General features: G+C 27.6%; 3 protein-coding genes across 5 annotated transcripts in view; 1 reads left to right on the top strand and 2 right to left on the bottom strand.

Moving 5' to 3' along the window:
* Nucleotides 1-3,034: 3,034 nt before the first annotated feature.
* Nucleotides 3,035-16,910, bottom strand: LOC107444159 (single-strand DNA endonuclease ASTE1). The gene is made up of 2 exons (XM_016058243.3): nucleotides 16,608-16,910; nucleotides 3,035-5,049 (listed from the first exon to the last, which is right to left on the bottom strand). Exons 1-2 carry the CDS (start codon nucleotides 16,766-16,768, stop codon nucleotides 3,054-3,056), a joined length of 2,157 nt encoding a protein of 718 aa, XP_015913729.2. The 5' UTR covers nucleotides 16,769-16,910; the 3' UTR covers nucleotides 3,035-3,053.
* Nucleotides 16,911-16,976: 66 nt separating this feature from the next.
* LOC107444155 (trifunctional nucleotide phosphoesterase protein YfkN) lies at nucleotides 16,977-33,735 on the top strand. Its single transcript, XM_016058239.3, has 14 exons — nucleotides 16,977-17,391; nucleotides 18,330-18,502; nucleotides 19,142-19,228; nucleotides 20,388-20,527; nucleotides 20,621-20,746; nucleotides 21,911-22,036; nucleotides 22,933-23,098; nucleotides 25,920-26,015; nucleotides 26,883-27,050; nucleotides 28,289-28,461; nucleotides 29,524-29,601; nucleotides 29,683-29,810; nucleotides 30,106-30,271; nucleotides 32,312-33,735. The coding sequence occupies exons 2-14, from the start codon at nucleotides 18,343-18,345 to the stop codon at nucleotides 32,420-32,422; spliced, it is 1,725 nt and encodes a 574-aa protein (XP_015913725.2). The 5' UTR covers nucleotides 16,977-17,391; nucleotides 18,330-18,342; the 3' UTR covers nucleotides 32,423-33,735.
* A 6,526-nt stretch (nucleotides 33,736-40,261) lies between these two features.
* Nucleotides 40,262-63,462, bottom strand: part of LOC107451445 (TSC complex subunit tuberin) — a 57,184-nt gene continuing 33,983 nt past the window's right edge. For all 3 annotated transcript variants that reach the window (XM_043054983.1, XM_043054982.2, XM_043054984.2), the window contains exons 27-42: nucleotides 63,067-63,183; nucleotides 61,352-61,521; nucleotides 58,970-59,180; nucleotides 57,723-57,793; nucleotides 56,884-57,026; nucleotides 55,887-56,010; nucleotides 54,628-54,852; nucleotides 53,493-53,630; nucleotides 52,000-52,138; nucleotides 49,863-49,941; nucleotides 49,686-49,772; nucleotides 47,276-47,462; nucleotides 44,929-45,068; nucleotides 42,208-42,289; nucleotides 42,022-42,113; nucleotides 40,262-40,605 (exon numbers count right to left, since the gene is read on the bottom strand). In XM_043054983.1, the coding sequence (XP_042910917.1) occupies nucleotides 40,414-40,605; nucleotides 42,022-42,113; nucleotides 42,208-42,289; nucleotides 44,929-45,068; nucleotides 47,276-47,462; nucleotides 49,686-49,772; nucleotides 49,863-49,941; nucleotides 52,000-52,138; nucleotides 53,493-53,630; nucleotides 54,628-54,852; nucleotides 55,887-56,010; nucleotides 56,884-57,026; nucleotides 57,723-57,793; nucleotides 58,970-59,180; nucleotides 61,352-61,521; nucleotides 63,067-63,183 (2,197 nt within the window). In that variant the 3' untranslated portion in view covers nucleotides 40,262-40,413. The remainder of the gene's footprint in view (nucleotides 40,606-42,021; nucleotides 42,114-42,207; nucleotides 42,290-44,928; nucleotides 45,069-47,275; nucleotides 47,463-49,685; nucleotides 49,773-49,862; nucleotides 49,942-51,999; nucleotides 52,139-53,492; nucleotides 53,631-54,627; nucleotides 54,853-55,886; nucleotides 56,011-56,883; nucleotides 57,027-57,722; nucleotides 57,794-58,969; nucleotides 59,181-61,351; nucleotides 61,522-63,066; nucleotides 63,184-63,462) is intronic.

Raw genomic sequence — 63,462 nt, 5'->3', positions numbered from 1 at the left:
ACAATTAACTTTCAGATCTTGATTTTGAATTTCTGTTGATATCACATCATTAAACTTTTCTTGCTTAGACAAGATAAATTCTTTTAGATCCAAATAATTAGTATCATTCGTTAAATATAATGTCTTTACTCTACCGTTCAAAGCTGATTTAAATTTTATGTTGGATGTTTCTTCAGCAGGAGCATTACTTGTTGGGAATGTATCAGTCGCATTGCTTGTTGATGGTTCCGTTGAAAACACTCTGGAATTTTGATTTGTTGCATGAAACTTAATTCGCTTAGATGGGGGTAAAACACCTATAGTAGCTTTACGTTTGTGTACGTTGATATGACATTTCAGCTTATCTGCCCTGGCAAAAGTCTTTGGGCATTCTGGGCATTGAAGTCGCGTTCCTCCATGGATGGATCGCTGATGTCGTAGCATATTGGGCCGGGTTGTAAAACTCTTATTGCATTGAAGACAGGTAATGCGGCTATCTTCCATTAGATCCTCTTTCACCATTTCATCCAATTGAGAGGCCGTGAGATCACTAAAATCACTGATGGCACGCAATTCATCGTTTAAAGAAAAATCTTCAAATTCTTGAGTCATTTTTAGGCAATTAAACAAATTAAATTTAACTTAAAAATCAAGCAATCAGAAATACGTTAAATAATTAATGAAAAACTTTAACATTTCAACAAATAACAGTCAATAACTAATAACAATAATGAAAGCAAAGCTAAGAGCACAATAGAAAGCTGAGAAAGGAGATGCTACACTCAGAATGAGTTCTGGGATCAAATACAGCTCCTATTAAACGGTAGATGGCTACCCAGAATGCATTGCGAGCTGCTATGTAATGCTTGTTCTGATAGGTTAAAAATGATATCATTATTTTAGTTCTGTAAAATTTATTCTGATTGGCAGAAAATGACGACATAATTTTCTGACTCCACCCCCATGGAACATTTGAGAATGATCTAATGAAACAAGACCGAACAAGAAGTTAGCGAAACATTTCAATGTACTTCGTCTTTCTAGACCACACAAAAGTGATGCATGCTTTATCTTGAAGACGCGTACTTCATATTCATGTTAAATCCTGGTTGTTTGACGTCACGCATTCCTGTTTTGATTGAATGGAAGAAATAACATCACTCTACCCTACGAAAGCATGTCTTATCTTGCAAAATTGCTTTCAAGTTCGAAAGATTACTTTCATGTTTCATCTTACAGACTGATTATTAATAAAGCCTGATTCATGTTCAATCCTGATTGTATGACATCGGGTTTCATTTTTGTGTCCTTTTTCAAATATCATTCATATCAGAAAAAAAAATAATTAGAAAATAAAGGTAAAAAAATAATTACAAAATCCAAAAAATTAATTAAAAACTGATTAAAAAATAGTTTTAAAAAAAAAGATTAAAAAAAAAATAATTAAAAAGTAATAATTGAAAATTAAATAAAAAGTAATAATTAAAAATTAAATTAAGAAGTATCTAATAATAAAAAAAATTAAATTAAAAGTAATAATTAAAAAATTAAATTAAAAGTTATAATTAAAGAGATTTAATTATAAAATAAAGATTAGAAAAATAATTACAAAATCTAAAAAATTAATTAAAAAAACTGATTTAAAAAAAAATAATTTAAAAATAAAAATTAAAAAAAAAATAATGAAAAAGTAATAATTAAGAATTAAATTAAGAAGTAATAGTCTAAAAATTAAATAAAAAGTAATAATTAAAAAGATTTAATTACAAAATTAAAAAAAAACACCCTTAACTATAGTAGCTGTCACATTTGATTGATCACCCCAACCCCCGTTAAGAGTACTCCAGCGGAATCCCCGAAAATCCTCGGAATCCCTGTGCTCGTATTCCCCTTTGATTGATCACCCCAACCCCCGTTAAGAGTACTCCAGCGGAATCCCCGAAAATCCTCGGAATCCCTGAAATCCCTGTGCTCGTATTCCCCTTTCCTAACTACTGTCCGGCCAAATTTTGTTTTTTAAATTTACATAATTTCTAAAGATTTTAGAAAGAATTTAAAATTTTTTATAACTTATAACTCAATATTTTATCGACCCTTATTAAATAATATAACAATTAAAATTTATTTTCGACATAAAGTTATCCTTGGATAAACGAATTTTATCATTGTGTGAAAAAAATTTCGATTCGCTTTAAAACTTCCCTACCTACCTAGATATAATAACATAAAGGGCCTATAAGCTTTCAACATTTTTCTGGTCGAAACTATTACATCTGCTCCAGCACCCCAGAGCCCAAGGTCAAGAAAACTGAGATGGGCACAGTATGCCTTGGCTCTCAAGGGCTGTCGCGCCGCTGAGTTTAGTTTAGTTTATTAAATTTAGGAATGGGAACTTGAAAGGGACTCCGTATCATGCTCCAGGACTTGATGTGCCTGAATGACAGTTTTTTGCTCTTTTTTTTAAAATCCCTCTCCGCCTTTCATTTTTAAGGCAGGTATAGATTCTAGCCACATTTCTACTGTCGTAAGTTTAAATTTTTATTAAACTTTTTTTTTGTAGTAGTAGAGGCATATAAGAATGTTGTACTATAAAGTTCTGCACTTTATATATTAAAATGTAATATTTTCTAAAGTTACACCAACAATCGAAATCTGATGGCTTCGATATAAATTTAACAAAAATGACAAAAAGTACATCTAGTTTGGAATAAAACGGAATATGTTCAAATTTCGACGTCCTATATTTTTTTTTACAATAAAGATTTAGTGTTTGCTGAAAAATAATACTGAAAAATTTTTTAGTGACTAGAAATATGAAGAAACATTTACATGCTGATTGAGCAAATTTGGAGCCTAAAGTCTCTTTAAACCAACGGACCAAATTTTTTATTAGTTTTTAGGAAGGGCTGTAGAATATTATTTATTAATTTTTGAGGAAGTTGCGGAAGTTACGGAAGTTGCGGAAGTTTTGAGGAGAAAAAAATTAGAAGCTAAAGATATGGGGACAGAACAGGACAGTAAGGAAAATTAATTAAACAAAATACATACGAAGAAGCAAGAAAATATAAATAATTTTATATATAGACTTCAGTACAATCACCATTTAGTTCACCATCAAATAAAGACAGTTGTCCAAACTCGTTATAATTTAGTTCTACGTTTGGATCACATTTCTCACTAGTTTTTTGAATTTGCGATTTTTTCTTTATGGAGCAAGATTTTTTAGTTTGATTTTCGGAGCGATCGATTTTTACGTAGCTTTCACAGGGTACATTCCTCAGTAATTCATCCTTTAATGTATTAAATAATATGGCTACGTTTGATTGCCTACCTAAAAATTCTGATACGAATAAATCGGGATATGGCCGAGAAAGTATCTCTTTGGTCAAATTGTAAATCATAGTACCACAGAGACACTCGTGTAACTTGGGATTTTCAAATGGAGAACGCAGCAACATATTTAAATAGGAAATGTATAGTACGCATGTTTGAAATTGACTGTAGCTATGTACTATATGAAGAATAAGAGGATTCGCCCGATTGAATGTGGGTTTTTGCAAATATTTTTTCATATTTTTGGTAGCTACCAAAGCATCAGAAGATGATATTGTTTTTACCAATGATCGTATGTTTTTGAAATCATCACTACATCGCTCCATTTTCTTTTGAATTACCTCCTTGGATTTTGGCAACAGCAGGTTTAAGTGTATCACACATAAAATTAAGGCGTATAGGAACTCTTCGCAAGGAGCGGGTGTGCAGTTCTTTAGCCAATAAATTATGGATCCAAACAATAATTTTAAATTGTTTGGTAATAAAAAGATGAATGACTTTTGGCAGTCAATTACATCTAACAATAAATCATGCAGATAATCCTCTTCTAAATCGTAAAGATGATTCAACATCGGAAGAGGATTTCCATTTGCCAGGTTGAAAATAGGTTCAACTAAGAAACGCTGAACACTTCCACATCGGCGATCGTATTCTTCAACAGATTTAAGGCACAAATTGGTATGCTCTTCGGAGTTGGCAAATTCATGCTGCAAAAGTATGCCATACAATATTTGACGAATATAGCGAGAACATACAAAACTGCTTTCCAGGTGGGTATTTTCGACCTGAGCTGGTAAAAATATTCGATGCAGATTAACCACATTCAGAAAGAAAGATGGGAGAGACCCTTGATGAAAAGAGATGATAAACTGGATAGGCAATTTTTTACCACACGGTAAAATAATCCGAGAGTTTAGCATTAATTCTTTAGAACAAAGAGATGCATCGCCATTTAAGACATGTATTAAATTGCACGATTCTATTCTGTAACCATTAACAGAATTATCGATCATATATTTAACCTTCTCTCGTCTTTCTTTTTTGAGACGACAAATTACTTGTTTTATGCCCTCTTCGAGGTTGTAACATTGCAGCCAGGATAGAAGGCCAATAATTCTCCGTTGCCCCTGATTGATTTTTAGGCCTTTGTACTTCTGCTTAGGTAACTGAATATTTGAAAAGAAAGTTTCAAAGTCTTTGGTGTTAGCAAAATCGTTTCCAACTAAAGTACCAAATAAAGGAAGAACACTTCGATCAATACCAGGAAAAAAAGAAAGAAATTTATCAATATAATAAATGTCACATTTTAGGTACTTGAATTGAAATCCGTTGTTAGCTGTTCCTAAGCATACTGTAGTTTCTATTGAGGATAGTCTTATAAAACCTTTCTTAACATCAAAAATAAAAAAGTCACTATCATCACTGAGGACAGGGCATTGGTAGTAGTTTGCGAGTGCAGTCACCTGGTCGTCAGCTTCAAAGTCGCATTGGGCGAAAGGTATATTCATCTCCGATAGCACACATCGAAATACCTCTTGAGCATTTATGGGTAAAACATTTCCAGCACAATCTCCGTATTTTGCGATTTGTTGAGTTAGAGTCAATCTTGACTTAGATCTTAATAAATTTGTTCTTAACTTTCGATTAGATGTGTCGTAACCTCCATCAAATATGACGATAGGTTTGATATGACATTCAAGATATGAAGAAAAATATTTCTGCACTGATGATGAATATCTATGGATAAAAAAAAGTAACATTAGGTAAGATAAGATTCATAACAACTCACACGAACAGGAAAACATAAATTGAGAACATATGAAAGATGATAAAATTAGATCTAACACTTTAAGATCTTTATAATACAACGATGTTCAAAATTAAGGTTACAAAACATGTTTTTCAAAATCCACCAGTCCACCAATGAAATAAGGTCCACCAATGAAATAGATAGAATTTATATTTTATATACGAGGGTTGTCCATAAAATAAGGTTGGAGCTGCGGACGTTAGGAACGCTGTTAAGCGGGGTTGGGTGGGACTGGCGTGTAACTTGGCTCCCTTTCCCCCAGTTCCCGCCCCGGCGAGCTATCTACAACGTTAATCCTTGTCTTGGTAGCCGTGAAAGATGGAGCTTCTATTTGTTTCTCCCGCCAGGTGTGAATTACGCTCTGTGATTTGTTTTTGTGTGCAAAAAACGTTCCTCCGGTGGACATTCATTCCCAACTGTGTGAAGCTCACGGGGAAAAGTGTATGAGTGTGCAACATGTGCGCAAATGGTGCAGAGAATTCAAAGATGGACGTACAGACTTCCATGACGAACAACATTCTGGCCGGTCATCGTTTTCAGACGAAGCGATTGCGAAAGTGGAAGAAGCAATGCTGAAAGATCGGATGGTGACGGTTTGGGACCTCAGCGAGATGATCCCTGATGTCAGTAAGTCCTGCATTCACAACATTTTGAGAGACCGCTTAGGATATGCCAAGGTTTGTGCAAGGTGGGTCCCGATAATGCTGACGGATGACAACAAACGGCAACGTGTGGAAGCAGTCCGCGAATTTCTCCATGCCTACGAAACCGATGACGAGGAATTTTTTGACTCTGTTGTCACTGGGGGACGAGACCTGGGTTCACTACATGACACCGGAAACAAAAAAACAATCCTGTCAGTCGAAACATCCAGGCTCGCCGAAGCCGAAGAAGTTTAAGCGCCAGCAAAGTGATGGCGAATGTCTTTTGGGACAGGAAAGGGTTGCTGTTGTGCGAATTCCTGCCAACGGGCACAACAATTAATGCGTATCGCTACTGTCGGACGTTGAAGAACCTTCGGTGCGCGATTCAAAACAAGAGAAAAGGCACGCTCACAATTGGAGTGTGTCTCCATCAGGACAACGCTCGTTCACATACCGCCCGTGTCACAACTGATCTCATCAACAGATTTGGATGGAATACTGTCACACCCCCCTTACAGCCCAGAATTGGCCCCCAGTGATTACAATCTCTTCCCTGAATTAAAGAAACACTTGGGAGGGACGCATTTCACAACCGACGAAGAGCTGAAGGAAGAGATTTCAAGCTATCTTCGCGGCTCAGCGGCAGATTTCTACGACTCAGGCATAAAGAACATGGTACACTGCATGTAAAAATGCATTGATCTTATCGGCGATTATGTCGAAAAAAATAGGGAAGTCTAAGCTTTCCAAACATGTATTATTCAATGCCAATAAACATGTTTTTCATTGTGAAAATTCGTTGGGAACCTTATTTTATGGACAACCGTCGTATTTTGAAAAACGAGTAGTGCTATATCATTCGAGACTTATACGTCTTTGGAGACAGGCGTGCCTGTTGGCCGCGAGTCGGGGGTTCAGGTCACTTTCCTGCGGATAATGTCCAATGAGTTTCGGTTACCATTCAAGCGTCTTACCGTCCACCTCATGCTGCCGTTATAATTCCTTCTTCCTTCGTGTGTCTACGAAGCAAGTATTACAGAATGCATTACTTCTGCGAGTCATTAACTAACACGTTTTTATAACAGATATTCAAGATGTGGTTTTCAAACCCGGACAAAGTGAACACACTGAGAAGAATTGTTGTAGCAGTTTGACCAAAGAACGTAATTTCTGTGGTGGTTTATCGGTAGTAGCAATTAGGCTCACTGTTAAACTGTTTGCGGTCATTTGCGTTTAAATCCGTTTGTCCTCAACAGCTATCGCATCAAGTTAGTAGAGGAGTCTATGATGCTAACTACCTCATCGCCGAAAAGTATTAATCTTAACAGCGAGATAAGTACAGTAAGCTTCAAGCAAAGTAAGTACAGCGGACTTCAAGATTATTGACTACTCACAACTCTTTTTCCTGTCACCATACCATGCTTTTCCAGATTTTCATTTTGTCCTTTGGACTTTACCGAGCAATTGTGCTCATTTCTTCCCAACTTTACTCCGTTTATGTCACCTCAAGGTTTTACCTCCATATTTCATGATGAATAAGTAAAGGGCTACTTCGGCCCCCGGCACCCAGGTTAAACCATTATGACTAACAGGACTGAGTACAATATCAGCTTTCAGTTTAGAAAAAGAAGTTTTTTACTGTTAGTTTTTGCTGCAAGACTGAAATTATGCAGTTTAAGCATCTAGGGCCTTTGCGGGCAGTTTCGTGATTATTGCAATAAAACAAACTAGTTAGCTTGTTTCAGGGGTGATTGTGAGTCCAAGTCAAAATTCCAGAAAATTTCTTGANAAAAAAAAAAAAAAAAAAAAAAAAAAAAAAAAAAAAAAAAAAAAATACAGTTTAAATGGAAAGAAAATTTAAACAAAGATTTTTTCCTTTTTCTCAATCTTTCTTAGTTTACTAAAAGTATATTTAAAATTTTACAACTTACTTAGACCATTTACACATACCTATAACCTGGAGAAGTAAATGAAATTTACAAATATGTCTTTCTTTCTTTCTTGAGTTTATGATTATAACTATTTACTGATAAAAAATTTATATTAATCTTGAATATAAAGCTTATGAAGTACCTGGCTCTCCCTTACAAACAAATAAAATAAACTGTGCTTTTAAGTTCCACCTTTCAAAATTTGATTTCCGGAAAATTTTGTGATCAATGATTTTTTGAAACGTCAGGACCTTCGATCTCCGGAAACTTCCGGATCACGGTTAGCGAAAAATCCAGAAATCCGGATTTTTTCCGGAGCACAATCAGCCCTGCTGTTTGCAGTGAGAATGAGTTGCGCCTGATGCGCAAGTTGTCAAGTTATATCAGCTTGCGCACAGCGATTAATAAGAAGAGCGATATTAGCATTGTATTAGATAGACGTGACCATCCTTACGAAATTTACTGTACATCGCGCAAAGTTAAGTTACAATTTTAAACAAAGGTTCTGCAAAAATTCTGAAGTATGAAAATAAAATATTTTGTGCTTCGAGGAAGAGGCCCGTGAGTATATGGATCTTATTTCCTCTAAGTTGGTGAGAATAGATTATGTAACAAGTTTGTACACTAAAATAAGGTGACTAGATTAATTCACAATGATTTTAGAACAAATCAGCGGAGCGTACTTGAAACATTTTGCGATTCGAAGACACCACACATTTATGGAAAATATTAATTTGTATATGCAATAAGGATTTTTTTTCAAAAAAAAATTATAATGAGAAATATCAGGGGCAGAACCATCTTAACCAAACTTGATTTTATTAATAAGCAGTCATGAAATATACTTCGGTAAATTAAAATTTGTTTATTTTTTACTAAAATCATTTCAAGACAAGTATTGCGCTTTCGTCTGTTAGTTTCAGCTCAGCATGATGATTTTTCGCTTGTATTCGCTGTAAGACAAAACTATCTTGTTAAAAGAAAAAGCACATTTTTTATTTATTATTATTCACTTATTTTTATTATTATTTTGATATTTCACAGCATAGAAAAGAAAAGATCATATGTTTTCGGAAAAATTCGTGGACATTTGTGAACACGTAAAAATTTGGAAACATTTTCTGTCCTCAAAGAGTTCGAAAGTTTTTGAAGACACTCAATGAAATTCGATGTCTGTTCTCAAGATTTGAGGACGTTTGGTCATCACAAGAAGAAAAATTCCTTAAAACGGAATTTTTAATAGTTTATACTCTTCTATAGAAAGTTCTCAGTTTTTTGTGTTGTAAAACCTAGTGACATTCATAGATGACAATGCATCGATATTTACAATTATCATCACAAAAGAAAAGGATAAAAGCCCAATAAATTATTGATATGGACTACTCAAATCCACATACACTTCTCCAGACAAGAGAAAATGTTTCAACACGTTCACGCCGGGAAAAGTGAAAATACTGGTAGAAGAACTATTTCAATATTAGATAATATTCGGGAGGAGTTAATCTATTCTCAACAATAACAATTCACTGTAAGGAAATTTATCACGGCGAAGAAGCATTTCAATATAAAAATTGGTAGTTATGGATTTTTATTATTCCCGGAAAAAAACTAAAAAATGAAATTTATTTGTTACCAGTTTTTACTCTGGTGCGCCGCCAAGATGAGACAATCTAACGTGACCCATCGGTGGGTCACGCCGGACGTGAACGTGTTAAACATTTTAGATTGTCGAGAAGAAGAAAAAACTTCGCTACAAAAAACATGAGAAAACTTATATAACAAATAATATAAATAATAATTTTGTTATCGGACAACGCGTAAAGGGAGGAGCCTCTCAACTTTTTCATTTCCTCTGTAAATATTTGCCTTAACTTTGGTTGACATTCAAAATAAAGATAGGATTTAACCAGGTTTGTTAAGTAACGAGCTCTGCTTGTTTTATTGAGTGAGAAGGACAGGCACGCTTTAAAACCAGTAGTATTTGTTTAGATTTGAACAAAATTGAGGCCAATATTTACGTTTTTTGAATATAAGCTCGGTTAACAGTTAACTTGAAAAAATGACTAGCTGTCCACTATATAGCAAATAGCATCAGAATAAAGGTAATACGATTTGAGTTATAATTTTTTTTTTTTTTTTTGATTCTTTTAAAATAAAAATAAATAAAATTATCTACTATGAGGCTATAATTTCGTAGCAGGAATTTCTGACATCCTTTATATTATTACTATTGTCAAAATATACTTAATTAAGAAAAAAATGTAGTTGGATATGGTGTAGAACAGTATATTTAAAATTCTAGATTAGAGAATGATGACAAAAAAAATTTATTCCGTTGAAAAAATGTTGAAGCCATAATTTTATAGAGAACATATAATTAAACAAATTAATTGTTTTATTTATTGGAAAACTAAAGCTTTTAAATGGTTAATAACAATTTAATGAAGAATCATCAAATTATTTTTCTTGAAATAAACATGATTCATCAAAATTTCCCATGAAGGTATTATCTTTAAAACCACTCAATCACTTTATATTTAAAAAAAATTACAGCCACCGTCCCCACTATTTCAAGAAATTTTCGCCGAGTGTCATAGTCATAACTCAGGTATTACTATATGAAACAATATGGAATTTTATTTTATTTTATGACTGTCGTTGAGCAGCAGACCGAACTTTGGGTTTATGATTACCAATGTTCAACTCCTTGTAATTTTGAACTCAATTCAGAAGACAAGAGAACTCCTGAATCAAGTATTGGGTGACATTTGCCTTCGTGGAGGACTTTTTGATGGAACAAACCCACATTTGCGTTAAATGAAGAGGAAAACCACCCACCGTTAGGCTGACGGCAAGGGGATTCTAACCGATGACTCGTCTATAACTGAGGATATTTTACGTTAGCACTAGGGTCGGTGCAAGCCGGGTGCAGAATTCGTATTGACCAGCCATCGTTGGGATTCAAACCCGATTCACCTCATTGTAAAGCGAGCGCTCTATCCACTAATCCACCATGGCTTTAATATATTATTTTGTACAGTTTTTAAAAAATGTTTAAGTTTTCTGATATCAAAATGTTATTGATGCGTTCATCATGTTATTTTTTTTCATGCCAAAGTTTTTTTTAAATTTCTTTTTTATCGCATAATTCAGCTTAGCGAAAACTATTAACAAAGGCCTTGTAATTTTTTCCTCCTTAGCATTTGCATACCTTTTAAGTGTGAAAATGAGTAACTCGTATCTTTTTCAAAAAAAAAAAAAACTTTTTTCAAAAATCTCTTTAATACGGAGAATTTTGCAGTCATTATTTCATTTTCAGAATATAAAAACAATGGACTTACCATTGTTTTACTATATGTCCTTCGAGAGAGCACATTACAGAGTCAAAGAGAAGTTTTAAATTTATTTGCAACACAAGAATTATTAGTATACTATACCTGAAAATTTAAATTCTTAGTTACTAGCCCAAGGCCGGTAAACTCTTAATTGCCTTTTTTTCCCTCAAACTTAATGTATCCGTGATTGATATCGATAAGTTCTCCTCAGTTAATAGCCACTTTTTGCAAACTTTTTCTTTTGGATTAAATTTTATTTTTTTAAAAAAATTTCATATTAGAAATGATCTACGGCTATGAGAAATTAATTCAACAGTAAAAATAATATAAATATGTGAAAAAATTTAGTTAAACTTACTGACTTCAACGAACTTTATGTAGAAATATTTGGTGAGAAAAAATACATTTAATGTATACATTACAACTTTTGAAAAATGTAAATCGTTTAAGAACTCTCTTTCCACCACAAATTGATGGAATCTGAGGGATCAAAATTTCAAATGGTGACATTGGACACTTTGATGAAAATTCTGCATTTTAGAACGAATCTTTTTCTACATTGATATATATATTTTTTTATCATTAAACGATTTTTTACAAAAAATAATGGAAAAAAGTGTATGTTTTTTTGTTGTTGTTATATTTAAGTCCCCATTTCTTTTACTTATATTCCTTTTACAGTGAGCTAAATAAATAATAAAATAAAAACTATGTTTTTCAAATGAACTCTAATTAGGAAAATAATTTTATTGAACTTAAGACAATTGTTGGACGCATTATTTTCGAACTAAAAAGGGGAAATTTCGGTATTGATTGATATAAAAGTAGTTAATCCCGAAAGTGACAAGAGCTACGTTTTCTCATTTTAGGTGTAATAAAAATTTAATTGTTTTCTACTTTTTTGTATATTAGTATTTTTACAAAAAATTAAAAAAAATTGACGTTATGTCCACGTTCTTGATAAAAGTATGAATCAACAACTGCAGATTTCTACGGGGTGGTAGTAGTAATCAAATTATAAGTGTTAAGAAAAAAAGCGACACATATTTATTTTTAATGATAATTTTCAGAAATTTAGAAGTTTGAAAAGTTTATTTCGAATAAGTAAAAAAAAAAAAGAAATTTTCCTGATTTTCACATCTGCTAATAATCTGATTAAGTTTATTATGTAATAGCTTTTTATAAACGCAGGAAGACTTTAATACGGATACTGATAAATAGAACTGATATCGCATTTTTAAATCAAAATCAAACAGAAAGTGAGATAGGGAGTTATCTATGCTTTTTTATTTAAGTTATCTATATCTTTTCTTACAAGTGATGGAAAAAAAAAAAAAAAAAAAAAAAAACAAGTAAATCAGCCTCCTCCTCCTCTCATAGAAAATAAATATGACTATAAAGACATTCTTTATTTTTCTTTTTTAATCTTTTTTATTAAAAAAAAGGGAAAAAAATTCCTAGACATCGAACACCATCAAGAAATACCATTTTACGTCAGTTTATCAGTGTTTCGCTTTTGTTAATACTTTGTTGGATAACAGTTTTGATAACTATTCAGCCCTACAACAAGCAAAAACATCAAATTTTTTTTTTAAAAAATTGCACATTCACTTCAAATTTTATTTGTTAACACAAGTATATTACAAGAAATAAAACTTCTGAGCAATCTTTTCTTTTAATTCTTACTCAGGGTTCCCACTCAATTTTTTTAAAAAAAATTCAAGGACTTTTCAATGACTTTCAAGGACCTAAAATCACATTTTTCAAGAACCTATTCAGTATGTCAACTAGATTTTACAATTACGTAGAAGCAGAAATTATATATTTTTAAAGCACAATGCTTATTTGAAAACATAAAAAAATTAGTTATCAAATTTATGATCTAATAATACAAATGGTTGATAGTTACATTGCTGTTTCAAATCACTTAAAAAAAATTCCAATTGACAAAAAAAAAACAAACTCCAATTGACATAGGATACTAGCCAACATTTAAAAACTAGCATCAGTGAAACTTTTCTTGAAAAAGTGAATTAATGAAATTGAGTGAATGAATAATGCATATTACATTAAACAAGCATATTATAATTCATAAAGTTTGTGTAATTGCATGGTTATTAAAATATAAATAATTTTTTTAATATGTTAGATAAAATTTTAGGTTATAGGAAATGCATATAATTAGATAAAATATCAAAATATATCGCTTTAACATATCTGTTTCAATTTGAATAACAAATAATCTTTTTTTTACCTCAGAAAATGAGTAATGCATTTTAAACATAATAAAATCTATTGTAGAGCAATATTTTACAGAAAACTAAGACTTACCAAGTTTTATTTTCTTTAAAATATATCCATAAAATGTGAAGCGTGATTTTTAAAATTTTGTGAATAAGCTTAATTTTCACTGAGCATAATTTTTAAATGGCATTTATACGAATCTAGATATACTATATGTAAATCAAAAATATAAGAAAGGTGAAGTAAGTCTCAAAGATTACGTAAATCACATATCACAATGAGTGATTTGTAAATTGAAATTGAATTGCTGTTTAAGTTTCTTAAATCGGAACAATATGAATAGCAAATGATACAAAACGCACTAACTAACAAGACGTAAATTACAATGCGTGAAATATAAATAACTTCAATATGAATTTTGTTGCGTAATTAGATAATAGTTTTCATATGAATTGTAATCATTATGATGAAAACTGCAATTTGTGATCCAAAAGGTGCTTAATATAGAACAGCCATATGTGATTCTTAAATCTCTCTGTTGTGAATTGCAATGCCGTGATTTATAAACTACTGGAATGAAAATTGTGAGGCAATTTTCTGACATTACTTAAATACGTAATTACTTAAATACGATTCAAAAATAACTTTAATTGAAATCAAGATGTGTGAATCCTGATGAGTAATCAACACTTTAAAGTAATATTCTATATGTGATTCATTAATCACTTTCATTTAAATGACAATTCGTTGAACATTTTATATGAATTCCGATCTGTGAATCATGATGTTTATTCATAATCAATGAAACCTGTAGAACTAAATTTTATTTATTAGCAGTAAAAACTAAATATAAAAACTTGATTATAAATAATGAAAAACTAATTATCCTTCGTATGTAAATTAAAAGAAAAATAGGATAACAATATTAACCTGTCGTAATAACGAAGTTAACACATTGAACATATTTCTAAATCGATTAAACACTCTATGTCATTCAGAAACTATGACTATAAAAACATAAAATTTGCTAGAAAGTTCAGCTTTCAAAACATCAGAGAGATGAACAATAATCTTGTGTGAAAAATCTAGGAGAGAAAAGTTTTGCATCTTCTTTAACCCCTTTTCACTTCAAGCATTAAAAATTGCATCGATCAGAATTTCTATAATTTTCCGTTGAATTTATTTATTATTTTTTTACTGCTTTTTTGTAAGAAAGATTAGTATTATTTTAATTCCTAAAAAATCAAGTACATTTCAAGTACCCTATGGCAGAATTCAAGGACTTTTCAGGGCCCTGATTTTTTTCAACAAAATTCAAGGACTTTCAAGGTTTTTAAAGTACCGTGGGAACCCCGTATACTGCTTTTAGTACGTCTGATTGTAAAAGCCTTCAGTGGGAGATAGTTCAGCACTGTCCTTTCAGCATTTATTATAAATGCAATAGAAACTTTTCACGATTGAAGTTAATTTATTCTTAAAAATACACATTAATAACATAATTACGCTTTTGTATCTTTAAGCAACATTTAGAAATCAATTATAAGCCACAACTATCAAAATTTATTATTTATCAAATTTTTTTTATATAGTTATTTTATTATTATTATTTTAATTTGATCAGTTTTTATTTTTCATTTCTCTCCTTAAGATAAATGAAATTCTTCGTGTAAATAAAAATTTAAATTATGGATTATGTGAACATTATCATTGTGATAAACTAAACATTATTATGTTGATACACTAAATTCAAATTCTTTAGGATAGAATTATGCCCAGTTGAAATGTTTGCCTACCTAGTTCAAACACATAATCACCCAACTAATTTATGCACATAATTACCAAAACTTGTTCTCTGATTTACTTTTTAAATCAAAAATTGCTACATGCTCACTACACAACAGACAGAAATTCATTTATTTCAACACTGCAAAAATAAAATAAAAAGAGAAAAATCAAGAAAAAAATTAACTTTAAATAAATAATTTTCCCATGTGTACACGCAATTTTCAAGTTTTAATGTCAAATTTCAAACTAGTACTCTAAGGAGCTTTTCAAAATTTTTATTATTTTTGTTAATTAATTCAGTCAAAGTTTTAGTTTTCTGTACCAAATATATATAATATAGATTATGTAGCATTATGTGTGGAAAACGTTTTTCATTGCAGGTTAAAAATAATGCAATTAATTAAATATTAAAATTACTCATAAAAATTATAAATCTTGAAAAGGATTTCTTGTACAATTAAAATTTTTTTTTCTATTTATGTGAGAAAAATAAATAAACAAGGTTTCAAATGCAAAAAATGTATAAGAAAAGAGAAATAAGAAAAAGGCACCTAATTAGTCTCACAGTAAATGGGTTTAGGAAGTTCATTTAATACCATATAATCATCTATGTATCTACAGCAAAATTAGCATTTGCTGTGATATTTGGTTTTCATTTTATTTTAAATAGTATTTTTGAAATTATGATGCACACATTTTAATGATATTATGAATAGTTGTATCTAAAATTTTAAATTTTTCTTATTAATACCCTCTAATTTAAAACTTATTCTTGAACATAAACAAAGAAATTTATCACATGTTTTCTGGGTTATTTTGTGAAAATATGAAGGAAAAAAACTTAAATTATTTGAAATAAAATTTACTAGCTATGAGTTAATAATATTTATGCACAATATTAACTATATTTATATAATCATGCAGAACGTTAATTAAGAATTAGTGTTTAAATTTCCAATTATGATTACTTGGTCATGGTTAGTGTATATTAAAAATAAGCATAAACTATTTTTTTACTTACATTTGTTTAATTTATTTAAAAAATTGGAGAATTGTTTGATTGGACACATAGTTAAAATAAAAATGTACAAACCTACTCAGAATTACCAATAACATTTCACAAATGCTAAATTATCAAGAGAATGTTTGTAAAGTAATATTTAAAAAAAAAAAAAATCAAGTAGAAAGAAATTTATAGAAGAGAGGTAGAGCACATACGTAAACATTAATACATCTTTTTTGAATTTATTTTTATAGCAGTTTTATGCAGAATTATAAGCCAACTTTAATCATGGATTTAATTCCTTCAATTTGAAATAAATAGCATTAATGAAGATATTGATGATTAACAATCATATAGGAATTTCTAACCGCACGAAGAATTGTAAAACTGAAAAGGATAGAACAGTTATAGAATGGTAGTTAAGTCATATTTTGAAGAAAGAGCATAATGAGACAGCAAAAAGTATCACACTTATAAGCCAATTGTCATCGTATGATTGAAATCTTTTTATTGAGAAAATATGAGAAGAATAAATAAAAGTACCTGTTGTAATCCCCACCATACATACAATCAACTTTGCTTCTAAAATATAATAAATGAATAAGATTGTTTCCATCTATAATGATAGTCGTGTCATGCAGTTTGAATGGCTTCATTAAATCTGGATTGTTATTAAAAAAAGTACTCAAGCCTCTAACTCCCATGATAAAAATGATGATCAGCAAAATAAATTCCAAATTTCAAGAAATTCATAGATATTAGTGAAAACTAAGGAAACATTACTTTGTTTGTTTACAAACACAAAACCTGTCTTCATTTTATGTTAATTCCGAGATTGCTATTGCCATTTTTAATAAAACAAATATGAATTTTAAACTTTTTCTGAAGGTTGGCAACAATCAGTTTTGTTTTGAACTGATCAAATTTCAAAAAATTACGTCACATGCATCTTTTTTTAAATTTGAATTATGTATCTACGCATGCGCATTATTTTTTCACGAATGAGTGATGTTTTGACTTTTATTTCTGGTTTCAGTTTTCAAAACAATATTCAGTTATTTTGGAAACAATGCGAAGGTTATAAAAATCAACTTACGTAAATTTTTTCTTACCTCCTTGGTATTGTTTCTATCGTATTCTGCCGATTTGTCAAATACATTACAGTTTTTACCTTGAAGTTGATTCGTAGTGGAGCTTGAATTTATTTTGAGATTGATTAATGTCTGTGTTTTATTCAGAGCAGACGGGAATGTTATGTTTAAGTGTCGGGATAAACATTATAATAAGCAAATTTTGTTCTGATAATTTAATTTAGTTTCACGTGAAAGTAAGCACGAATTTGTTTCATTTTAAGAGTTTATAATTTTTAATTATTTTCTAGAATTAATTTTGATAATACTGAATATGTTTTAAAGGACGATCACTTAATTAATAATCGAGTTATTAAAAGAAATAGTTTCTTTTGTGTTTGATTGTGTGATTAATTTATAATCTTTTGTATCAATAGCTCGAAGAAATAAATTTAAAACGCAATTTAAATTAAAAGCTATATTTTTTTATTAATAAAATCAATAACCTTATATCTGACAACTTGCACCATGTTTTATAATATTTAAATAAAAAGTTAAAAAGTGTTATAATTTAAATAATTTTTCATTTCTGTCTTATTGTCTTTAATTCCTGATTTTCTAATACATTTTATTTTTAGTGATATTTTTTTCTTAGTGACAATGAATTATTTTTAAGTTCAAGACTTTATTTTTCTTATAAAATGTATAAATTTGGAAATGAGTTTGTTTGAAATGCTTTTAAGTAAAAGTTGCTTATAAATTAGAAAAAAAGAGGATTTATAGGAAATCATGCAAATTTTGTGAAATTCCTGAATATTTCAAAATTATTGTCCCAAATTTTTTAAGGAAATTATAAAGAGTATTCAAAATTTCATTGATTTTATGATATTAGTTATCATTATATGACTGGAAATATATGAGAATATTTGAAGGAACTGTACTTGCTTATTAAGTGGAGGAGTGACCCACTTTTGAAAAAAATGGGTTGTTGAATTTAAAATTTTGACATGCAGCTAGTTGTTTGAAATATAAAATTAAAAATATTTAAATAATAAAAATGTTACATTTTTAATATTGACATACTAAATCAGAATAAATTTTTTAAATGATAATTTAATTAAATTTTTAAATGATTTTCTATTTGGAAACTATTAATTCAAATGTCTATTAAATACATTTTTATTCCATTTTCTAGATAACATTTAATAATGGCTGTCACTCTCTTACATTTCAATGACTGTTATAATGTTGAAAGTCAAAATTATGAACCAGTTGGAGGAGCTTCTAGATTTTGTTCTGCATTGAAAAGCTTCAGCTCATTAGACCCCTTAATTTTATTTAGTGGGGATATCTTTGCTCCATCAATTAGTAAGTGCAAATTTTATATCTACATTCATGTTACAAATTTTTGTTTATGAATTACTATTTTTAATTTTTCATGCGTAATTTTCAAAGTTTTAAAAATGTATATTTTGTTTTACATTTTCCATATTTTGTTTTGAAATGTTCTCTTTATAATAATACAAATAGTTAAATTAATAATTCAAATAATTATACTAATTTACTTAAATGTAAATTTTAAAATGGAAAATTAAAACATTAATTATGTTTTGCTTATAGTATCCTTTACCTTAAAAGCTTTGTCAATTTTCTACTTTCAAAAAATATTTTCCCCTCATAAAATAAGACAGCTCACTAACTATTTTTGGATGAAAATTTATTTTACATCAATATTTCTAATGTTGTGGAAAATTTGGTTTATATTTGCATTTTCCCAGAAAATATGAAAACATAATTTTTGTGTTCTTAAGTATTGAACAAACACACTTTAACTATAATTTTAATCCTAGAGAAATAATTTGTAATTCACTACAGAAAAAATTTAAGTACTAAACTTCATGATTTATTGCATGTTAAAAAAATATTTTAACTGTGTTGTAATAATTTTAAATTATATTTACTAATATTTTATTTACATTTAGGCTGATATGTAATTTATAATTTTAGTGAGCACATTTACTAAAGGAGAGCAAATGATTCCTGTTCTAAATTCTTTTGGAGTTCACTGTGCTGTATTTGGAAACCATGATTTTGGTGATTATATTTTCATTTTATTGTATTAATTAAATTGATATTTTTAAAAATAAATTTAAATGCAACTCTCTTTCAAAGGGGAAAAAAAGTCTATTAGTTTCAGGCAATATATTTCTATATTATGTACTTATAATAGTTTATACTTATTACCATAGCTAATTAAGCATCACAGACTGTTATAATAGTTCAGCAATTTTTAAGCCTGGCGAAATAAAATGACATCTAAATTTATTTATACAAGTTTTGTGTCGGTTCAAGCTGCATTACTTTGCTTTAATTCTGCAATTGATTAAAATTGAGTTAGCTATGTATTAATTATTTAAATAAAAAAAGTTCTAATGTAAATGTTTCTTTTATTTTTTTTCGTTATCCCAAAAGGTTTTATTATGTAGCATCAAGGAAATTTTCAAATATATTTATTTTATTATAGTAAATATTTCTAACTATTTGTATTAAAATATAAATTATTTATTAAAACTTATTATTATTAATATTATTTTTAGAAAAAAGATGCATCATATTTCTTTGTTAACTTATTATTTGTAGTTATTAACTACAAAAACTTTTTAATGTTCTATTGAAATATGAATTGAATTTAACATTTTATTTTACAAATTAAAATCATTAAAGTCTTACTCCAATGTGGTTCATTATATAAAAAATAATTACAGTTTGAAACTTAAATAACAATATTTAGTATGAGTGTTTCGTATCTAGTATGAAATGATAATTTAATAATAATTTAATGTTTAATAAATAATTAGAATCAGTTTTTAGTACTTATGTTGCAGACCATCATTATGTATAAATTGCTTGCTTAATCATAAGCAGCTTAATTATACCATTCAGTAGCCCTATGCTGAATTATTCAATAACATAAGCACGGTAAAAAATCAAAACATAGTGCTTTGATATAATAAAATACAGTTAATAGCAGTTTTTTCTTCACTTTTTTACAAGACTGGAATATTAAATTTCTCATATTAATATTTGCTTTGAGCTTTAAAATAACTTTGTACTCTTAATTTTAGTGACATAATGAGCAAACATATTTTTGAGTTGTGCGGGCATTTTTATTTAGATATCTGAACTTAAATATGTGTATTTTAAAGATTGCATTCAGCATGGAAATATAATAAAATATATATCTTTTTCTCAGATTTTGGAGTTGACTTACTTGCTGATTTTGCAAAACGCACAACATTCCCATGGTTGATAAGTAATGTTATAGATAATGAGACAGGAAGACCTTTAGCAGATGGTTTGGTGACTCATGTCTTAGAAAGAAAGGGAAAAAAAGTAAAATTTATAAGTCTTTATGTATAACTATGTATTTTTATAAATTAATTTGTGCATAAATTGATGATTAAAAGTTTTGTATTAATTTCCTAGTTTGGTATTATTGGGCTTGTGGAAGAAGAATGGTTAGCAACATTAGCCACCATTGAAGCTGATGAAGTGACTTATTTTGATTTTGTAGAAAAGGGAGAAAAGTTAGCAAAAGAACTGAGAGAAAAGGTCTTAACTATTAAGTGTCATTTTTATGATTGTCATATTTATCTTGAATAAGTTACTTATACCTATATATAAATAACTTCTCATTTATTATAATTTTTTACCTGTATTATCCTGTATTTTAATGAGTTTTAAAACTAGTTTTCAAAGTTGAATTCGTTTAAAATTATTAAATTTGACATTTTAATTTAGTTTTGTTTAAAAATTGTCTTTAAAAATGTAATTTGTTGTATTTGCTGATTTTGTTTGACTTTTTTCAGTATTTTTCACTTTTTTTTAATTAGTTTTAATTACTATGTATTAGAATTTGAAAGTAAAAGTAAGTTTTTTTTATGCAACTTACATTAATTAACTTTACTAATTTTTACTTTGTTATAAATGTTGGGCATTAGTATATTTAGTTTTAATTCATAATAGTAGTTGCAAGTTTATAAATTGAATCAAGGGTAGTTGTAACTCTTTGTGTCTTAAAATTAAATAGAAAAAAAAAGAAAGTTTTTTGGAGGTGTTTTTTGTATTAAGGGCATAAGATTCATCCCTTAATTCTCTTTAAAGAATGATAGACAGTAACAACTAGTACATGGAGTACAAGAAAAATTGTGACCAGAGTTTGCTAACGAAGATAGAATTTTTTTTATCAAAATTTAACTCCTGGTTACATTTTATTTATTTTTAAAAAGTGCAGCCATTGTAGAGATTTAGAGAGGCTGGCAAACTCTATGGGTTTTAATATTAGGAAGTATCTGCGGATTTCAAGTAAAGACTAGCTGAAATGGATTGCCAAATGAAAAAATAGTCATTAATTCAAGTATGGTGTAGAAATTAAAATATCCCCTAAAACTATAAAAGTCTTGTAGAATCTTTACAAAAACAAATGAACCTTTTTCTAAAATCCAAAAGAGGGAATATTAAATTATGTTAATTAAATCAAAATGCATTAAAATTCCCATTGAACTGTTGTTTTTCAAATTACTATGCATTTGTTTAAATTAATATGCTCACTACTGTACTAAACTAGTTACTGTATTTGTTTAAATGATATAATCCATAAGTTAAATATAATGATTACTATTGATGTATAAAGTACTAGTTTCAATATTTAGCCAATAACACGTATTTATAAATTACTTGAATTAAATAATCACATTTAAATGTTTGTTCGATTAGGATGGTGTTGATTGTGTCATTGCCTTGACTCATATGAGAACTCCCAATGACATCCGTCTAGCTGAAAATGTGGAAGGGATAGATCTGATTTTAGGTGGACATGACCATGTCTATGAAATTCAAAAAGTATGATTCATTTTTATATGCAATAATGCTACATAATTTTACTGTTTATAGGCATTAGAGAACATTTTTACTATACAACAGTTTTAAAACTGAAATTTATTTATAAATGTATAAAACTTATTCAGTGATATCTTATAGTTTATTAAAAGAGCAAAAACAAGTCTAATTTGAATTTCTTTTCTTTCTTTCTTTTTTGTTTTGGAGAAGGAGGTTGGAATCGGTAGTTACTAAGTGGAATTAACATTAATTATATTTTATGTAGAGCCTAATTTGAGAAAAAATGATCTGCGTTGTTCAAATTCAATAACCAATTTAGGTGTAAATTTTTGAGTGTCAATCAAAGGAAAGAAAATCAACACTCATTGACAAAAGGAAATTGGCTGAAATTCTGAAACTACAAAAGTGGTGGTTGAGTACAGCATTTGAACAGAAGTTATAAAATGTCACATAGAAACACGCGGTCTATAAGTCACACATTCAACAAGAAATAATCGAGCAGAACTGTTTAGAAATTTTTGTGTAATTAATTCAATCATTTAGCCATGGTGGCAATTAGTTGTCTTTGTAAAGGACATGTTTTATCCATGATGGTGGTCTGAAGCTCAATTAGCTTTAGATCAATGAGTACCAACTTGTCTGAGGAGTCAAGGCAGCTTGCTTACCACTATTACGCTGTTTGTTTCATTTTTAAATTATCAAGTCTTAATCTCTATAACCTTAGTGAACAACTGATTGTTGTAGGATTGCTTTGCTCTTTTTAATTCAAAAATTTAAGTATTTTCTCTTTGCAAACAAATTGTAAATTTTGTATATCCAAATATAATGGCTACGTTTAAAAAAAAATGATGTAACTTTCTCTTAAAATCTATTTATTTGTTGATTATTTTCTATTTTAGGTTAACAATAAATACATCATAAAAAGTGGGACAGATTTTCAGCATTTTTCAAAAATTACTCTTCATTTCAATTGTGACCAGGTAGATGTTAGCATTGAAAAGCAAGCAGTTACCTCTGATTACACCCCTGATCCAAATCTTGAACAAGAATTGTTAAAGTATAAAGGTAAATGTAGTAAATTAAATATTTAAATTTGCATAGTAATTTGATAGTTTTATTGTTAAATATGTAATCTGTAATGAATTGCAATTTATACAAAGTGTGGTTATTAATTTCCCGGATTGATCTAATTACTCCTAAAAATATTGGGTGTATTAATTAATTATGAATTACTTACTAATTTAGTATTTTTCAATATAGCTTCCATCTGTGGTATGATTTTGTTTACTTCTGATCTTGTGCTTTTCTTAATGGCTTCAAATCTTTGAACCTCACTTTTTTGTAAAGTGTTTTAGTTTTGTTGGTTATGGAATTTTGTTTAGCCTTAGAGTTTGGGGATCATGCCCTTTGGAAAAATCTTTTGGTGACTTTTTGTTTCCAAATCTAAATGATGTTCTAAAAAATTTCTGTTTAAGAATTTTGAAAGAATTGACAGAATTAAGGAGTATTCTGCTAGAGAACTTTTAAAAATTTTAAATGGGTGTATGTAATTCACACAATGTTTTCAGGAGTTATTAAATCAGTCCTTAAATTATTTTTTGTTTATTAGTATTTTTTTTTCTTATTAGAAAAGCCCAAAATAAAAATACAATTGTTGATTACAATATATTAAATTTGCAATTTTATGTATTTTTTGCCTAATAGCTATTTTTTTTACTCAATAAAAAAACTAAATGAGCGTGTTACTTATAATATTAAATATGTAATGTGTTAGGGTTTTAGTTTTGTTTTGAATTATGTTTAATTGAATTGTACATGTTGATTTAATAATTGAAAAGAAATAACTACATATTATTTTTATCAATTAAAAAGTATTTAATTTTTTTTTCTGTGTGAATATTTTAAGGCATTGCTTAAAATTTATATTTAAATTTTTTTATGAAGTTCAATTTATACTATTGATAAATGTTTAAGGTGGAGATTTATAATTATGCCATGCAGACTTCAAGATAATTATGTGTGGCTTTTCAGTTTAAGTTTATGTTATTTAAATGTTTTATGTATTCATTACATAAAAACTAAATGTTTATATCTTTTTTTAAGAAGTTGTAGTTGTAGTTTTAAAGGTCAAATCTCTCTTTGCCTTTTAGATTAAAGTCTGTGTAAAAGTTTTAAAAATTGGTTTTACTCAAATTGTTTGCTGAAAAATATTTATGCTGCATATTTGCCAATATATTCAAATGAAAATTTATAAATACATAAAATAAGTATTACACTGCAGGAAGATTGATTGCAACTATATAAAATGCAATGGTAGAAATATAAAACAGCATTCTTCTGTATTTTGATGCTACTGAAGTTGTCATCCATGAAAGTTGTTTTCATTCCAAGGAAAAATTGTTTATGATTCCATAGAATTAAAAAGTTATACTCAAAATCATTTGCTGCATTATCTATAATTCAGTTATGTTAGTGAAGTGAAACATATCCATTTAAAGATGACTGGAGAACCAAATGTGTTTCCTGAAAATGCGTAAAATGAGTTGTCCTTCATGAACTTATTTATTCTGCACACAATTAAAATTATTTTATTTTAGGAGTATGGTAGTAATTAAAAATATATGGATAATTACCCATGATCAAAAGTAGTTTCAATTATATATTACAAATCTTTAATACACTTCATGAATTTTAACTGTTATCATAATTCTGATTAGATAATGCATGCATTCCAAGGAAGAATTCAGTGATGCATTGATGCAAGAAAGGTGTGAACTTAAGTGGAAAAAACATTAAGATAATTTGAAGTTAAACCTATTGTGTTGGGCTAATTATTCATTCACTGTGTAATTTATTCTCTGTCAATTGTAAATTGATTGTTTAAGTAAATTATTTCAAAAATGATTGATAACTAGTGAGTAAATTAGGATTGGATACAAATAGGATTATATTCTTACATCAATGAGATTTATTTTTCTTCAAAAATTTTACAAGGTCACTATTTAACCGCATTTTAAATTTAACAAAAATTTAAAGACTTTTGTGGAAATGTTAAATTTGTTTTAAAAAATATTTAACATTACTTTTAAGGACTTTTGAACTAAAAATTAGCTTTGAAAATGTTCACAAATTAATTATTGCTTTTAAATGCCATAAAGGTATTAAGAATTTAAATGAGAAAAAGAAAAGATTGAATGGTTTAGTGCTTGATGCCTTTTCAGAATTGTTTTCTTATTTTTTTTTTCAATTTTAAATTCTGTTTATAAATTAAACATGCTATTTCTAGATACTTTTTCAGATATTTTATTAGCAATCTAATTATATTGTTGGATAATAATTTTCTAACTTATGAAAAAAGTTAAAAGCTGACATATTTCTGAAAGAAAATGCAAATGTAGAGTTTGTACTTTTTAGTATTTATTGAAAACAAACTAAACATTTATTCTAATTAATTATGAATTAAAATTGAATCTGATGTAACTCATCAGTAAGTATCGAACAGATTTAAAGTTGTTGTCCTTTGAAAAAATGTCATTTATAATAGAAACCTAATAGGGTATAGAAAAAAAAAATTTTTTCGTGCAGAAAATGCAATAATAACCAGAGAAAATTTTCTCTTTTTAACTATTGAATTAAATGTGCAGTAAAATTGAAATTGTATGTATGAATAAAGAAATGAATTTAAGTTCTTTAAATTAGACAAGAAGTATTTGTTACAGATGAGATACAAAAAAGCAAAATAACTAAAATAATTAATTGTATAAAAATTGCTGATTATTGTTAAACTTGCTATATTTTGCTTATAAAATTAGTAAAAGGGCAAGAAATATATGTTTTATATATATTTTGTTTCTTTCAAGCATTTTTTTCTCTCTAAATTTTTTAGGTGTGGTAGAAGGTAAAATGGATGAAATACTTTGTGAATTTTCTGTGGACTTAGATGGACGATTTTCAAGCATTCGAACTCAAGAAACAAATCTCGGTAATTTTATCATCTTTATTTCTTTAAAATATTTTTATTTTCCTTTGACAAAATATTTAAGGAATTATTTTTTCAGAGGATTTTTGTTGTGTTTAATACTTAATTAAGTTTGCAGAAGTTCAGTAAAGTAAATGTAGCAAATTTTATCTATGAGTTCTATTCCCGGACAAGGAACTTTTGAAGCCTTCTCTAAATTTCTTCAACTTTTGAGAAGTTCGTCGCTTAACAGTTTTAATTGTTTAACTTTAGCTTATGCCTCATGATGTTGTTTTAAATTTATATACATTAACTTATAAAACTTATTACTATGTTAAATTCATAACTTTTTACCATATTTATGATAAATGTTTTGATGTTATAAAATAAAATTGGAGATTAGTGATAAGCTTAATTTAAATTATGTTAAGATTCAAGTATCTTATTGAACATGCCCCATAATTTTGTTTTAAACTTATCTACATTCTTATTTTTTGTTTATCTTGTAATTATATGTATGTTTCATAATTTTCTTTATATTTTAAATGTTTATTTCAAATAAATGTCAGAAATAATTTCCGATTTTCTATTTCGGAAATTTCAGGAATCAGACCACACTTAAATAGCTTTAATTATTTTCGCTTTATTACTGACAATATCTTAAATATTTCATTTTTTGTTGAAACAATTATTTTTAATTAATAAATGTGTACAGTTTCATAATAAAAAATGTAAAGTTCATGTTTCATAATAAATATGTACAGTTTCATAAAAAATATTGAAAATTTTTTAAAATTTTTGTATTAAATTTTTCATCTATTATTCATACGCTTTTTTTGAAAATTGGATTGTTGTTGTTATTTATTTGCTTGTAAATTTATTATTTTTCAGGCAACTTTGTTTGTGATATCATGTTATCTGCAACACATTCTGATGTGGCTATTCTAAATTCTGGAACTTTAAGATCTGATAGAATTCATCCTAAGGGACCTTTTACAATGAGGGATTTAGTTACTATTTTACCTATGATGGACTCCTTATTAGTGATCAGTGTTTCTGGTTTGTAACAATTTATTGAATATTTCTGCTTATCAGGTATCAGAATTTTAAGACCCTTGAAAAATATTAGTGAATTAATAAATTGTATATGTAGAAACAAGAATTGTCAAAAATATGAATACAGCAGTGAGTTAATCATAAAGATATGGTTCTTAGTAGAACACAAAAGTCAAGCATCACTGGTTGTGGTCAGTGAGTGGATTTCTGACCACTTTAATCAGCCTACACAGGGCTGTATGATATAAGTCTTCAATAAACTGCTCTACTGTTAAATGCGTGACATCTTGCACAGATCATATCGGACCATCAAAGTAGAAGAGCCGATCGCTCTGCAAAAGATCAAAATTGTGATGGCATGAATCATCCTCAGGAATGCATCCTAGATCCTCGTCAATAGGCTATTGTACATCTCTAGTGTTACACGAATAAAGTACTACTATAAAAGTGTAAGAAATTTATATAAAAAGATGATCATGTTTAGTTAGGAAATCATTCACTAGCTTGTAGTTCTAAAAATAGAAAATTTTTTGAATTTATAGTTGGGATTTGCTTTTAAAACTATTTTGCTTCATTCTAAAAATTTCTTTTTTTTCTTTTTTTTTTTTAAAAAAAAGCTCAAAAATTTTAAATTATTATTTATGAAGCTTAAATCCGACTTTCAACATTTTTTGTGTGGACATTCTTATGATTTTCAAACTCATTAAATGATATTTTTTGAGTTAAATGAAGAACACATTTTAGTTATAAGTAATGTAGTTTCTTATAACTTAAGTATTGTTGAGAAGTAATGTAATGTAGTGGAGTAATGTAATTTAGACTTTTATTTTTAAGAAATGTTGGTAAATTATTTTTCATAGTATCATGTTGTAGGTTATTTTTGAGATAAGGTTTTGAATATTTTTATTTTGACTGTAGATTTTATTTAAAATGTTCTTTTACAACAATTGATGCCATTTGTAGTTGAAAAAGTGTAAGCCGTTAAACAAATATGGTTTTTGAATCTTTTAAATATTTTTATTACGTTTCTTTGCAAATTTCTTTTAAATGATGCATTTTGTCTTGAAGTTTTGGTCTTTTAAAAAGAAAACCTGAGAAATGAAACTTATAGCTCTGCTTATTAGCTTGTAGGACAGTAAAAACCCATACATAGGAATGAATAAATAAATAAAAATAAAATTCTTAAAGTTTATATGCGCAAAACTTTTTGTTATATATGTATTTAAACTTTTTTACTTTAGGGGAGCAGCTATATAGAGCATTAGAAAATGGTGTGTCTCAGTATCCAAAACTAGAAGGTAGGTTTCCGCAAGTCTCAGGGATACGCTTTGCCTTTGATCCTTCGAAACCTCCTCATCACAGAATTGATTCAAGATTCATTAAAATTGGTGATGAATACTTGGACTTAGGACAGGTATGCAAAATATGTATGAATATTTATTTCAAATTCTAAATGAAATATATATAAAAAAAAATAATATGAATGTGTGTAAAAATTTAAAATTTGGGTCTGTAAACATTTAGCAATTTGACTAAAATGAACTACGGATCTTAATTCTGTAAATTAGTTTTAATTTAATATTTCAAAAGAAAAAAAAAAGACTCCTGATTGTGAAGTCTTCTGTATGAAGTATCGATCAAAACTGGAAGAAGCGCTTGTTTATTGTTGGAGGATCTCGCTCAAGATCCATAGGATATTTTTTTAAATATTAGTTAGTCTTTTAAGAATTTCTTTCACTATTACAAAAATAATAATAATGACAGGAAACAATTACAATGAAATCAATAAAATAAGAAAAAAATTTTTTGATTGTGAAAGGGGAAACGTGTGTATAGTTTGGTTTTAACTCTCTTATCTCTAGTTGGCTTGAGTTTCAGAAATTGTATATCATAATGTTGAATGCAATTTTTTGTACTTAATTGCTTTTTTTCTGAGCCAATATGAGCCAAAGAAAGTAGACATAATTTTTTATCAAAATGTTGGGAAGTAGATTATTACGAACTGCAGAATATCAATTTAGTTAGTTCAAATTTTAAAACTGATTTATCTTATTTATTTGAAAAGAAATAAAACTTTGACACTGTAATTATTGCCTCACATTCAGACGAGAACATATAAGTTGTTTAATTAGTTAATTACACACATTTTATTAGCAATCTAATACAATCCGTTTTGGCATAAGGTTAAAAAATAAATACATAAATGTATCTTAGCGCTTGGCTAATATAAAAAGCATTAAATTTTGTTTAATTTAACTTACCAGTTGCAGAAGTTAATATATTTCAGCTTCAATTACATACTTGTGTTGCTTTTATTTTAATAGTTTATTTACATTTTACTTAACCTATCCTTAAAACCATTTCATTTATTTTTATATTCTTAGTTTTGCTATAAAATACATAGTATTATGCATAATTTTTGTCCAATCATAATATGAAATGGGTGTGCACGTGTTTTAACATGAATATCTTTTAGCATTATAGATTAGTCACGAAATCATATTTATGCCAAGGGAGAGATGGATATGATTGTCTTAAGAATTGCAAAACATTAGTAAGTGTAATTTAAATGATCTTCTCTTACTGTTTTATTATGTTATGCAATATCAATTTATTATACTTTGTTTTAACATAGATGACCGAAGAAGAATGTCCTGAACTCTGTACAATTGTGCAAAACCATTTTCATGCTATAAAAGTACTTACTGGAGCTGTACAACATCAAACAAATCACCGTCAAAGTCTAATATGTTTATCTAGAAGGTATTAAGCTATTCTAAATATTTTTCTTATTAGTTGCTATATGCTTTCAATGTTATGAACTTTTTTACATTGATGTACATGTTTAATTTAATTTTAAATGTATTATTTTTCTTTCCTATAGAAGATTTAAAATTTTCTGACGATGATTAATTGGAGTTATTATTTATTCAATTCATTAGAGCTATTATTTATTCATTTTTAATCTAAAATTGTAAAAAATTTAAGTAATTTATTGCAATTTTTTTCTAAATGATTAGGTTTTATGATTCGAAGTATTATTTTTTTTATGCAATAGGCATAGTGCAGTCAAAATGTTGGAAGAGGTAGGACGGTTCCAAGTGCATAAAGTAAATGATCAGCATAATGAGCAAATAGTACTTCCTATTATAGAAGAAGTTGAAATGAAACAGTGTCAGCTAAGACCTAAAGTTGAAGGCAGAATTGTTGTAATGACTGAAGAGGTAATTAGAAAGAATACATGTATGTCAATATCTCTCTCTCTCTTACTCTCTCTCTCTCTCTCTCTATATATATATATATATATTATATCTATCTATCTCTCTATCTATCTAAATAAATAAATACAAGAAAACACGAAGAAAGTTAAGAAAAACAATAAGTTTCATTTATTGTGCTTAAGCTGCAAGTAAACAGAACCCATTAGATAAGTTCAAAATGAAGAATAAAACAAGGAAAAATCAAAGACATATGAAAAAGGGGGAAATAATAAGTAAAAAAATAACAAACAACAGTTAAAAAAAAAAGATGAAATTTTATTTAAAAAACCGGAAAAAAAAAGATATTAATCTTTTCATCAGCCCACACGATTATATCCGTAAAACAGAGTGCATTCTGATATTGTATCAATAAAGCCAAAGCAAAATATATTAATACAATAGTGTGAGGAGCACTCAAAATTTTTTTTTATAAAAATTACAACAAATGAAATAGAACACAAAAAGTAAAAATAACATGGAAAAACAGAAAATAAAATAAAATAAAAAGAAAAAACAGTAAAATTGGACTATAAAGCGAGTAGCGAAATCAGATCAACTTACATGGACGGAAATTTTTCAAGAATGATTTAATAATGTTTTTGCAGAAAGAATGCCAGATTACAAAATATGAAAACAAAAGTGCAAATTGAGTGTAACAAGAGGGTTTTTAAGTGCCGTTCTTACTGCACTGCTGAAGTGATTTGTTATTCTGTTCATTGATTTGTTAGTTACCAAAGACGGGCCCGAAATGGATGTGCGCAAGGTAATATTATACTGGATAATTTTAAAAATTGACCATAAATAGTTTTAGAAAATAGATGTTTATTTAAGAAAAAATCTAAAATCTAAAATTTTACGGATATAATCGTGTGGGCTGATGAAAAGATTATATCTTTTTCCCCCCGGTTTTTTAAAAAAAATTTCATCCTTTTTTTTAATTTTAAACTGCTGTTTGTTATTTTTTTTACTTATTATTTTCCCCTTTTTCATGTGTCTTTAATTTTTCTTCGTTTTATTCTTCATTTTGAACTTATATATATATCTGTGTGCGTGCGTGTGTGTGTGCTTGGCGACAAGTAATGCAGTGCAGTAACTCGCAACAGGAATGGAGCTTTAACGTTCGCATCAAACAACTTTCAAAAGGCTTCAGCACCTTTGCGTTTTGTTTTCGACCATGCATTCTTTGATAAAAATTTTTTGCTTGGGTGTGTACTATCATTTCCTAAAATTTTGCCCATCTTTTTAGAATCACCCTTTATATATATGTAAATATAATTGGAAAAAAAATACCACAAAGGATATGTGAAGAAGATATTTTGAAAACCGCAACATCATAGATATGAAAGTTGATAAATAAAAATTAGTTTCTTTTTTAAGAAGAATCATATTTCTCCTTCAATGAGGCGGGGGGAGAACAAATCATTGCATCATTCATTAAGCCATATTGTTTGAAAAGCAGTATAAAGGTGTAAGATAAGTTTTTAAAGCAAATTTTTTAAAAATAATTATGAAATCTATTTTTTTAAAAATGATGTACGGTTTTTCTTATATTTCAAAAACAAATGTTAATTTTGAACTTTTTCTATTTTTAAAAAAAATCAACAACGGGGATGAAATTTTTATTTAACTTGCTTAGTTTTTAAAAGTAGATTAAATTTAAAACAATTTCAGAATTACGTATTTGTGCATGGGCAGTAAATTAGCATTTGCTCACTGCTGTGTTGAGATTACAAAGAACTATAAAATGGAAATTTTAATTGGTTCACAACAAATTCATGTGATGCTGAAAATCTGTTGTGAAATCAAACAGATAATTTCATTCAAAACCTTGATTTGATTAAACACAACTAGTCAAAAAAGCAAAATGAGATAAATAATTGAAGAGAAGTAAAGATGGAAAAGAAGAGAATTTTACATTCAACATGTGATCTGTTTCTTATTTTTATTGTTACTTTATTGCTTTATAAACTGAAATAAACATGCAAAAATTTTTTAAAATTTTAGATTCGATTGCAGCTTGAAAAAGAAAGAAGTGACCATTGCATCTGCAATATAAAAGTTCTATGTGAATCAGATGGAGATATCTGTGATAAATTGCTTGATTTAAAAATATGAAATTGTGAATTATAAAGCAAACAAATATTTTTTAAAGAATCTTATGATGATTATTCATACACGTGTTAAAAACATAAGCCCATATTATGATCGATAACACTTTTTGCTGTAATTAAATATATTATGATGCTCTTTTCTTGTTATTTGTTAAATTCTATTAATTATTGAAATTTTACGATGAATCTCTATGTCTGCTTATGGTGGCCTTACTTATAAGCATGCTTTTTAATGAATTACTATTTGTTTATTTTAATGTTTATGTTAGTGAAGTATATAAGCATTTGTTTTTATTAGTTGTTTGAGTAGTTGTGTTTTTATTGTTTTAATATATTGAAATATCTGTAGAACAATCGGTGTTATGGTGTTTTTAACTTTGATATTTTAATTGCTTTAAAATCAATATTCTTAAAAGATAGCATAGAATAGCTATCAAAATTTACCTCTATATCTTTACTGTGATATTTATATTGTGGTTAACTTATTTCAAAATTTGTTGTTTAAGTATTAGTATTACGTTGACATTTCTTTGATTGTTTATAATTAAGGTAGTGCATTTATCAAATACTACTAAGCCCATACTAATTACTTTACCATCACCTAGGAAAATTCTAAAAATCAGTGTTTCCTTCGAGCAACCCAGTACAGTTTAGCTGAGTTAAAAAAATCTGCAGTTCAATTCACTGTAGGACAAGTATTTGTCCTACAGTGCCGAACATGATAAAAGATTGTCAAAATCTGTATGGCTTCTCTCTGAACGTGGAGGAAGGGGGGACACTGATTTGGTGGTACGAACATAGATATTAGTTTTGAAGTTCAATCCTCGTTTTTAAATTTCACTCTTTAAAAATTAATGAAAAAGTGAAATTACTCTAATATATTTTTTTAGTAACATAGACTGAAAAGGAAAAATAAAAACTTTTCATGTTAATGTGACAAGAATAAACTTAAAAATTTATTTCAATCTGTTTCAAAGCATTGGGCAGAATTAGAAGGAAGTTCTTAAAATACTTTTTCTATGTAAATTTAAATTTTTTTGTGGACTTGGCTGAATTTCGTACTAATGTTTCAAATAATGAAAGATTGTATAATGTTTCTGGGAATATTGTATTTCAGCGAGTGTAATTTCTACTTCCCATTTGTGACTGAATATTTAGGGCTAGGGAGTAAGTTTTTTGTACGTTAAATTTCTAATGATTTAATTTTCATATATTTGTTAGTAATTTAATGACATGTGATAACATAATGATATGTGATTGACACTTGAAATCTAATATCAGTGTGTTTTTTTAGCAATAAACTTGTACAGTTTTTCATTTTCTACATTCTTTAATGGTTTTGGTCACCTAAAAGTTCTTAATGGTAGCATTTTGAAAATTATTTACATTTTTCGTGAAAATAGTAGCAAGCAAAAATTTTAGTCTAGTTAGTGCTTTAGAATTTCACTGCCCTGTTGCTGTATATATATTTTTTAAAAATATTTTAGATCTAATATTTTACTGAAACTTTTAGAAGTCTAAAAGTAAATTTATGAATATAAATGAGTGATGATAAAACTATTATATATTTTGTTTAGTCACCAGTTTTGCCTTTGTAGAATTATGAAGTGTACTTAAAAATATTTAGAATGTTTTTAATACATAAAGCTTAGTGATATTAATAGTGCTCAAGGATTGTTTATTAAGTTTTGTCTGTGAATGTTTGATGTTGTTGTAATGACTTAACTCCGTAAATTTATTTACAATATATAGATCTTCATATTTTTTTCTTGTATTAGAGTCTGTTTGTTGACAGAAAAGATTTTATTATTTATTTTGCTAATTTTTATTTTATTTTATATGGGTCCACTAGTCAACGTCTAAAACAATATTTATTACTTAAATATATTATTTTTTGGGGGGTGGGGTGAAGGAGAGTGGTATTGTAAGAACAAATATGTATCATTAATACACTCCAATTAATATTCTGTTAGTAAATAATTAATTACAGTTCTTGAACTTAGGGAGTACCCCTGTCTTCCAAGCTGGGTTAAAAACTACAAGTTCAATATTTACTTATGCTATTTTAAATTATAGATAAATAAATTATGATACAAATATGTCAGGAAGAAGTATTAGAAATATGATAATATAGCTTCTTTTTCAGAAAATTAAGTTTTTATAATTATTTTCTAAATTTTCCTCTGAAATTAGTTTTTACTGTTATAAGTATTTTTTTATTCGACAAAGATATCATTTGAGATATGACAAAGTAGGCATGCATATTTCAGAAGCTTAGAATTATTATTTTTTTATTAAATGCTAAAGAAAATCTTTAGATAATTGTTGCAAAAATAGAATCTCCTCTGTTTATTTTTGTTTTTAATTTCTAGAACTCTTTATGAACTATTATAATATGCAAAATATTTGCATCATTTTAATTAAAAAATAGTTTTTCTATTTGAAGTTAGAATGATTTCTGAATAACTTTAACAGATTAAATTGCCACATCATTTCAGCAATGCCAGTGCATATTACAGTCAAACCCCGCTATAATGANAACAGATTAAATTGCCACATCATTTCAGCAATGCCAGTGCATATTATTTGCAACCTTTTACTTAAATATTGTTTTTGCTTTCAAACAAGTTTCACTATTTAAAAATAATTACTGATTTCAGAGCCGCTTTTAACTCAGTACTGCTTTTTTAGAACTTTTTTGAGCCTTTGAACACTAGAATTGTTGACATGACACATTTTTCAAATACTGTTACATGTTTAATTATATTGTCTGTTAAATATTCCTCAAGCAAAGTTATTGTTATACTGTTACATTAAAATAATTTTAAACTTTTCAATTTTAAAAAATATTCATACTATTCTACATTAACTTTATCTTATTACATTAACCTTAACTTACATTGACTTTAACATTATCTTATTAATTCTAATTCTTTGTAAATGTGATAATTATAGAATGTCTTCATATAAGATATTCGAATATATTTGCTTAGTCATATTTGAAGGCCTTATTTGTATTGTGGGACAACTTCACATTTTTTTTTATGTCTAACTATTGAGCCTTTTATATCTGATTTTCTGTGCCCTATATTTGACAGCCAAAGTAAGAGGCATAAAGACTTGAGTGACCTTTATAACACCATGTTTTAATTGCTATAGTTGGACCACTATTTAAACAAGGTCTTTATTTTAAAAAGTATGATGGTGCTGATAGACGCCAACTGACACCAGTTTCCTGTTTTTCCAACGGGAAATGCTTATATTTATTGCTTACTATGACTCGTTGATCTTAGACTGTGATAGATGTATAAATATTTATTAAATTAGTTTTTATGAATATTTTTTAACTGCTACTTAAAAAAATGTCTTCTTAAACTAACTGAAAAAAAAAAGAAGTAATTTATTGTTTTCTAGAAATTAGAGAGGATTCAGGTTGCTTGACATTATTGCATGTGCAGGACGTTCAGTTTAATACTGAGTGGCTGACGTATGTATTTTTAAAGGTGGTGTCTAGTTATAGTAGAGTGACTATGTACTGGAAGATGAAATAGCTTATAGTATGAACTTGTGGAAAACTGCGATGTTAAAGTTCCCATTTTGGAAAAAGTTCTGAATCCCATGTGGAAAAAGTACATTTTAAAATTGTCATCAATTTAGCAAAAAAAAAAAAAAAAAATACACCTTGTGGACAGGCTTTAAACATACTTTATTTTAAATTTCCTGCACTGTGACGGTACATAATGATATTAGGGGAAAAAAAGCTATCACGAGATACCTTTATCTCAAAAGTTCTAAGTTTAAGAGAGGTTTTAACATTGAAAAAAAAAGTTTAACTTGTGATAACTAGTTATTTTTGATCTAAGATCCTTTTGCAGTAATAGATACTTATCTCCTCCCCCCCAAAAAAAACCCTGTGTTTTAGGCATTATGTTCTTAACATTAATATTCATTATTTATACTAAATAATGATGCTCTACAACTCAATATATTTCACTTCTTTTTTGAGATGGGAATAATAACTTTGCATTTTTCTACCAGTTGCCATCATAATTGATTTCATCTTGTAGCTCTTAACAACTTTACTATAGCTAGACGACATAGTTATATAACTATAGAAGCAATCCTTCAGCAGTGAAGAGAGTGGGTGTGTTTGCTTGGAATAATGTGGAAAACTAAAATATTATTCATTTCTCCCTCAAGTTGAATGATGGGTGATTATTCATATGGACACGCTTTTCCAGGAATGCACAATTGTGAAAGTTTATCATAGGGTGCTTTCTGTGATCAGAAACTGTCAGTTTGACAGCCGTCAATCTCTGACTGTAATTGTCATATACACCCTAGCTTGTTTCTTCTTGTTAAAACACAAAGTTGCTTCTACTTTTTATATAAATAAATTACTAGAGTAGTTTTCTTATAAATCTTTTTCATCTACTTAAATACTATACCCATTTTTATTCAATAATAATTTAATAGTCATCCTTTCTAGTGCACTTATATTGAAAAAAAGGTAGATATGAATTTTTATCTGCTTGATAGCAATAAACAGTCGGGAATGTTTTGTGCTAAAATTGCAATAATTTACATTTTTGAGACTTTATGTTGTTGGAGTATTTTATTTAAATGTATTAAATGATATGTAATAGAAATGGTTATATTTATCTTGTTTTCCTGAGTTGTTACAGTATAATCCTGGTTATTTGAAGATAATTATTTAATTTCAATTATTTAAAATGTAGAAAGAATTTCCAAGCAAATAAAATGAATGTTCAAACAGCATTTTCATCACTTAAGCTTAAAATTGTTTTATTTTAGTTGTAATGATCAAATTTCTCAGTAAGCAAGACCATATTTAGAGAGTTGCAAACTGGGCAACTACCCAAAAAACAAAAAATCTGTTAAATGATTTCATTTAAATGAACTAAATCTTAAAATTGGATCGGTGTGTAATAAATTTAATTAGTGTTAAATTTTAATATTATAATATAATTTGGTTGTTATTATGTTTTTTAATGTTACATCTTTGTAAGCAGCTCCTAATATTTTACATTTATCATTGTAATTCGTATGACTTCCTTTTTTTAAAATTTTAACATCATGCAAGAAATTTAAATATTCAGCTATTAAGTTTTGCTTTCTTGCATGCATCAACAATAAATCAAACATGGCAAATCAAAAGACATGCATATGACAGAAGTCGTCTAAGAATAATAAAAAGCCCGGCTTGTTGAATGGCACTATCAGAACAATTAATTTAAAATCACTGTTCCCTTCTTCTTCAGCACTACAGCCGGCACAAGTTAAGGCTATCTCCACAAGCCTTGAGCCTAGAAGGGGGTTTATGTACATCCTATTTTTGAAAAAAGTCACTAATTGAGTTTGGTTTGAGTCATTATATCTATAAAAATGCCCTAGCCATCCACTAACTTTAATAGTATCCAGTTCTTTAAATATACTATAAATTTCATAATTATATTCTATAGTCATAATTTTGCTTAACTGCATTTTTCTGAGAACAAAATAAGACTTTCCAGTTTATCTAGAAATTTTTTAAAATCTCAACCAAAATTTCTTTATTTCCACTTTTTTTCAAACAACCAGGATTCTACTATGCTTTACTTTTTTTTTCCTGCATGGAAAAAATTTGATCTTGAGTTGAAAGAAACATTAAAGCATACTGTATTAAAGTATGGAAATATTTTTTGCCATAAAAGTATTTGTTTTTGCTTCAAACAATTGCTTGATTAAATGAGTGAGTAATATAAATGGCATTTTATATTAATCTATTAAGTTTTAAATAATTATGACATTATTATAAATAAATAGTTTAACTTTGTTTGAACGTGCATTGTTTTATTTTTTTGTAACTTATTTTAAAAACGATTTGTGTTTAAGGCTGTATTTAAATAAAATATTTCAAAGAAATTGTTTGATTTAATGAAATACTGATTTCATAATGCATGTAATAAAAAAATATGGATTTTATATTAGTTATTAATTTATTTAGAATTTTAATTTAGAGTGGGCTATTTTAGACACTGGCCTATATAAGAACGAACTGGCAGGATATAATTCAGAGTCAAATACTCTTTTTTTCAAGCATTTAAAATTTTTTTTTGCTATGATATTATACTGTTATGTAGAGCAATATTTTTTCCTTCAAGCAACAAAAAAGTGCTGCAGACTACAAAGTTACTTCAATAGAGCCTTAAAATCAAGCCAGAACTAATTTATAAATCATTATATACCTTTATGATTACAAGAAGTCGTCTGTTAAGTTTAAATAAATAACTATATTAAATTAACCCAATTTAGGCCGAGCATAGAAATTTTATAAAATATAGTGTTATATTCATTGAAATATGCTTAAATTTCATTAAGACACAAAAAAAAGTTTCGTGTATAAAATTTTTTATTTTATTTAAGAAATAAAATCGTGTGCTTATGCACTGTTGACCAAATCAATGGACAAACCATTCAATTGAACTTTAGGTTTTTATGAAATTTGTTTTATTTTATTTACAGAACTTAAAATTTTAATCTATGATTATTGTCAAATGCAATAATTATACATTTTCCAAAAGTTAAATTTGTCAATAACCCTCTTAAGTTAAGAAACTAGCATAAGTTAAAAAAATTTCAACAGTAAGTGTTTAGGCTGAAAATAGGTTAACAAAACAACTTTATTGAATAAATTTAATTTTATTTAACAAATTTAAACATGATAAATTTAATTCAAGCTGTAATGCAAAATAAGATAAATCCATATTTTCTTAATTCTTGATTGATATATTTTTCTTCTTTTAATGCTTTTTTTTAACAATAAAATTAGATTTTTATAGCTTAAAAATCCAAAATTAAAAATAAATAGTTCCCACAAATAAATAAGCTAACAATTTCTTACCCCTCATGCCCAATAAATAACATCTGTTTTAGTAAACTTGTTTTCTGCATCGTTAGGATAAATACTGCACTGCATTGTATTCTGATTTCAAAATGAAACAATTTAATCTAGATGTATGCATACCTCATTCTTTAATACCCAACAAGTTCTGAATGAGTTTTTTTTTTTTCGTTTAAGAGTATGTGTGGAAGAAGTGTTTAGTGTAAATGCTGTTTAAGCGACAGCTAAAAACTCCTAACTTGGAAGATAAAATTAATCTTACTAATGATGTGGATAGAAAATTAAACCATGTGGGAAATGTAGTATTGAAGTAAGAATTTTCTTAAATACTCTTAAAAAGAAAATTTAGGTTTTCTCTTTCTCGTAATATTGCTAAAAAGATTTTTTAATAATATGAATCGCTAAAGGACAATCGTCAAACGACAAGTCAAAAGCAAACTAACAGCAAGTTGAATTATTGATAGGTCAAAGTATCTAGTCTCTTCTATTAGATTCAAGCTATTGTATATTGACAGTAATTTTTTATATGTTGTAAAAATATCATTCTAATTATATTTTTAAGTCTTGCAATAATGCAAACCAACTTGCATAGTAAGAAACAAAGGTTCACAGGGGTTTAATATTTAAAATACTTAATATCCTAACTTAAAATAAAATACACAATTTATTATACACAGTTTTGCACAAATTTAATTAATAATAAGAGAAAAATAGAAAAAAAAAAACAAATTAAGCTTACATTTTGATTTGATTTTTAAAGTTAGAATTTTGAAGACTTAACTCCTGTTATCAAATCTTTAAAAAGTTAACAATTGTGTATTAACAATGTTGTTAACATAATTGTGTGCTAACAATTATAATAGTAACATTAACAATTAATTTTGCTGCACCAGAATCATTTTATTTTATTCAGTTTTAAGGAGAGAAAAAATACACTAGTTTATATCAAAAATATCATTTATTGTAACTTAAAACATTACAGACAAACATTTAAAAACAATGAAACTTCTTTACATTAATAATTGTTAAATTCAGGTAGGTAGCGCTTAAAAAATACTATACACAACTCACGCTATAGTTAAAAAGTATAGTTACACATAGTCAGTAAAATCGTCAAAATCTCCAGCATCAAAAGTTTCAAAACCTAAGTTATCAGCGTTATTTTTTATTTCATCCAAAACTTTAGCACGTAAGCGTTTAATAGTTCTTAACCTTTCCAGCCAATTGGACACATGAGTATATTTGACGGATTGTTGTCGCCTACTAATTATTAGTGATGCAAGCTGAAAAACAAAATTGAAATTACATAATTGTTATACTTAATAAACTTGAGATAATTTCTCATATAAATTAGAGGTTTTGAGGTAAAAATATAAAACTCTATTTCCTTATATTATTTCTTTTGAGGGGGGGGGGTAAGAAAATATTTTCTGTATCAGTGATTTTATAAGCATAGCAGTTAATTAAGCATAGCAGTCACAAACTTGAAGTTTAAAAATATCAAATGCTAAATGTCTTGTTAGGGAATTAAATGTGTTTAAAAACGGTTCATTTACCATGTGTAATTCATCTTTTTGGTTGTTGAACTGGGTTTAAATAATCTTTAACTACTTGAAATTTTCTTTTGGGTACTGAAAGGCGAAACTTCAGGTAACAGTTACTTGATAGCTCTTGCCTAACTGCAGCAGTATAAAATTTATAATTCACGAGATTGAATGTTAAATGTCTCTTAAGAAGTTAATAAAGAATTTCTACAGATCTTGTTTTTAATTTGAAAGATTGAAAAGTGTCTCATTAACGGTTAATAAAGGGTTCCGCCAACACCATTAATTCTTAGATCTAATCTGGGTTTTTTTCCACCCCCAATTACTTTAAAATCTAATTCAAAAGAGAATTGAACCATTATTGTTCTTAACCCACTCTTTTTCTTTATTAGTGAAGGGCTTTGCAATAATAATTTTTCACCCATTCTAGCAACACAACAAAAATGTCTCTGAGAACCTCTCTTGAAAGCTACAATTTTAGATATAAAAAGTTCCAAAAAACATTTGATGAGTTTTCATTAACAGAAAAAAAAATCTGTGGTAATTAAAATCAGTTAGAGTTCATGAATACGAATTTTTAGAAGATTGAGTGTGTTACTAAATGGTGTTTCCTGCTCAGACATACACTTGGTTTTAAAGTCATTTACTGTAAATCTCATGCAATATGCAGTAACCTTTAATGAGCTTCAAATGATTCTTCTCAAGTCTGAGACATTCCTATTACATATCAAGCCTGAGACACTCCTATTACCTATCAAGCCTGAGACACTCCTATTACCTATCAAGTCTGAGACACTCCAATTACCCATCAGCATTACCAAGCTAAGCCAAGAGCTGAACTGACGTATAAAGGATGGTTTTGCAAGTGTCAATACTAGATTCTCGAATTACCTTCGCCAGAGGAATATTGAAGAAAAGGCTCAAAAGAGTCACCCTGACGAGGACAGTTATTAGGTCTTTTTTATTGTGCCCTGACAAGCATAATATAAGAAGAGGCTATTTAATTATTATTCACAAAAACGTGTCACAGTTTTTGTTATAATTTTTTAATATATATTTTTGAGAAGTGAGGAGTTACATTAAGTAGATTAAAATTTGAATCAATAAAAACCAAAACAATTTAGAATAGAGTCAAAATTTTTTGATAATACTTACATTTGCGTGTAAAGCCATCTGTCTCACAAAAACTGGGAGACGAGCATCAGATACAATGTAAGATTCTGTATGTCCAAATATATCAACCAAATCTGAAAAATATATAATTTATGCAAATCAATAATACATTAGATATCTAGAAGAATTTGAAATTTAATGTATTAACTTTTAAAACAATTTCCTCACCTTTGGTTTTGTGCTTTATCGTGACAACGTTGCTATTAAAATCTTCTGGCGTAACAACCACACAGGCATTTGTTACATGTCCCTAGAAAAAAAAAGAATATGTAGTCAAATGATATTTGAAATTATTTAAATGTATAAAATTTTAAGCAACTAAAGAGATTGATTGAGGCAAAAAAAAGCTAGCTCCATTTTTTAAAAGGCATTTTATGACTGGTTCTTTCTCCCTTTTCTGTTGTGCTGTTTAGCAAGTGGAAAAACTAGACAGCTTGCAACACTTAAAAATGGCATCCAGAAAATATGCTCCACCCTTTTTTGTTGTGACTAGTTCTATGCGGGAGAATATTAAAATTTATATGTCTCTTGAGGAGGAACAAAAGCAAGTCTTAAAAAAAATTAGGGAGATTTTTTAATTAAACAAGTTTATATCAAAAGGAAAAACTCAAGTGATATCTACATATAATACAAGGATTTGCCGATCAGTGGGATATACAGATATAAAATTGCTCAGGATAGAAAAGTCTAAACTGAATTTAAGTACCACAAAACAAAATTTCTAAGTTTAATTCATATCTTTTTATTTGATAGAGCATTTTTCCAAACCTACAAACAATCTTGTCTGCTCTCAACAATGCTGCATAACAACCACTTAATTAACTTTCACTTTAAAAAAATACTCCAACTAGTGCTTACACCCTTTCTAGATAGGTTGTGGTGCCACATGGTTTCCTAACACACGAACTTGTCTGATTTTTCTGGAGAATATTTAAGAATTAGAATGAATAGATGTAGTAATGGTGAATGACAAGCATTGACATTTGTTTGAAGCTTTATTTAGATTGACTTAGTATTTTTAATTTTCTAGCTTAGTTGTCTATGTTTGGAGGGTTTGAGGAAATATAATGGCAACACCTTTCCAAATTGTTCAGAGAAACATTTTTGGTACTTACTGATTATAGAGACTGTCATGCTGAAATATGCATAGCATATTTCATAACATTTAAAAACTAAATTATCTTATTTAATCCTTTTCTCAGCATATAAAAATCATTAATATGATTGGTAATCTTTTTATTCGACAACCTTGAATTGAAGGCAGAATAAAATATATTTTTAGAGATTCCCTCAACATCTGCTTAACACATTATCCTCGAATTCGAAAACTGTTATATGGTTGCTAACGTTTTGAATTTATTAAAATTCGTTATTATTCCTAACATATTCTTTTCTGTCAATACATAATGCATAAAGCTGAGAAAATATGCCAAGTCAATAAATTAATAGCCAATGCATGGATACCTTAACTTTCCTTGGCAAAACCCATGCTAACGTATATATGACACTCACATTTTTGATTTCTGGGACGACAGAGGTGTACTGTGGGGCTTGCCTCTGCAGCCACGCCCTTCGGGCCATTTTTAAAATTTCGTTTATATTTAATAATTATATGTACATAAAAATAAGGTTTCTCTTTACTTTGGAGTTCCATATATTTCAAAAATAAAACACTTTTTGTTATTTATCATAATTTGATTCTTTATTTAAGCAGTTTATGATGTTTAATATATCATTGCTAGCCAGCATCACTCTGGAATAAAATAATGAATAATTTGAACTGCCTCAATTGCAATCTTCTTGCTCAAATATTTAATATCATCTTCCTCTTCAACTAATGATAAATCAACAATAATTTCTTCACAGAGACCATTAATGCAAATTCGCCAACACGTAGGATCACTGCCAATTTCTGATTTGCACAGGATACTGGTCACCAATAATACACATAGATGTATCAAATATAACAATATCATGAGAATTAGCAGAAACAATACACATTGAATATAATAATATTGCGATCATTACTGTTAATTATAACTATTGGACATGATAATATCATGATTATTATCAATAACATAAACATATCAAAATGGTAATTTTTATTCGGATAACAAAAGGAAAAGTAGAGAGCTTTCAGAGTACCGAACTAACTCATACATAAAATAATTTAACTTAAAGAAAAAGTTTGGTCACTATATTGCCTTTATGCACTATTATACTATATTGCCCTTCACTATATAGCTTTAGTCCTATATATACATTACTGATTTTTTTAAAATGTAAACTTAAATTTCTAAAAACATTCTGGAATTTTTATTATGTGTATAAAGAATTTTTGGTCTAGGAGGGCATTTGCTTATAGAAGTGCAGTTTTTTAGTTTAATTTTCTGAATAAATTTCACAATTTAACAAATGTTTTCTTAAAACATCACATAGCAAATTTTTCTACAAAATTTCATAAGTAAATCTTCTTCGAATTAAAATTTTCAAATTACTTGTCAGTGATATAATTTCAAGACCTATATTTGTATTCTTATATATAACTAAAACTCAGACAATCTCATGAAAACTTTTTATTAGCATGTAATTAAGATAATGTTCAAAAATTTTATTTCTCAGATTGATCAAATTCTCCTTTTAAAACTTATTATTTTAATAGTACAGTAAGTTATTTAGATATTTTAAGATCAAGTTTTTATTTAAAATATAACTGAAGTAGCTGTTAAAAGTGTTGAAAAAAAAATTACGTATGGAAATAAATGCATGTTTTGAAGGGAGACTTTAAATTGAAATTTTAAGAAAACTGTTACGAAATATCTACTTAACAAAAGAGATATATGCAGGTACATACATTAAATAGATGACTGTTCAGTTAACAGTACTTACTCTTATTGTAGATAGATTGAAATCTTTTCCACTTTCATTATATGCTATCATAACACAATCATTTGCTATATGCTTCTTTTTTTCATTTCTATTTTTGTCACTTTCTTTATTCAACATAAAAGTAGCGATGTGAAAGACCACTAGAAACATAGTTTTATAGTTAAAAACCTACTATAGTAATAATTTCAGTCACATAAATAAATTTGAAATTACAAGAAAACCAATAATTTTTAAACAATTATAGCAAATATGACTATCAAACTTTTAATCCTAAATTAAGTTGAAATAATTGCACAATTGCTTCCCTGAAATTTTTTTTTCAATATTATACTGCATAAAAATCTCAGGGCGGGAAGATATTAATACAAATTCACCTAAAAGGCTCAGTAGTTAAATGGTTGAAAGTAACTTTACCTAAGTTTCAAAATAGCTAAATATTTTATAGATGATTTTATGATGAACCCTCCAAGTATTGAGACCCTGGATAAAATTGAACAGCTATCCATTACTGCACCCTGCTATGCACTACTCTGTCATTAAATAAACATGGGGGAAAACGGTTTTTTGATGCAGGAAAGTTTGCAGCTGTAAGTTCAGAAAAAGCTATAACTAATGCTCAAAATGTTAATGTGGAGTAAATTTTCAATGTAGATAAGTTCTATTGTTAGGTATTCCACATTAGTTTAATAATAACTTTTAAGAATTTTCTTGATTTTTTTTTACAAAAAAAATCTATTGTTTAAGCATTTAACAGTGTTCACAATTAAAATGTAGTTGACAGTAGTTTGCAGCTAAATTTTTACAGCATTTAAAAAATAAAGTTTTGAGAAAGTAAAGATATTTTTATTCTCTGAAGTATTTCATTATTTTTTTCCCTACTTTTCTTTAACTTAATAAGTAACAACAAACATTTTTTTAGAAGTTAAATTTGAGATAAAGCAAAATGAATACTCTGTTTCAAATTTATGTATGATGCACCATAATTCAGAAAAAAAGATAAATATTATTGATTCTTACGGGAATCACGATATATGTACCATAGATAAAAATATTGCAGAAATGAATTGAATGCTTAGGTCCAAAAAGGTCATGCTATTCCAAAGAAACTGTTTTAAAACAGAAATGTAATGTACAGTACTAAAAAAAGGACTATGTTGAATAACTTTTGATCCTTTTCACCTTCTTTAAAATTTCATTTTGCAGGAACTTTTCAACTAACTTTGCTCAAATTTTGCATTTTACCTTTTAAAATTGAGTAAAAACTTTTATACCCTACAAAGAAAAACTTTTTAGACTAATACTAAAAAAATAATAAGTATTTTTAAAAAAAGTTACTTTTTGCATGGAATTGTCTTCAGACAATCAAATTTTATAACTGTGAGCAAAAATGTTTCAGTTCGTCTAAGAAATTCTCAAAATATGGCAAAATTTGCAAAAAGTAAAACTAACATTAAGGGAATCTCCAGACCAAACTACCAGGACCATATATCACAGATTGCGACTAAACCCTATATTTTGGGGGTCAGAAATCCAAATCCTTGAAGAAAAAAAAAGGTATGTTCACTCAGAGAAAATAGAGTTTTGTGCCTGATTTCGTAAGTTAAAATATATTTGCACGAATTTATTATCATATTTGAGGTCATCCACTTGAAACATTAAGATTTAGTCCTAAGATTCAATAATTAGATCAAAAGTTATTCATGGTGGTCTTTTTTTGCACACAGTACATACAACAAATATATTTTAATAAAATATATGAAATTGATAAAATTTTTTCAGCAATAAATGATATAATATGCAATAAATAAATGATATATATATCATGTCACAATGATAGATGATATATAATCAGCAATAAATGATATATAACAAGGCTGTGAGTATATTTGATGTAGTATATGTGTATAAAATGGTTGCAGAGATGAATGACATAACTGTAGTTTAATGTACCACAGATTTACAAAAGGAGCAGCCAGAAATTGTTTAATTTAGCAACAGCATTCTTCTCTTTTTTAAGTGTTTTAATTTTCATAAAACTTAATACTTATTATTATATATGTCAGCATCTACTTCTCTAAATACAAAATTTTTTGGAGATATAAAACTAATTATTGACTGCAAGGTAGAATACGTAGATTTTGGTCGATTTTTATATTTTTATAATGAGTAATATTAAAAATCTTTCCACGATAGTTAACAATTTTCAACAAATGGCATTTACACGATTGTTTAATTTCTGTTCATAGCAGATAACCAAGAGTGTCAGGAATAGAAGAGTAATATTGCAAGTCTAAAATAAAATAGAGATATAACAAAAAGCTTCTGTTAAATTGATGTATCAATTTACCTTGCATAACATCATCATGCCAGACATATGTAAATTGACCATCTTCTCCCCTTGTATCTAATCCTCCAAGATATGTTGTGTGAGGATCTGTATCTGTAAGCATGACAAGATCTCCTAGACCTTCAATAAAAGAAACGTACCTTGAAGAGCCATATACATTACTCAATATGGCTACTTCATCTTCTGCCTGAAATTAAGAAAAAAATACATTATCAATCTGTTAATAGTATTTTTCAGCAGTAACTAGCATAATAAAGTTTAATTAAATACAAAAATTGCAACTAAAAAAAAAACCACCCTAAATTTTGCCATTTGATGGTCTTTCATGTAGAAACTAAACTTAATTAAGAAAACAAGTTTTTTTTTAAGCATAAATTTCACATTAACTTTTGAAATTTGTAAATTCAAAGGAAAAAAGCGACTGAAATATAATAAAAATGATGAAAGGAAATAATGAATTTAATCAAAATGTTACTAGCTTGTTTTCCTCACTATAACATTTGATAAAACAAGAATGTCAAAAAATACATTTAGTTTGTATAACTTATGAAACATATTCTCTCTTTTTGTCAGTGCTCTGAAAAATAAATTTTTTGTAGAACCACAACTGTTACACAATTCTACAACCACAACTGTTTTGCTACAAATGCAGTTAACTACAGCTACAATTATTATTATTTTTTAAATGTAGAGATTACTAACTACCTTCAAAATGTAGTCACAACTCAATTACATTAGAAGATTAATTTTTCTGGAGGATTCAATTTATATTCAAGCGAGAAATTAATAAAAAAAGTTCAATATTAAAAAAAATAATAAATAAATAATTAGTTCAGAATAATAAGCGTGTCAATTTATTGTTTATGAATTTTATTATTCTTCAATCTTTTATACCTTCCTTGATGAATATTTATTTTAAATATTTATTTAAAAAATGTTAGTGTAAAGTCATTTGTGTCAACTGATGGACTTAAATAAAATTTGCTCCAGTCAGATTCATAAAATTTGTTGTATTCACTACACTTTTTTTCTTTCAAAAAGTAGTAAATTACACTATACAAGACATCAAAGAAGAAAAAAAGTAGTAACTAAAGTAGTTTTATTACTTGTAACACATTAGTTCCAACCACTGGTTTTTGTGATATTAAAAGAACTCATAAAAAGAATGATTGACTTAAGTGCTTATCCACCATTCTTATATACTAGGCTAAACTAACATTTTATTGTAAAATTATTTAATTCGTAACTCAATTATTTAACTTATTTAATATGTTATGAGTAGGGCCCATATTTGATATTTTTTTTACATTTTTTTAACTATTTCTGTTTAAGAGCATTTTTCAGATTTTGGCTTTTTTTTTTATCTTAAAGCATTTTATTTTCACATTTTATAATTTTTTTGGTATTTGTTCCGTTTCTTAAACAAAATTGTTTTTAATTATTTTTCCTACATCTTGCCATTGTTCCTGTTTTGCAAAAAAGAAAAAGAAAACGTACAACTAAGATAAACAGTGTAGATAGATTTTTTTTCCTCCTTAGCATAGTATTTTAGCGTTTTATATTTCTACTTAACTTCAATGACTATCACATCTACATTTCTCTTACTGTAGGCATTTTAAAAGCAATAATGAGTAGCATGTAAGTTAAGGTGAAAAATTCTGTTTCAGGTTCAGTTTTACATTTGAATAAAATTCCATAATTTTCCCAATTGCAATTTTTCATATAAGTTAATAATAAAAGTTCTACACACCAGATAAATGAAAAAAAAAAAACATAATTTTTAATAAACTAAATTTATAGTAAATGAGGATGAACAATATTTTTATGTAAAAAATATGTATGATTAAACAATACAACCAACTATGTAGATTTAGAATAAGTTTCCTTCATTTGTGCTTACTACATTATTTATTCTAACACAAAGATAATCTTTCTTATTTAGGATAATTTAAGATAAGGCTATCTTTGACAAAGATGCTTCTAAATCTAAACTTCAAAATTAAGCAGCTTGATGAATTTTTTAAAGTATCATACATTAAATAGAGAATTAAATTTATGATTTTGTTATTATAGCTTTTAAAAATAATATGTTAAAATTAGAAATATTTCTTTTTACATTCTTTTTCAAGCAATTTAAACTTGAAATTACTTTTAAAACAAATCCCCATTACACATTTTCTATGAATTGGTCTTCATTTTATTTTCAACAGTATTATATTTTCACTTTGTTTCAAAGCTTTGAAATTTAATTAAAAATGTTTAAAGTAAAATTTTTGTCGCATTACAAAATTATGTTATTCAACCTTAAAAAGTAATATAGACGAGCTCAAACATTTAATTATTAATAGGATTATAAAGATGAAATAAATAAGAAAGCTACATTGTGTTTGAAGTGAATATAATAACTCACTTGGCCAGGTCCAACGTAGACAACTCCAATTTTATGAGTATCATATGGAGGTATGTGATCTAAGACACTTAATGCTCTGTTATTGGCCTAAAATAAGACAGAAGGAATTAAATATATCTAAAATATTATCGTTAAATTTAAATACATGGCAAATCTTGAATGCATTGTATGTTTTACCTCAGTTTGCAACAAATGTAGTGGTTTATGGTCTGTTCCTCCAAAAAAGCTTTCATGGAACAGTTGTAAGAAAACAAAGCTATAATAAAATTTATGGAATTTGATTAGTATTGGATTGCAAGAGCAATTTTTTTTAAAAAAATATTAGTAATTCTGGACTACTTTTTGGCAAGAGTTTTAAATACCTTCTTTCAAGAGTACCATCCACCAACACCAAAAAATGATAACTCTTTGGTATTATTGCAAGCAAAGGGCTTGGTAATTTTTTTAACCCTAGATTCATAAACATTTGTCTTTTACACTGTGCAAAATGCAGAAACAGTCAGAACTTTAACATGGAAAGATATAGAAAGATGTAAATCTCTCAAAATCATTAGACTTGTTTATGAATTTTTGTTCAAGAATAGGGTATTGATCATGCATGCTTATGTATCTAGGGTTAAGAATGAAATAAATTATTCTGAAATGAATTATAAATATAAAATCAAAATCATTAAAATAACTTATAAATTTTGATTTAAATCTCAATGCATAGTAGTAAAATATTAGAAAAGAACAGGAATCTCTTTATGAAAAATATTTAGGCAAAACATGAAATGAAAACATTTTATTAGGTTAAGTCAAAAAATTCTAATGGTAACAGGCCGTTGAAGAAATTTCTAAACTACATGAAAATTACCTCATAACCTTCTATGGACCCCAATTCAATTATCTATTTGCATTATCTATTTTTTAGTAAATAAACTATTATTTCAAAAGACAGTTATTTAGTAGTTTATTTATTTGATGGAGATGCAACTACAAAAATATTTGTGTGCCTCCCTCTTTACCTAACTAAATTACTTTATTATCAATAATGTTTTTTTAGAGTGAATATTAGGTGCCTGGAAGCTCATAAAAAAACTCCTCATATAGTTGTCCCTAAAAAGAGGATAATTACTGGAGGAGGTAAAAAAAAGCTAATTTAATTTAAAGGATGAAAACAGTCCTAAATCTCATGCTGGAAGATCCCAGCTTCAAATATATGCTATATTATTAATTTTTTTTATCTATTTTTGGTGTTGACCACAAGCAGAGAGGAAAAAAAAAAACATCGCCCTAACTTTTTTTCTTAGATTAGAGTAAACGCTACATTCGAAGATCTTCAAGAAAGAGGGGACAACATGTTCATTTGAACCATGTTTTTATAAATCATATTCAGTAATTTTTTCAAAATTAGTTTAATTTCACAAATAACAATGAAAAATCATTAAAGCATTAAATTTAATATAAAATACACATTAAAATTTTTTTAAAAATTTATTCTATTATTAAACCACCTTAGTATTTAAGTTAGTATATTTGCTTATTACTCATAAGATAATTTGAGTTTTTCAAATTTTCAATTCAATTTTATATACTAAATGGTGGAAGAAATTACTATGCAGTAAAAAAATTTATCCTTTAAAAATAAAATATTTTAAATTTTTCTAAAATATTTATAATTTAATGATCTAAACATTCATGACCAACTTAATTTAAATATCATATTTTATATAAGCCAAATATTTGTCTGTTTAAAAATTCAATTTCATAATAAAAATAACAGTAATAAATTTAAATTCTCAGAAACCTTAGTTGTCTAATGGATACCTTCTTTAGCAGGATATGAAGTATAGGACAGTTGCCCCCTTTACTGCTTTCTCTTTTTTTCACCACTGAAGTGAGGGGTCTAGATCATAATTTATTTGAGAAAGAAATTAGAGTTTACAATGTTTATAGTAGTTTGCATGTTCCAGCATAACTGAAGGGCTTAAGAAAATATAATAATAAGTCACACTTTTTTCCATTTGAATTGCTTTCAGATAGGTGCTTCACAAGTTTCCAGAATTTTTACTACAAAACAGTACGGTAATTGATGCTTTTTTTTAAAAACCAAAACCTTTTCTGAACAATTTAAAAATGTAACTATCAGTATATTGCCTCTAAGCTCTTTATTTCTTTTAACATAATACAGAAGACACTTTTGAAACAAATTAATATGAATTGCACAGGATGGCAAAATAAAAATAGCCAGGGTAAACAAACAAAATATTTTTATGCTCTTTTTGTGTATCTTGTATTTTCTCTTTTTATTTTTGCCACCCTGTTTAAGCACCTAGGATTCATTCCACTTCGCCGACTAACATCAGGCTGTGTGACTGCATTGCCAGATCCATTCGGACGACTAGGACTCATGACTGAGATTGTATGACCACGATCTCTAAATGACCCAGATGAGTTTGCTTGTTGTTGACCTGCAAGTACAATACTGCAAATTATAAAAATACCATTATATATAAAAACAAGTGATAATTACAGATGCACACAGTCAAAAATTTCAGTATCTGGTAATTAGATAGCTAAAGAATGTTGATTTATAGTTAATTCAAACTATTTTAGTAGTACATAATTATAAATTTTAAAAATAATAAATTATCATAAAATAATTTAACACTTGTAAAACTTCCTAAACTTATTACTTTCAAATTCTTAATCAATAATTAATGAAGAGTGACAGATTCATTATTCATTGTAATCCTAATAATCCATACATATAATAAAATAAGATGTAGGTCTGTGTCATGCATTCAGAGCCTTTAGGCAAAAAATTTTATTTTTAAGATATGAAATATATCATAAAAGTAAATAGTAAAAAGATAGTTGGCACAATGATGCCCATTCTTAAAAAAAATGTTTTGAGTAATTTTTTAGTATAAAGAGTTTTTAAAATTAATTATAATATGATCGATTTTTTTTTAGGTAAAAAATACTAATAATAAAAGAAATTTCTTTTTGGGAAAACATATTGGACCTTTGAGTACTTCAAACTCAAATTAATAAACTTTTCTTGACTTTTTGGTTAGTTTCATTCATTTCCTTGTACTATCTCATTTCCCTGCTTTGCGACCACCCTACTAATGGATTTAGAACAATTGAGATATTTTCCCCAGTTTTTTTAAAGAAATAATTAAATAACGAAAGAAGCAATTAATCATGCTTTAGGAAAATAATAGAAAAGGTCTTTAAAAAAATGAAGAATCCTTTCTGAATTTATTCTAAAAGCCTTATTTTGGCTTCCTCCTTTAAGGTCTTTTCAAAAGTTTACGAAATAAAAATAGTTCTATAATAAATACTTTAATAACTGTTAATTATTAAATTTGGTTAATCTATATATATTAAAATTTTATAAAGCAGATATTCCACACAATTAAATTTTAACCATTCAATCCAATAGATGAAATATTAAGTATTTGCTAGAGCAAAAGTGTAACATTATAAAGATTTTAATATAAAACGGGAGAAACTGAAATATGGTGATGATATATAGCTGGTATACAATGGGACATATTATCCTGCTTTTAAAATCAAAAAGCTTAAAAGTGTAGTTAAAACTTATAACAATTTTGAAAATCTTTTAAATCTTAGAAATGTTTAAAAAATTACCTTAATTCCTAGATTGATGATTTTTTTAAATTATTAATATTTTTCTTTTTCCTAAAATAATCTCAACATTTGTTCTAAGTGTAACAGTTTTTAAATGATTTGAATCCCACTGTTGGTAAATACATTTTAAAAGTAGAGTAAGAAATATACTTATAAATTTTATACCTTCTTTGTGTGGAAATTCTATAGGAGCAGAATGAATATTTTCTTTGGCAAACTGCAATCTTCTTTCAGAAGAGGAAATTTGAGCTTTAGTTTCCGACTTCAGATTCAGTTTTAAGTTTCGTCTAGTATTTGATTTGTCTAGATAAAAAAAAGTATTAAGTGAATAAATTAGTTTAAGTGGCTAACAGTGTCTAATATATTGGTTAATGATCCTATATATTGGGTTACAACGTTTAAATAAAAAGTAAAAAGAAAACATGATGGAAAAAAATAAAGAAAATTGATCACTAAAGCACTTCACCACAGACTTACATTTATCTGAAAAAAAATAATAAACCTAATGAAATCGTTAATTGTATGGAGAAACAATGTAATTTTCCGTGACTCTACAAAAAATACATTTTAGTTCGTAAATATTTTTAACTTGTAATACATAAAAATAAATACTGTAGTGATAAACAAACTTAATGTACTCAAATCATTAATTTATACTAGTATGATTCTAATCCTATATTATAAATATGCATTATTAGTAGACACATATTTTTAAAATCTGTGCCAAAAACATAATGATAATCAGAAAAAAATATTTGCACTTTTACCGACTTAGCCATTACTCTGATATCAAATTAATTTTTTATTGCTAATTTAAAACATTTAATTAAAAGAACGTCATCTAAAAATAGAAATTTTTTTAAACTAATATACATGAAAAACCAGATAATACATATTCTCAGCGATTTTGTGTATAAAACAATCCTGGACCAAAATATTAGTGCAATTTAGAATACTTTATCAAATTCGCAACATCTTTTGCTTTTAGGAAAAGCAAACTTCAATTTTATTTTTTCTTTCTATCTTTAAAAAACTCACATTAATATTTTCTTTGCAAAAAAGAAAGGCTTTTTTATAGCAGAGAAATTTATACATGCACTCAATAATTACAGCATCCAATTTTAATAATCACATTAGAAATTAATTAATTAAAAAAATTTTTTTTAAGGTAAATCATAAAATATCAATAAATATCATTAAAGAAAAAATTTCCTTTAATTTCGAGTTCTCTTTTAGGTTCTTATTTCCTTGCGATGGAATTTTATTTCTTTTTCCTTTAATTTTAAAAATACAAACTAACCTTTCTTACTAGGTGAGCGCTCAGCAGATTCACTTATTCTAGTTCTCTGAAATTTCTCTTCAACTGAGTCAACAGAGTCTTCAAACACAGTGTCCTCTTTTTCCTGCTTATAGGATTCAAAATTTGACCAGCCTGTATTCATGTCTGGACTAGAGTTTGTGCGTCTCATTGGAGGAACAGGCTTCTTGGCAGTTATATCAATAGCTCCATCACAGGCATTTTCTTCTATAAACCAAAGATTAAAGTATTATTAAAAAACAGCATAACAGAATATATTGATAAATCAATATAATTCTGAATTATTTATTCAAAAATATATGTGAAGGTCAGGAACATAAGAAAAGCAAGAATCATAAAGGAAGACATGGCTAAAAATACATTATAGACTTGTAAGAGGGCACAAAAAGTCACAAAAGAAACTGGCGAGAATAAAGTGGCAAAAAGCATATTTTGCCAGTTGCATGATTATGATTAGCTAAAAGAAGGGTGAATTAAGTGAACATAAAAGACTAAACAAGTTTTAAAATTTATTTGAAACAACGATGTTGAGTATTTAATAAAATTTAATTGTGATCTATCGCACATTTTTCAATTTCTGGCTTTATGGTTGTGTCTGACGAATAGTGAAAATGATTGAGACGTCAATGCGATCTCCTATTCTGTCACCCCTTGTTACTCATACAAGTAAAGCTAGTAGTAATTACTTTCTTTTCTACCCCTTGATAAAACCAGAGTATTGACTTGTTAACATGGACTGGTTTGAGCAGAGTTTACTTTCAGTTAGTTTTAAATTAACAAAAAGAATTCACAATTAAAATTGTATAAAATACAGCATACATGTTTTTAAAGAAATTGACCCATTAGAAGGGGGTAAAGAAAAAAAAATTTAGGACAAAATTTTCTTTATTACAAAATTTACCTAATTTCAGTAAAGCAAAGCGAAGCGAAAACTTTTTCTACATGAAAGGATCACTAATTAAGAGAGTCAAAACTTTATCATTTTTTTAATACAATGCAATCAAATTTAAAATATGCTGGGTATTAACAAATTACACATATAGTTAAAATACATTGAAGTGGTTTTGAAAAATGAATAACACAGAATAGGCCAAGATTCCACCTATCAAAAAAAAAAAAAAAAAATATTTGAAAAAAAAAAAAAGATAATTAGATTTGAATTCTTGAAACAAAAAAGATGAAGCAAATTAGTCACTAATTAACAAATTTTTTCGTTAAAATTAAACGTGCGTTTAGCTTACTGAAATCAGATTCAGCAACAGTTGAAGATTCACTTTCAGTTTCAGAGGAGGGTACTTCTATATCTTGTTCTAATTCCTCTTTTTGTGGCAAGACTAAGGAAGACAAGACGGATAACGGAATATCCTGAAATAGAAGAAATTCCAGTAAATAACCAGAAAAAGGAAATTAAATTTACTCAGGTTCTGAATACATTATTCTTCAATCTTCTGCCAGTGCGTGGCAGTTACTAGAGTAGCATCCCATGCCAATGCAAAATAAGCAGTAGTCATGCTAAGTTACAAATTTTAATTTTATTTAAAAATGTCTTACACAATTTTTATTTTATTTTAGTATGGATTCTCTGATTATGTATACATAAAAATAATATAAATGAATAAAATTTGACACATAATAGAATTAGAAATATAAGGAAAATTGGATGGAATAATGGTAAAATTCCTCTTCAAGACACATTTCTTCAAGAAAAAGTCATTTCAAAATAGATCATGATTATCCTAAGATAGAAAATACTCTTTATAATGTATCCATACCTTAAAAAAACTAAATAATAACGTAATTGTAAATGAGCTTAAAATGAAAGAAATAATGAAAGCCTACTTATTAACAGTTACAAAACAGTTAAGCCTATATTCAAGAAACAGAAAAAAAAAAACTCTAGTTTTTATTTTTTGAAATGTTCTCTCAAATCAGCTTTTTAATCTTTATTAAAAACAGGTTTAGATGTATTTTAGAAAAATATTCATAGCGATTTCCTCCAATTTATTTGATCGGTTTTTAAAAATAAAAACAAAACTGAAATGAAAAATAATTTGCAGATGCCGTAATAATCTGCAGCACCTGCTGCTCTGTTGGTGAGTTTTTGCCACTGGGTACATATACACATAGTATGTTATTAGAATTTATCTATATATATGTACATTATTTAAGTCAGAGATTTTGTAAGAATTTTCTTTTCTCTTAAATGAACAGAAAAAAATATTAAGATGAAATAGTTACTGGATGTGGTGATGGAAGAATGAGATGGTTTTGATTTTTCATCATCCATGAGGTAGTGCCAGTTGGCCGCCGTATATGAATTTCAGCCCATGTTGCACACCAACAGCTACAAAGGTGATGACCTTTCTCCTCTTTATCTTTATCTACAGAAATGAAATAGTCTTAATATAAGCTATATTATCCAAAGAGTAGAAATAAAAAGTACCCCAAAGTTTAAAGTAATTAAATATTAAAACAATTTATTAAGTCAGTGGAATCAGATTAGATTTCTTTAGTTTTGCTATTAACCAACATTTTAATTAAAGCAAAATCTACTCCCATTTAAAAATAACGCACACAGTAAAAACTTATAAATTTAGAGCAAATAATGTTTTTTTCAATCAGATTTCATCACTCAAAAGATAACTCATACATATTAAAAGGCACTTAACTAAGTGCTGGAATTTAGATTTTTTTTTTAAAGCTGAGTACGTAGTTGGTATTCAGAAAACTTCTAATGAATTTAAAGAAACATTTAATTTTTAAATAAGTAAGGGGCCATTCAAATAATATGTAAAAGGTTTTTCTACTAATTTGGACTTTCCTTATTGTTAGAAAAAATAAGCAGATAAGAAATCCTTCCACTTAAATAATATCTGAACAATCCCTAATATTGAAAACTGTTAGTTTTGAGAAAAAAATCACTGACATCTCAGCAAGCATGTGGTTTAACTGGTTGAAAACGCAAAAATGAATTTGACCTGACTAATTCTTTATAAGAGTTAGAAAAAATAAAGTAAAACACACTATAATAGAAGGAAATAAAAAGTGTAAGAGATAAAACAAAATTGCTTCATTACTATCGGCAGATTCTTCAGTTGATGAGTCTCCAAAAATATTTATGTTAGAGGGGAAAAAGGAAGCACTGTGCCTAAAAATAGAAAACAAAAGCAAGCATTAATACCAATAATTTGATTAAAAAAATTTAAAAATAATCAGGGGTGTGTAAATCGTTTGAACAACTGCCATCAAATAAGCATTTTGTAAACCTCAACTTTATTTATCATTTACCAGAATACTTCACATAAGGTCATGTAAAGCACATATTTTTACTGTCCAACCATTTTACCATTTTAAAGAATGCTTTACATACTTGCATGTAAAGTAGATCTTCATTAGAAAAACTCCAATTGGATTAAAACTGTTTCTCTTCTTCAATATTGCCCTGAGTGTCAGATTAATATACATCTGACAGCTAATTAATTAGAACTACAAGATTTCATGTTCACACATGTTTATTAATGAACCAAATATATTAACAACAATTATAGAGTTAATGGCAACAATGGTGAAGCAGTGAGTTTTCTGCAAATTAAAGTCGGTGGAGCGCACTCTTAATCACTTCAACTTTAAACTTGTAAACATTAAACTGATGGCTTTTCAAACAATCCAATTCCTAGTTTACACAGAACCACAATTCTTTATTTGGTAACAATTTTTTTATAATATTTAAAATAATTCTTAAAGACAAAACAAACTATGAGAGAACAGATAAATAGACTTTACTGTAATAGAACTTTAAACTTTAAATGTATGGCAGCATATTTAATGATTTACAGAATGTTCCATCGGCTCCAGGTTGCAGATAACACTTAATGTTTTGCATGCATAAATTTTTTTAATATGCATTCAGTGAGTGATTGTGTGAAACTTGCATTCAGTTAACCTTCAAATATTAGAATATAAAGGTAAGAAATTAAAATATATGCTTAAAAAAATTTAACCTTTTCCAAGAAAAAAAAAAGCATTATTTTACAGTCCACAGAATCTCATATTTCGGGATATATAGGTTGAAAAACAATAAGGGCAAATGTTTTGTTTTTAAATAGCACCTAGATGAAGTTAGTTGAACAAGTAAAAAAAAAAGCAAAAAAAATAAATAAAAATAAAACACCTTTTATAAGTTATAGAAAAAGTTATTTTTTTGAGGCCCCATTAAATTATAAATAAAATATTACTAGTTATCAATAATAAATAATCTAAAAAATGAATATTTCATTATTTTACACCATACAATTTTACGACAATTAGGTTATGATAAAAAAACCTTTCTAGCAAACTTGGATCCTGAGCTTTTTGATAGTGTAAAAGTATATCATCTTTCGCTTGATGTATGCTAGGAAGGGCAGCTTCTGTTAAAGTTGTGCTTCTTTGAATAGCCGATCTATGACGCTTCCTTTGACTCTGAAATTCTTCCTTTTTAGGTCTTTGAGGGCGAGGCATAACATCTTGCTCTGTATAGCTGGAACCACTGTCATCTAAAACATACAAAATAAAATATTTTATACAGATATAAACATTAATATGTAAATAAATTAAGATCATTCGATATGCTTGAAGTTAAATATAGCAGAAAATATAAGTTAATGTTAAAATTATCATTATTTAGGAAGTCATATATAAAATTTAGATTAGTTTTTAATAGAAATAATGTTTTGTTCTTAATTAATAACTTGCTCAATTTTTTGTACATTTTTCATGCCAATTATTATTTTAAGGTTGAAGAAAACTAACTTAGTTTTTATGCTTATTCTAGAGCAAGGCTTTTTAATATTTTTCTCGATACACTTTTTTTGGAAAGATATGGATATAAGTAATAACATCAATTATACGAACAGCCCAGATAAAAAATTTGCTGACATAAGGAAATAATAAAAGCATATTAAATTTTTCTTTGTTTAAATTTGAAAAGCTATTGAATTCTTTTTTTAAAAAAGTACATTTATACTGAGCCGAACAGGTGGCTGAGTGGTTAGCATGTCTGACTGCGGAGCCATTGGCCGCAGGTTCAAATCCTGCTCAGGGCCTGGATGTTTCTTTCTCTCTCTGTGCTCTATGTCCTTTCCGCTCTGTGTGAATGTGATCCACCCTGTAAAGGGATTTGTGGTTGTGTGACGTGGGAGACGCTGCTCTCCCGCCGTGGGTTCCCCACAGGTGCCCACTGGGTAATGAGAAGAGAGTAGCAGTTCTGGCATTTCTGTGGCCAATGGGACAAACCCCAAGTGCCTGCCATTAAAAAAAAACCCCATTTATATTGAAGTTGATTAAATTTAATGCCGTATTGATAATTCAATGATTGACAATTCAATTATTTTAAAAATCACAGTTAGCAAGTTTAGCAACTGGGTTAATCACATAATAAAGATAAAATTATAGAGATTGAAGAAACATCTGGTTATTAAATTGTTACTCAATGTGTTTTTCGAATTCAATAAAAACAAATAGTTTACTTGAAAATTTTATAGGTCACAATTTTCTTAAATACTACTTTGAACTCTAAATTGTAAAGTATATTTTCCAATTCTGTTTTAAATTCCAATGTTTTTAGGTCGGATAAAAATTTGAAGCCAAATTTTTAGGATTTGAAGCCAAATTTTTTTTCAAACAAAGATTAAATCAAATTTCTGAATTTTATTCCATCAAAGAAATTTTTATCAAAAAACAAATGAAAATTTTGTTAAGAAATAAGAAATCTTCAAATAAAATAAATAAAATTCATCATAGAATAGAAAAATGTTGGTTATTGAGCTGATAATACCAGAGATGCCAACTGCTCCGGACACGCCGAAATAATTGAAAAAACGGTAAATAACTACAAGCAAATTTTGCATATATTTGACTATTTTTGCTTGCTTTTTAAAAGGTACAGCATGGCATAAGTATTCCAGAGTAGGGAATAATATAAGCCTGCAAATTATTTAGAAATAGTGGTGGATAAAAATCTACTAAATTGAATTTATTAAACCAAGAATCGCAATTGATAAACTACCACTTGAAAATATATATTTCCTGTCCGGGGCAAGTTGGCATCTCTGTAATACTACCAATTTTTCAACAAGATTTAACATAACAGAGCATCGATTTAACATAACATCTTTTTTTTTTTCATGACACCAAAATTAAATCCTATCTTAGCTGACAAAGTATAGTTTACGATTTTCTATTAATATTTTCTATCAATTAGCTAGCCAACATATCTTATTCATTTGCAAAATTAAAAAAAAAAGTTCCAAAACATTTTGCTTTTTTCGTACATTACTAAAATAAACAGTAATTATAAGAATAAAATATATCACTGCAGTAGAATTTCAATTACTGAACTAGCCCAGTCATTAAGACTTGTGGTAAAAAATTTTATTTTTACTCTGAACATTTTTTAATCATCTTTCTAATTAATTAATTGGGATAGAAAAAGCAAAGATGGTTTAATCATTACATAAAATAACATACATAAATTAAAAGATAAATTGAAAACTACTGAAATATACAGTTAATCAATTGAGTTTTGACACAATTTTTAAAGGATTTCTGAGGGAAACTTAAATTGCAAAAACAAAGAAATTTTTAAGTACATTTTTTCAGGCTGCATAAACCATTGTCAATTAATTCATAGCTTAAAAAATTTTAATGTTAAAAAACTATTAAATACCTGATTCTAAATTCTTGCATATTTCTCTGCAGGATGTGTAGCACCTCTCACACAAGCCACGTTTAAAAGATTTGGTACCACAGCCACTGGTTGTTACTGTAACAATTTTATTTCCAATTAACCAGCTAGATTTCTGACCATTCTCCAAAAGAAATTCCGCAACAGGAGATCTGACATTGAAAAAAGAAAAATATTCATCAAACAAATTTTATTCAGTTCAAAAAAATATAATTGGAAGGCTAAGGGAAAAATAATCACAAAACCACATTTTCAAAATGTTTAAGAGATCATTTTCTTCTCCCTTAAAATTCCCTTCAATGTACTACTTTTCCACACATTTTTCTTTTATTAATAACACGAAGAAACAAAACTTTTTTGTATAGGAAAGCATAACTGAATCTTCCGAAAGGGAAAAAGCCGGAATTAACACACATTGTTTGGGAAGAGCTAACGATGTAACACAACACACAGAAAACTCATTTTCCATGTAGGAAATAAGATTTTTCTTTGTGTTGAGAAACAATCTAATCAAATATAAAATACCTATCTGAAAAAAAACCAGTAAGAAAGAGTTTGAAATCAACTTCAAATAAGATTTATACAAATAAGCAAATATGCAAAAAAGTTGAACAGCTTATTGAAAAAATATTATTTTCATTTAAAATTTAGACCATACACCAATTCACCCACAAACTTAATTACACTTCATACTTACAGTAAGAAAAATTATTTAGATTCTGCAGCACTCTATTCAAAATCATAAAAATTGTAGACAAAATATAATAAAAGTTAAATTCATTTTACACAAGTTTTGTGAGATTTGTTAATGGCACGCTTAACTTAAAAAATAACCACAAAATTTTTTGTGTAATATAAATTAAAACATTATAAACAGACATAAATATTTTTTTAAAATATATTTAAATTTAAAAAAAAGGCACACCAAAGTTTGCCATTTCAATTTTAATTTAGATAAAATATATGGGTTCCTCCCAATAGAAAAATGATAAAGAAGGAAGGAAATTATACCATTCAAAAATATTTTTGTTTCTTATCAGCAAATGAAAACTATAGCTAAAATAATAAAGTAAAAAAAAAATATGGTAACTTATAAGTGAAAACTAAGTAACTAAAAAAGTCTAGCAAAAGTTTTTAAATAGTCATAATCACAATATTAGTAAAATTTTTTTAAATAATAACCAAATAGTTCTGAAGTCCCTGTTAAAAGCAGTCCGTACAGATCTATTCATCTGAAATTTAGAATGACTGAAAACATTTTGAACCCTTTTTTGAAAATAGAAATAGTTACAGTCTTCTGTGTTAGTTGTAGTAAATTTTCATGATTTATTAAAATATAGAGTTTCATTATTATTAAATTTCTGAATGAGAAGGTTTGAAAGTATTTTAACGAATGCTAATTAGTAAATATTTTACTAAAAATAATTGTATGCACAAAATTGAAAAAAAAAATTGAGTCAGATACCAGCCCAACAAATTTAATAGTTGTACTCAAGTTTGATACAGCAAGTTCTGTAACTGAAAGCAATTCATTACCCCTGTGCTGTAGACAAAAATTAAGAACTTCTAAGCCCCCTAAAGGGTTTGCAAAACCTCTTAGGTCATTAAAATATTTTTTATGAAAGTTTCCCTTTTAACCACATTAAATTTGTTTTTTCCCTCATACATTAAACTGAATTACATTAATTGTAACTGACCTTTTAGGAACATTAGCCGCCATACCAAATGTAAATCGGGCCATAAGATCCAGACCAGTTTCCATAAGCTCAGTATGTAATGCTATTATAGCTTCAGTTGACATTTCACTAAGACCCCTGTGAGAAGAAAAAATTTAAAAACACGAGTTTTGCGAACAAAAAATTAAAAAAAATTTCTAAGTAAGAAAAAAACAAACATTTATAGCATTGCTTTCTAATTTGTGACTTCTTTCACACATTCCTATACAAAGATGTTTGTTATGTTAATAAAATTTGAAAATGGAAATTATAAAAAATAGATTACAATTGTAGAACAGTTTTACTAACAAAACAGTACAAAGAAACCTTATAACACATATGCATAACAATGACATGAGTGAGATGGCTTGTTAAAAA

Source organism: Parasteatoda tepidariorum, chromosome 2 (genome assembly GCF_043381705.1).
Source record: "Parasteatoda tepidariorum isolate YZ-2023 chromosome 2, CAS_Ptep_4.0, whole genome shotgun sequence".
Classification (NCBI taxonomy): domain Eukaryota; kingdom Metazoa; phylum Arthropoda; class Arachnida; order Araneae; family Theridiidae; genus Parasteatoda; species Parasteatoda tepidariorum.
The sequence above is the reverse complement of the archived record's forward strand: the minus strand, read 5'-3'. Positions and strand labels throughout refer to the sequence as shown.

Coding starts and splice junctions, on each gene's coding strand:
- LOC107444159 (XM_016058243.3), bottom strand. CDS start 16,768: ATGGGAGTTAGAGGCTTGAGTACTTTTTTTAATAACAATCCAGATTTA. Junction 5,050..16,607: donor TATGGTGGGGATTACAACAG/GTACTTTTATTT, acceptor TTTTATCCATAG/ATATTCATCATCAGTGCAGA.
- LOC107444155 (XM_016058239.3), top strand. CDS start 18,343: ATGGCTGTCACTCTCTTACATTTCAATGACTGTTATAATGTTGAAAGT. Junction 18,503..19,141: donor TATCTTTGCTCCATCAATTA/GTAAGTGCAAAT, acceptor TTATAATTTTAG/TGAGCACATTTACTAAAGGA. Junction 29,811..30,105: donor CTAATATGTTTATCTAGAAG/GTATTAAGCTAT, acceptor TTTATGCAATAG/GCATAGTGCAGTCAAAATGT.